Source organism: Chenopodium quinoa, unplaced genomic scaffold, assembly GCF_001683475.1.
Source record: "Chenopodium quinoa cultivar QQ74 unplaced genomic scaffold, ASM168347v1, whole genome shotgun sequence".
Taxonomy (NCBI): Eukaryota; Viridiplantae; Streptophyta; class Magnoliopsida; order Caryophyllales; family Amaranthaceae; genus Chenopodium; species Chenopodium quinoa.
The window spans coordinates 642,335-714,423 of record NW_018743448.1 but is presented as its reverse complement, the minus strand read 5'-3'; the positions used below and the strand labels follow the sequence as shown (position 1 = coordinate 714,423).

Sequence of the window (72,089 nt, the reverse complement as noted above, 5' to 3'; positions counted from 1 at the left end):
TGTTATTAATCCGTTTAGTATCATGATTAGGATCTTACTAATGATGTTTTGATGATGTTGTTATGATGATGATTGTTGTATTAATCATATGTTGCTTGATTATTCATGATTTATTGCTATTGCTTGATCATGCCCCTTTTTGCAGGATTAAAGGGAATTTGTATTTGAAATAACGCCTAATAAGATAATTAATAATTTGATTTAGGCTAATATGATTTTTATTTAAGTGATCACCAATAATACATTTGATTGTGCATTAATAATCAACCAACGTAGATTAAAAAGGTTTAAGGTTAACTTGATGTATGTATATTGATCGAAAAGCGCACATGAATATCAAGAATTGAGTAGAGGCCTATTTAGGATGGGTTCAACTCTTTTAGGTTGGGTTCATACTTTCATCCTCGAACATCGAGTCATGGTTCCAGACAACTGTGGAGTTAGCGATCTTCGTGATCGTGAATGGGGTGTAACCTTCACACTCGTGAACGGTTTACAAGTTTCTAAAACTTGTTGGCGACTCTTTTATCTCTAGCTTCTTTTCCTTGGAACGCCGCTGTAGACATCTACTTTCGGTCCCCAGTCCCGACCGGATGTGCTATGACGATAAATAATTCCATCTTTGCGTTGGATTGGAGTAAGGAATGCTTATGGACTACTGATTAAGGCCTAAACACATAAAACTAACTAGCTTGACCCAAACGAAATGAACCAAATCTCATTAACACTAAGCCCGATCAAAAATTAGGCCTAATCCCGAGATTAAACCTAATTTCAGACGGATTTAGAGCGCCTAGGTTAAAATCTAGGGCTGCCGCGGGAAAATTTGCGCGCAACTCAAGGAGTCGCGATGCTTGGCGCGTGCAACTAGGTTGCACGCGGCATCCAGCGCAACCCTTGGAGATGCGTTCGCGGAAGATTCATAATTTCATTAATATATTGAATCGAATCTTACCATAAAGCCACGCGCAAGACCTGAGGTTGTGCTGCTCAAATCACTTGCGCATAGCAGCCGCGCACAACCTTCTGAGTTGCGCGTGCCAATTGCTGCAGCAAAATCTCCAAAACCCTAAACTCACTCATTCCCCTATAAATAGAGGTTTAATACGAGCTTTGAACAGACAGAAAATTAGCCTAAAAGTCTGCAGTAACATCTTTGTGAACATATGCAATAATAAACCCTCTTGTCCTAAACACTCACCCTCTAATTGTTTTGTTCTCACGGTGGAGGTTCCCCAACAAGAAGGAGTCCATAAGTGTTCTAAACGAAGATCTAGCAAGAAAAAGTGGTAAATTCCCGAGCACTTAGATAAATCACATTAGTTTTCTTGTCCTAAATAACTTTAATAAATTAATTAGTGTTGTTTGATCACTTTAAATAAACTTTAATTACACATAGTATTCTTGCGTTAACTAAAGACTAGAAATTGAATAATCAATTTATCGTTTTATCACCTAAGCCAAGGCGAATCTTGTTTACTTATTGTTCTTTTCTCAAATTTGGAATAAATAAGAATAACGACAATCGTTGCAATGTAATCTTTATGTGATTGATGCGTGTAAATAAAATCAACTAACTTAGTTTTAGGTACCACGTTGCATATATTGTTTGGTGATGAAATTGTGAAAAAGTAAGATCTAGTAGAGGGCGCACTTTGGCTAGGATAGTGATTCCCCCTAAAGGGAACGTTATTTTAGTACCCTCGCTCCCGAACTCATTTCTGGTACAAGTAGACCAATTTGGACATGGGTAAACTTATGTTTCATGCTAAATATCCCTTGAACTCTACTTGGGAGAAAGGAATGAACGAGGTTCATCCCCAAGGTCTATCCCCAAAAATGGCAAGTTGATCTGCTTTGATCAAGGAAAAAGCCCAATTAGCGCAAAACCTTACCAGCCCTTGACATATGAACAATTTTCCTAATACTCATTGGAGACTCCCTATTAGTTTCTTACAAAAAAGCGTAATGATAGAATCAATTCTAATTCAAGGTCCCCTAAACAGTCAGGAATTCAAATCCTAACACACCTTAAAAAGTGTAAAGTCCTAGGCTTTAAAAGGCCATGGGCATAGAGGCAGTGGGATCCCCAACGACGGGCACACCCTCCTCACAGCCGCCATGCCTAAAAGCATGAACCACAGTAGGGCTCAAAGATGAGTTGGAAAAATTCCCTACATTAGGTTGTTTCTTAGTCTTCCAAGAAATAGGCGAACGACCTAGGAAAACAAGATAATATGTCAATGAACGTTGAGTTAATGGACACGCTGCCCAATCACTATCACAAAACGTCGTCAAGCGTAAATCTTTCATAGGTCGTAACAGAATTCCTTGTCTCGGACTACCCTTGAGGTAGCACAAGACGCGAATATCTGCATCCCAATGAGAAACATGTAGATCACTCAAAAACTGAGCCAAAACATGCACCGAATAACTCAACTCTTGGTGATGGATTGACAAATAAACCAATTGTCCAACCAACCGACGATACTGATCCATGTGAGCAAACGGCTTACCCGAAGCATGTGCAAGTCGATGATTCTGCTCCATCGGAGTATCAATGGGTTTGCAACCCAACATACCTGCCTTAGTCAAGATATCCAAAGCATACTTTCATTGAGAAAGAAAGATACTGATGCGGGAGCATCCTTGAAACCTACGGGTTATATGGCTATATGATCCGTTTAGTGGCATTTATAGCTCATATCAATCAACTTTGGATGAATTCTCTTGTGTTATGATGTGGTTTCGGTGAATAAGAGATATCTTTGTGTCTTTATTTTACAAGTGATGGTTGAAGATCAAGCATGGAAACAAGGATGAGAAAGGAAAGCTTTTACTTGATTTACACCCCTTTTGAAAACAAGAATAAGAGAAACTTTTGCTCTATTTTGAAATCAATGAGATTTTCTCTCTCCTTAATCTTGGTGATTATTTGCTTTCTTTGTGATTTCCACTTTGTAATCTTTGTGGTTACACCTTAATCCTAGTGTTACTTTGTGTTGGCTTTGATTAAGAACCCCTATTTCATAGATCTTGGTGATTTTTGAGATAGGTTTATTTTGTGTTGTTGCTTTAAAATTGTTGTTAGTTGATTTTTTCCTTCTTTTCTTGGTTTTGTTGGTTGTTTCATATCAGATACCCTCCAGACTACGAGAAACCTCAATGCCTAAGAAATACTTTAGCACACCCAAATCCTTCATATAGAAGCATTTGCACAAATAAGCTTTAAACTGAAAAATGACATCATGAGAGAACCCTGCAATAATCAGATCATCGACATAGACAAGAACATGCAAAGATACACTTCCATGTACATAGTTAAATAGAGAGTAATCAACATATGAGTTTTTAAACCCAAAATCTCACAAAGCACTAGACAGCTTTGAAAACCACTGTCTCGGGGCTTGTTTCAAGCCATGTAAAGACTTTTGCAACCTGCAAACTTTTCCAGGTGTCGGAGTACCGTACCCTGGAGGAAATTGCATATATACTTCTTCATCTAAATCACCATGAAGAAAAGCATTATGAACATCCATCTGATGTAACTCCCAATTCAAAGACATAGTAACTGTAGGCGTCATTCGAAGCGCGCCTACTTAAGCATGTGTGAATATGCTTGACAATCATAGGAAGTGGGAATAGACATGTACGATTAGGGACAATGATTAGGGACAAACAAAGTAGGGAGCCGCCAACAAGTTTTTAAAGAACTTATAAACCGTTCACGGATCATTTAAGGCAACCACGAGTAAGGGACAACGATAGGAAATAATGATTGACCCATGAAGGTTACACCCCATTCATAATCCATGAGATTACTAACTCCATATGGTTCAGAATCACAAAAGGAGGATTGGGGATGATGGTACGAAGTGAGTCATGGAGTCACATCCGCCCGTATTGGCATCTACTCAATTCTTATAGCGAAAAGTATTTTCTGTGATCTCAAAGGCATACAAACAAAGATTCAATTTGCTCCAAACTAAATTAGGCTAAATTGGTTTAATGTTAATATAACATATAATTCTAAATATCGTGATTGCTTCAATTAACAGCAAGATAAAAAAAGGTTCCTAACCGGTCGTCCAAATTATCTTCTTAGGCATCATATTCAGTTACATATTCCATTTAACATGCAATATGGTGATCAACAATAACAATAGAAGAACAATAACATCAGAAGCAATTTAAACATAAATCTAACAATTAACATATGACAAACATAATAAAAACCGTTATAAATATAATAGGAACAAAAAGAACATGATTCCTTACTTTGATTGCGTTTGCTTGCAACTATAAAACAATAAACACGTTAGTAACTTCAAGGAAAATAAATAATAAATTGGAAATTAATTCAACTATAAGTAAAGTTGATTTGGGGCCAAACCCTCAAACAATTCTACCTTTCACTCCTAGGTTTAAGTATAGAACTTCAGGTAAAGTACGGACTCCGGGGAGTGCTTAGGAGATGAATTGTGAAATAGGGAAGGCAAGTATTTAGGGTAGAGCATAAGAGAGAAAGAGAGTATTAATTGGGGTGCCCTGAAACTGTGAAATTAGCCTCGTATTTATAGAAGAAATGTGAGGGGTGCAATCCAAAACCCTAGAAATGAGGCGCTGCAGAAGAATGAAGCACCATGGCACGGCATATGTGCCGTGGCACGGTATAAACTGGAAGACTACTGTGGCACTGCATGTGTACCGTGGCATGGTAGTTGTACCGTAGCACATCAGTCAATTCTATCATTTCTGAAGGTTAAACGCGTAAAAAGATAAAATCGGGTTAACAGCATTACTGTGGCACGGCGGTTGGCTTTTCTGAAAACTGTTTTAAAATTCGTTTTTATCTAATTTTCTTTAAAAGCACGTGATAATTATGCGTAGTTTTAGCTATTTCGGACTCATTTTAGGTTTAGGGTTTTATAATATTTATTAATCGGGCTCAATTAATAAATAAATGAAATGGATTAAAATGGTTTTGGGCTGTAATGAGAATTGAAAAAGGCTTGACTAAATACTTTGACTGAAAATGTGGACTGATTTGTAAACTGTGTTTGATTGAAAAAGGATTTTAAGCACTCTCGTGATTAAATACTCGACCCGATCAATAATGGCAGTGAAAGGTTGTTTATCATCGGGTTTGGTTTTGGGGAACATTTTTAGATGTCTACAGAAGCCCCCACTTTGACTGAGTTTGTAGAAACGTAACTTTCAAAAATGATAGTTAAAGTAGTCGATTAGGACGGAGATTTATTTAAGACGTTCTGCGATCCTGAATCACTCTGTATACGCCGATACCTGCAGAAAAGTGTTAGTTCCACAGATAAAAGAGTAAAGGATAGAAATGTATCTGTCACTAGTGCGTCGGCACCAAATACGTTTGGTAGCTTTCTATGCCTCGAGAAATCCACCGGATATCAAATGATAGTCTTCCGCGCCTCGGTAATCCTATCGTGAATCACTGCGCCTCGAGCGATTCACTAAATAAAAAGAGGTGACAAGTCTCCGAGCCTCGGGAAACATGTCGTAGACTCCTGCGCCTCGAGCAGCCTACTGATTGATGATCTTCTGTGCCTCAGGAAGAATGATGAATGATAGTATTCGGCGCCTCGGAAATCCTATCATGAACTCCTATGCCTCGAGTAGCTCATAAGTGAAATTCCGCGCCTCAGGAATTACATTAAAAAATGGTGTCCATGCCTCGAGACATGATTGAAGACCTCTGCACCTCGAGAAGTATGCAATGATTGGCCATAATGTGAATAGTAACCGTCAGCGCCTCGAGATGATCACTAGGTATTGATAAATGTGCCTTCGATTTCCTCCGAAGAGAAGGGATGTTCGATTGTCTTCGAGCAGAAGTTATGGATGATGATAATAGCGCCTTCAAGTCATGTACATCTGACTGTATAGGCGTTGGTGATGATGATGAAATGTCGATTGTTGCACCTTCAAGTCATGTGTATCTGACTGTATAGGTGTTGCTCGATACCTTCAAGCCATGTGCATCTGACTGTATAGGTATTGGTAGAGAAGAGGGTACGACATTGTTCGATTGTTTCATGTGTATCTGACTGTATAGGTGTTGCTCGATACCTTCAAGCCATGTGCATCTGACTGTATAGGTATTGGTGGAGAAGAGGGTACGACATTGTTTGATTGTCCGCGAATAGAGGCTGTTTATATGTTTGCTCGATTGTCCCCGAACAGAGGTTGTTTGCTCGATTGTCCCCAAACAGAGGTTGTTTGCTCGATTGTCCCCGAATAGAGGCTGATAATATGATTGCTCGATTGTCCCCAAAAAGAAGCTGAAGATATGATTGTTCGATTGTCCCCGAATAGAGGCTAATGTGATTGTTCAATTGTCCCCGAACAGAGGTTGTACCTGAGACCTGAAAAATGGAATTTGCCAAAGGACTCGTATAGACAATGATTGACTCAAGACTGAACCAACTTACTCGACCAAGCTTGACTTGACTTGACATGACATGACATGACATGTGTATGACTTGTGATTGTGTATGTATGTGAATTAAGTGTGTGCTGCAGACACGATCATCTGAAAATGCAAAAAAACTTTCCGTCATTATTTTGTCATGAGTGGAGGGTATCGACTTTCTCCCGAAAAAGAAAGACGTGAAAAATGAAGGTTGAAAACGATTTCAAACTTCCCTTAATGAAAATAATTTTGAAATTTTTTTTAAACTTCCCGAAAAGAAAAAATTTTAGAAAAACTTTTGAACTTCCCAAAAGAAAAAATGAGAAAAATCGGGAAGAAGTTTTGAGCTTCCTCGTCGAGTATGATAGAGCGAAGCGAAGTGTATGGATTTTCTTCTTGTCGAATTGAATCACTTGTCTTGAATATAATGTATGCATGATGAATGTTCTTAGGCCAGGAGGCTTAGTTTATTGTCGATGTATGCTGCTTAGGTCAGGAATCTAAGCATCATATATAGCGTATGAAAAAACGAATCTTGATGAACGTTGCTTAGGTCTGGAAGCTAAGCACGGATGTAATGTATGCAACAATGAATCTTGCTTAGGTCTGGAAGCTAAGCACGGATGTAATGTATGCAACAATGAATATTGGTGAATGTTGCTTAGGTCAGGAAGCTAAGCAAATATACAATGATGATTTTTGAATGTTGTCTTGAAAGATGATGAAGCATGCACGTTGATGAAACAAGATTTCATGATAAGGGATTCTTAAGGGAAGGATGATTTGGCCATGTATGTGTGAATGAAGTGTGTGACAGTGATACTAAAGTTAGGCTGCAAAGGTTGTGGTTGCGGAAAATCGATGTGAGAAGAGTCAAGATGGTGAGTCTTTAGGCTAGGTAAGCTAAATAATGGGTTCAAGCCCTCAAGTCTAGCTCTTGATGGATTGGGATGAGTATTGGAGATTCTTTGACTTGATCATGCATGAATATGAATATGAATATGATGTGGCCGGACCTCAATGTGAGTTGCCTACGTATCCGTTAGGAATCAGGCCGAACGTAGCTCTAGCCGAACTTTTCACAAGTGTATGTACACCTCAAAGAGTTCTTTTGAGGGTTGTAATGTGGTTAAGGTGGTGGTTAAAGAAGAAAGGGTAAAAGGCTCAAGACCCTAGATAAGCCCCCCAAGATATGCAATTGCGTTTTAAAATTTGGATTTTGCAAGTTTATCTATATATTTTTTCACATTTTTTTCTTTTTCATTCTTTTGAATCAATGTAGGCAATCTCAAGATCATGCGGTCCACCACTCACTTGGCATTCATGTTTTTGAGGCACGGTACCGAGCACTCGATGAGAGACGCAAATCGAGACGTGTTCATATCAACGACATTGGAACACTTGCCCTTAGCCATCGTTTTATTTTTATTTTCAGCTTTTTCTTTTCTTTTGAACTTGCTTTTGAAAATTATACGAATATGGAAAAGGTGAACAAAACACATAAAACATATATCAACTCAGAATGGAAAAACCTATGCTAGACATGAATAGGGAAAAACGGGAAAGAAGTTGTTTGCATCAACCAAATCTTAAACATCATCTTTCATATTCCAGCACTATTCAGTAGAGTGGCCCCTTCCTTGGTGGAACTTGTAGTGAGCATCAGGGTTCCATTTGGCACTCCTTTCTTCAGGTTTTGGCTCAAGGAATGGTCCAATAGGTGTAATCAAGCCTTGACCGTAAAGGCGATCAAAGGTGACACTAGTAGATAAAACATCATTTGTAACTAACAAAAATAGGCCTTTTGTAACCAACATTGTTCGTTACCTATACAGTGGTTACAAATACTATTAGGCTTTTGTAACCAACATTGTCGGTTACAAATAGTCGGGTATTTGTAATCAACTTTTAAAATGTTAGCTACAAATAGTTGGGTATTTGTAACGAACTTGAAAAATATCGGTTACAAGTACCCCATTATATTGTCTTACTTGACAATTTTTTGTAACTAACATTTTAAAATGTTCGTTACAATTAAGCTTATATTTGTAACCATCGTCTTAGTTGTCCGTTACGATTGTGTATGATTCGTAACTAACATATTTATTGTCAGTTACAATTAGACTTTTTTTTCTTTTTTTTTTTTTTTTTTTGTACGTCCAAATGTTTTATATACGGGGGAGATGTCATATTTCCTGCAGGTTTGAGTACATACACATATACAATCTCATTTTTCTGCAGGAAAACGGACAACATCTCCCTTGTTTTACGAACATTCCAACTTTAAGTTGAGATTAACAATCATCTGCAGATAAACCCTATACTTAAAACACCATAACATCCTTATCATTCACCAATAGTTGAAACTATCAACACAACAAATCTACACAAAATAAATCCATTCACTAATCAACTGCAATCAAATTACTTATGCATTCGATGAAAATACAACTAAATAGGTTCCTTAAAAAATGTTTTCTTCTAAAGAAATTTGCCCACCGTTCTCGAATTTCATTCAAATTCTTTTCATCGTAAGCCATTTTCCTTGTAGAATATACCTACAAAAAACAATAAATTAATAGAATTTCAAAAACATTCAACAGGTTAATGTTAATTTCAAATAAACAATGTCAATTTTCCCATTGTTCTCGAATTGTTAGGTTTATAGTGATTTCACTAAGATAACACTTAAAATAAGTGTGGGAACAAAACCTAATTATATGGTTACAATATAAATTGTAAAATCAAATACAATATAATGTATTACAATCAAGTATTAGAATTGTCAAAGAAATTACTGAAAATTTACAAAGACTACACTAGTGTGAAAAGATATAACTTGCCTTTCCTCTAATCCGACAACCATAAACATGAACATGAGAATAAAAATGTCCCGTAAGACTCAAACCTTCACTACTAGAAAACACCTTATTTACGACGGAAAAATTCCGTCGGTACACCTTGAAAATCCGTCGGAAAGGGTTGTAGTGAAGCTTGATACACTGTCAAAGGCGTGTATACACTTTCCTAAAGAGGTTTATTTCCCCCATACGGTGCTTGGGTTAAACCGGAAATCCTCTTTGAGATACAATTGACAGCACGTTCTTAGCACTAGAATCGAAACACGATGAATAATTCACGAGGAAGGCTAAATATTAAGAGTTTTCAAAGAGTAGTTTGTAAGATTTCTCAATGAAAAGTGTGGAGAATAATTTCTTGGAGAGGAAGAACAAGAAAGAAAACTGATATATCTCTATCTCTCAATCGAATCTTTTAATAAAAGATCAAAAAACCGAAACTACCAGAGGGCCGCGGGCGCAGGTGCCTGGGCCGCAGGCGTGGCAGCCTAACCCACGAGCGCGGACAGGATGAACAAGGTTCACACCCGATTTCTGGAGAGGGCGCGGCTTTCCGTGGCTTCCCAGCCGCGACCTCTCCTTAACTAGGAGATGGCTCTCCCCTAACACACTCTAAATGTCTAACAATCCTCCCCCATTTATAGTGTACAATTTAAAACTTTCTCCACTTCTATCTATTTAAGCCACATCTCATGCATCAATGTCAATGTCCCTGCGGACTGAATTGACACCTAGTACACCACACTTAACGATGATCATATCCCATGATTTCCATATGGATTGAATCACACGAATATATCCAACCATTCGAAGGTGAAGTACACACAAGACAAATCGAATTAATCATAACTTGACACTTTTAACAGCCATGTGTCCGTATCTTTCATAAGTTCATCAAAGTCTATATGTCCATCTAGACTTCTTGAAGCGGCTAAACTTCGAACTCATATAGGTAGGTTCTCATATACGTTATGGTGCCCTTGTGATAAGACACCTTCATTTAAAGCTTCTCAACTCTAAATCTTTGAGAACTTTAAATAGACGCTACCTTACACATTACAAGTAACATAGCAATATGGGTCATCAAACATTGCTAAGAAACAACAAAAATGCAATTCAACCACATTGAATCTAAGACTTGATGTTTCTTCAAGCGTTAGATAGGGTTTCACAAATTCGTGTTTTTAGACATAAACCCATTCCATTCATAGCAAATATGATGGAATGCCTTGGCATTGCCTTTGTAAAGCAATCTGCCAAATTCAACTTTGTTGGAACATAGTCAAGACTTATGACCCCATCATTGATAAGCTCTTTCACTAGGCTATGCCTAAGTGAAATATGCCGGGACTTACCATTGTATACTTGACTATAGGCCTTTATCAACGCCGAATTAGAATCACAATGGATTGCCATCGGTGGCATTGACTTTGGCAATAAAGGTAATTCTATCATGAGATTCCTCAACCACTCAGCTTCCTTACTAGCTGAAGCAAGAGCAATAAACTCCGCTGCTATAGTGGAATCCGCAATGCAAGTTTGTTTCTTGGAAGATCATGAAATGGCACCTCCCCCAAACATGAATACCCAATCACTAACAGAAGAGTCATCCTCTATGTAAGTAATCCAACTTGCATCTGAAAACCCTTCTAAAACCGAAGGAAATCCACTATAAGTCAGACCATAGTCTAACGTACCCTTAAGGTACCTCAAGACCCTTCTTATTGCAAACCAATGTTGTACACCCGGGTTACTAGTAAATCTACTAAGTTTCCCTACAGCCAGCGCAATATCCGATCTTGTACTAGTCATAGAATACATCAAGGATCCAATTATCCTTGAATATTCCAATTAGGAAACCGTTTTCCCTGAATTCTTAACCAATTTAACATTAGGTTCCATGGGGGTGTTCACGGGACACTTATCAAACATATTAAACCGTTTGATCATCTTCTCAATATAATGAGATTGACTTAAAATAAGTCTTCCATTGTCCCTAATAATCTTGATGCCCAAAATGACATCCGCCTCCCCCAAATCCTTCATCTGAAAAGATGAAGATAAGAATTCCTTGGTCAATTCTACTTGTTGTAGACTTGTGCCAAAGATAAGCATATCATCAACATATAGACAAATGATAACACCATGACCTTTGTCATCAAATTTGCTATATATACACTTATCAGCTTGATTTACTTTGAATCCAAAGGACAAAATTGTGTCATCAAATTTCCGATGCCACTGTTTTGGTGCTTGTTTAAGTCCATACAATGACTTAACCAATTTGCACACCTTATCTTCTTGTCCTTCCAAAACAAACCCTTCGGGTTGTTTCATATACACTTCTTCCTCTAGATCTCCATAAAGGAATGTCGTTTTGACATCCACTTGATGAATCACTAGATTATATACCGAAGCCATTGCAATCAATAACCTTATGGAGGTAATTCTTGCAACCGGTGCATAGGTATCGAAATAATCAACACCATGCTTTTGCCTAAAGCCTTGGATAACCAATCTGGCTTTAAATTTCACTATGGAGCCATCCGGCCTCCTTTTCCTAGTGAAAATCCACTTGCAACCAAGAGGTTTGCAACCGGGAGGTAAATCCTCTATGACCCAAGTATTATTTCCCATGATGGAATCCATCTCATCATTTATAGCTTCCTTCCAAAATGCTCTATCTTGAGAAGATATAGCCTCGCTATAACTCTTTGGATCACTATCCACATTAAAACAGTATGGAATAGTTGAACTAAGGACATCCCTAGAACCTTGAACTAAATAAATTATAAAGTCATCAAGAGGGTTCCTAGTTCTTCTTTCCCTAGTATTTCTCCTAAATTGAGGAGTTTCAACATTCTCATTATCAAATGTATCTTCATGAGGTTCAAGTTGATCATTCAACTCTACTATCTCCCTATTGTTGGCACTGATTTGTAGATCTTTCGGTCTACTCATTGATGAAAACTGATTTTCATCAAATATTGCATTTCTTGACTCAATAACCGAATGAATCGATATATAGTAATTTTGTTCTATTACATAGAACCTATATGTTTTGCTATGCTCAGCATAACCTATAAAAATGCAATCCAAGCCCCTTTCACCGAGCTTTCTCTTTTTGTTGCCGGGTACTCTTACAATTGCCCTACAACCCCAAACCTTGAGATACTTCAAGTTTGGCTTTCTTTTGTACCAAAGTTCATAAGGAGTAGATTGTTTTCCCTTAGTGGGAACCCGGTTAAGAATGTGACAAGCTGTCAACATTGCTTCACCCCAGAACCCTTCACTCAAACCAGAGTAAGATAACATGGAATTAACCATTTCTTCAAGAGTTCTGTTTTTCCTTTTAGCTACACCATTTGATTGTGGTGCATAACCCGCTTTAGTCTCATGAATTATACCCAAAGATTGGAAATAAGCTGGATCATAATATTCTCCTCCCTTATCAGTTCTTATTCTCTTAATTAAAGATTCTACTTGCAGCTCTACTTCCCTTTTATAAATATCAAACTTAATTAAAGCTTCATCTTTGGAGTGTAAAAGATACACATAACAAAACCTAGAATAATCATCTATAAACGTAATCATATATCTTTTATTCCCCAAATGCTTTTCATGTCAAAGCAAGAATTGATACCTTTTTGTGATTAATAAATGTTCTACTTGCATGTTGAACAAGATCACTAGAACTCTTTTTAAGAGAGTTGAGAGAAGTTCTAATATTTTAGAACTGATCCATAGTGACTTGTGTGATTTTCATAATACTAACCTGTCCTAACCTAGAATGCCATAAGTCAAACATATTTAAATCAACATGATTATTATTGACATCAACATTCAAACATAAATTATCCATAACACCACTCTCTTTCAATGAGAGTTTAAACAAACCATTATCCAAATAACAACGACCTATAATATTACACCCCTAGTAATAATGCATCTATTAGCTTCAAATACAAGTTTATAGCCAAGACTATTCAGGGTAGGCCTGGATACAAGATTCCTACTAATTTCCGGAGCATACAAAACATTCCTAAGAATAATTGTAGTCCCCGAACTAAACACAAGCTCAACTTGTCCTCTTCCAAGAACCTTAATGGTAGAGTTGTTCCCATGAAGAGGTCTTCTCCATCAACAACCTTTTGAAAGGTTTTGAACCAATGTTTACTCTTGCACACGTGCCTTGAAGCCCCCGAATCAATCCACCATGAGTCATCATCCTGCACAATAAAAATGTTAGGATCCGTTGCATTTAAGTCAAACCGGAATTAAATTCAATGTCATGAAATGGATTACCTTTGGTGGGTGGGTCCTTGCTTTCGGTAGCACGGCCCTCCTTGACTTTCTCCATTCTTTTCTTAAAAGAAAAACAGTCCTTCTTGCGGTGACCAAATTTACCGCATTCCCAACAAGTAAACTTGTTACTTGTCATTTTATTTTTAGACTTTTTCTTGAAAGAATTGTCATTCTTTCTCTTTCCACTAGTAGATGCACTAGCTCTTCCTTCATCTACCATATTCACGGTAGATGTGCTAGGATTTCCATCCTTAACACCCTCCATGGCACGAATCTCTTCTTCAATTTGAAGATGGGTGGCCAAACCGGACAATGTCATGTCCTCTTTCTTATGTTTCAAATCATGCTTAACATTCTTCCAACTAGGGTGTAAATTATGGACCGACCATCAACAAATTATCTATAATACTTGAAACAACAAATAATTCATTCATGGCTATTCCATGTTGTTCCAAGCTACCATAAATACGTTGCAATTCATGAAATTGGTCCATTATGGACCGACCATCAACAAATTTAAAGTTATTGAAATTGCTAACTAAAAATTTCTTACTTGAAGCGTCTTCCGCCATGTATTTGCTTTCCAAGGACTCCCAAAGCTCCTTAGACTATTCTATATTTTGGTAGACATCAAAAAGATCATCCTCCATCCCATTCAATATGTGACCACGACATATAAAATCGTCGTTGTCCCATTTCAATCTCTCCCGAACGGATTCCAAGGTTTCATTCTCATGTTCATCCGACCTTGGAGTACTTATCACATAGGCAACATTCAGAGATGTAAGAAGAAAGTACATCTTCTTCTTCCATCTCCGAAATTCAACACCATCAATTCCTTCACACTAGACATACTTGATTAAATTCTAAAAGTAAACCTCTTTAGATTGTTAGGTTTACAGTGATTTCACTAAGATAACACTTAAAATAAGTGTGGGAACAAAACCTAATTATATATTTACAATATAAATTGTAAAATCAAATACAATATAGTATTACAATCAAGTATTAGAATTGTCAAAGAAATTACTGAAAATTTACAAAGACTACACTAGTGTGAAAAGATCTAACTTGCCTTTCCTCCAATCCGACAACCACAAACATGAACATGAGAATAACAATGTCCCGTAAGACTCAAACCTTAATACACTGTCAAAGGCGTGTATACACTTTCCTAAAGAGGTTTATTTCCCCCACACGGTGCTTGGGTTAAACCGGAAATCCTCTTTGAGATACAATTGACAGCAATTTCGTTTTTAGCACTAGAATCGAAACACGATGAATAATTCACGAGGAAGGCTAAATATCAAGAGTTTTCAAAGAGTAGTTTCCAAGATTTCTCAATGAAAAGTGTGGAGAATAATTTCTTGGAGAGGAAGAACAAGAGAGAAAACTGATATATCTCTATCTCTCAATCGAATCTTTTAATAAAAGATCGAAAAACCGCAACTGCCAGATGGTCGCGGGCGCGGGTGCCTGGGCCGCGCCCGCGGCAGCCTAAATCGCGACCTCTCCTAAACTAGGAGATGGCTCTCCCCTAACACACTCTAAATTTCTAACACGAATTTCATTCAAATTCTTTTCATCGTAAGCCATTTTCCTTGTAGAATATACCTACAAAAAACAATCAATTATTAGAATTTCAAAAACATTCAACAAATTTCCAAACAAATTCATAATCCTCTAGCTTTCTTTCATAAACATGTTGGCACTTATTTTAGGTTTATTTGCAGGGTATAGCAGTGGGAAAATAAAATTTATTGCAGCAACAGGAAGCTTACTAAGAGCAGTTCTGCACTACAACAAGTGCATCAGTTGTGTACCACATGTTTTGTACACTTACTTCTCTATTGATGTGAAGACGACGATTCTTAATAGCAATTGTCTTTCAATTCTCTACTACCAATGTTGGTAAATGGTGCAACCCCAGCATTGATGAGAAAACTGATGCATGTTCAATCAAAATGCAATCACATGTCAAAAATAATAGTTGAAATTCTGATCTTTTGCATTAATATTATTGTCAATCACATACTTCTGTAATCAAATATTTAAGCAAAACTCAGAGACAAGCAAAGACTTAACCCTCTAAAAGACATTAATGGCACAAAAGAAATAATTTACGTACAATTTTACAATACTAACTAAGAAATAATTAACATACAATATTGGAAAGTGGTCTTTGGTGTCATTTTTGTGTGAGCGATGACATCTCTTTTCTGCTGAGAGGGATTGACGTTTAAAACCTTACCTAAGCTCCAACGGAGGAGAGAAAAAGGAGAGAGGAAGGTGGAGGAAGATGAAGGGGCGGCGACCAAACTAGCGACATGAGGATGAGAGAGAAGCACGAAGGAGAGAGAGGGAAGCAAATGTTGTTGGGTACTTGGGTTTATGTTTCATTTAGGTGGTCAAACCAAAACTGTAAAGACTGGTATAGAAATAGAATGTATTTGTAACCACATTTAATTTTCCGTTATAAATACTATTCCATTTGTAACCGACAGACCTAATGTTGGTTACAAATATAGTTCTTGTAACTGACAAAATATTGTCCATTACAAATACTATTCTATTCGTAACGGACATAACTAATATTAGTTACAACTATAGTATTTGTAACTTAAAAATAATTGTTGGTTACAAATAGGGGGTTATAAATAGCATTTTTTCTACTACTGTGACATCATAAGTCATTCCCAAAGGAGTGTAAGTTCTCCTTTTCTTTGGCAAGGGAGCATCAAGAGCTAACACTTCATTGAGATCGTACTGGCTTACATTGTTGGTAGTATTTTCGGACTTAAAAAACGAAGAAGAATGAAGGTCACTCTCCTTGTTTTTCCATGTGTTATTATTGTTACTACTACCTGCAGTCTTTATTAGCTCGTCCTCAATATTAATGCCAATATCGTATATAGCTTTGAAAGTGTTCAGTGGCAGGAATTTGATATGTTGTCTGTACTTCTGAGTCAAATTTTGGATAAAAAGACTAACCATCTCCTTTTCCTTTGGTGGCTCAACCATTTGCGCAGCTATTTTTCTCCACCTACTCAAATAGCCAGTGAACCCTTCGTTTTCTTTCTGCTTAAGGATAGAGAGTTCACATTTGGAAGTCTTGGTTTGAATATTGCATTTGTAACGATTCATGAAACTTTCAGTGACATCCTCCCTAGTTGCAGTATACTTGGCATCCAGAGAATAGAACCGTTTTTGGCAAGCATGCTCCAAAGAGAGAGTAACGATCACGCAAATAATCCCACAACATTTTAGCATCATTAGGTATAATAACAGTAGAACAAATGCTAACATCAAGAGTATTATAAATCCAAGCAATAACAGTAGAATTAACAATACCCCACTTACGATAATCTACGTGTTTTGGATCGGGCTTGACAATAAAACCATCCACAAACTCAAGCTTACTTTTCGAACGAAGTTCTTTGCGAATCAATCTCGACCACTCTTCATAGTTGTCGTCGGTAAGCAACACTAGACAAATCACCAATTAAGAACCTTCACTTAGATGAAGGTAATAATCGTGAACGGCTCGTACTTAGGAGTAGGAGGAGGATCGCCTTCACCCATCGGAACACCCATGTTAGAGACCTACCATGTTAAAGTCAAGAGAGATTGGAGAAAACGGCTTAGCCTCATATTCATAATTACGACAGTATATATAGTACAACATTGCATAAAGAGACCTAACTTGCCTAAAACACCTAAACGATATACATGACAAATATACCAAATATACAATAACCAACTGACTTCTAATAACTTTCTTATTTGTTAAGGACACACTATTGTTTTATTAATTATCTCTCCTACTAACCCCACTTTCACAAATAATTTATTATTTCTCTCTTCTACCAACCTCACTTATACTACTTTTTAATTATTTCTCTTTCATACTAACTATAGTTTATATTACGGAGTATAAGAAGTTTGCCCACTTGAATTATTTTATTATTGAAGCCTAGAAGCTTACCCAATATTTTTCTTAGGGTCGTTTGGTTGGATATTTTGGAATGGAGTTAGAATTCATTCCATTTATTTTTTTGTTTGGTTGAGCTTTTTAAGTATGGAATACCATACCTAAGGGGTTCTAACTCTACCCTATACCTATGGAATCTCATACCCACCTCTCCCTTAAGATTCATAACTCATTCTATTAATAAAGCATATAATCCATTCCAACAATAAAACCAAACAACTTTAGACTAGTACTCCATTATTAAACTCAAGATAAATGGCTAGTACTCGTTGATATGATGAACGGATTATGGATTAAACCAATAGAGTTTAATAAAGCATATTACAGAGTATGATTTTTAGAATCCATACCTTTCATGTATAAGATTCCATATCAATCCATTTCAGTTTAATGAATCTAATACCCCCTTAAACTATGTGCAATCCCAACCATTGCGATTATTACGAAACCAAGAAAGTATTAAAACTAAAAGTGTCAATTCGGGTAAACAGTTCGGGTTTGGGTTGGGTTTATCAGTTTCGGATTATAATGGATCGGTTTATAACGGGTTGAAATGATTAGCGGGTCGGTTGTGAAAATCATTAGGTCAGTTAGGTTTGGGTTTTTTTTTTATTTTTTTTTATTTTTTTTTATTTTTTTTTATTTTTAATTGCGGTTTCTATTTGGGTCGGGTCCTAATCAGGTTAGGTTGTAGTTGGTTTGGGTCATAATCAGTTTGGGTTGAACCGGGTCGTTTTGAAAACGGGTTTAGCCAGTTTAAAGTGGGTTTCGGTTCAAAGCAGTTCGGGTCTTAATCGGGTCGGGGTTGTAATCGGTTCGAGTCATAATCAATTTGGGTTAAACCGGGTTGGTTTGAAAATGGGTTTCGGTTCGAAAAGATCAGGTGAAATCGAGGGTCCGGTCATAATCGATTTGGATTGAACTTGTTCGGTTTGAAAACGGGTTTACCCAATTTGAAGCGGGTTTCAGTCCAAGTCATATTGGGTTAAAATCGAGTCGGATCATTATCGAGTCAAGTTAGTCAGATAATGGGTAAGAATGGATCATGTTATAATCAAGTTAAGTCATAAATAAGTTGGGTTTATCGAGTAGTGGGTTGAAACGGATCAGATCATAAACATATTAGGTTACGGGTTGTAAACGACTTAGTCATAACGGGTTACCAGTCGTAAACGCGAGGGTTCGATCTCAACGGGTTACGGGTCGTAAACAGTTCAGTCTAATTTAAACGGGTTACGGGTTGGAAACAGTTCGGTCATATCGGGTTATGGGTTATAAATGGTTCGGTCACAACGGGTTACGGGTTGGACCGGTTCAGATTTATCCAATTTTTGCCGGGTTTAAACGGTTTTCTGTTTAAAATGGGTCGATTATTATCGGGTTCAGACGTAATCGGTTCATGTTGTTTTCAGTTTCGGGTTGTAACGGTTTGGCTTGATAACGAAACCGATTAGTAACGGCTCGCACAAATTCGGTTCAGTTCAGTTTCGGGTTAGAAAAAATTGAGTCAGGTCGGTTTTTAGTTTCAAAAAAATGGGTTTTAAATGATTTAGTCTTTTCGGATCGGTTCAAAACAGTCGGATATAACGGTTCAGGTCAGAAACTGTAAGCTCAAATCAAAACATAGGAGGGAGTACCAAAGATTCAATACCAAAAAAATGGGGTGTGATATACAGTAGAAATAGTAAAGGGACAGGCCGACAGGAGATATTAAGCATATAGATTTCCATTGTGCAAGATGACTAACACCAAACAATTGATCCAATTAAGAGGGAGAGAGCAAGAAAATGCAGAAATGGGTGACAATTGCCTGCTCTTTCTACTATTTCTGATTAGACAAATTCCATTTATTGGAGCCAAACACTATAATCGCCAATTTTCCTTCAGATTTCATATTTGGTGCTAGTTCTTCTGCTTATCAGGTGCTCTTTCCTCCTAATTATTGTCAATTTTTTCTCTCTAGTTTCTTTGAAAATTCATTGATATCTACCAATTTTATTTATGGTGATTGTAATATTCTGTTTTTCTTGTTATTGAGTTGTAATTTTGCACTATATTGATGTAATTTTGCACTATATATAAGTAAAACCGTTAGTTGTCACCATTAATGGTGCTACTGGTGTTAGCGGTTTTACCCAATTTTACCAAATTTTTTTTATCAATTTCAGAAGATATTGTGATCATTTTGACTATAGTGAAAAGGAAAGAGAGTCAATTTCTCCATTAGTTTTTTATTATACGGAATAATGGATACACTTGAGATTTTCACAATCAAGGATAAATGGTTGGAAAATAAAAGAAATGTATTGAAAGAGTGGAATGTTGTAAAAAAAAAAAAAGGTTGATGCTACAAAATAACATATAGAAATGGAAAGATGCGCCTAGAATCTTTAATAGCTCGTGATTTTAATTTGTGCTTTCACATTGGAGGCTGCCCTCACTGTGAGTCGTTAAGAATGCCTCCTTAATACGAAGTAAGCATATTGATTATTACGAAATTCTACTATTCAATGCTGTTGGCCCTGCATTGTTTAGATTAGTGACGAATAAAACTATTGTCCAAACAATGAAAGGTTTTCCATTTAATTTCGATTTTAGTAAATTGCTTAACTTTCATTCATTTGATTTTGGAATGGGACATTGTTGGAAGTAAAGCTTGTTTGAAGGCTATACAAGTATACATTCAAGCAAATTTTGCATGAAATTGATAGATGAACCTTGTTAACCATGTGAGCCCATTTAACTTTTGACACTCAAATTTGACCTTATAAGGCAAAGGGAAAGACATGTTTATATGTATATGATATGATGTGAGAATAAGTTAATTCTGCAATACATTGCTAGATTAGTGTCATGTCTAGTGTCTAAGCATATGTGACCAAACATCATTAGCGAAGTTCTTGATATTATGAATTTCTACATTTTATACATCCTAAATTCTTAATGAAGCAAGGTGTGTACCACCCTATGAAGAGTTCTAGTGAAGTAGTGATGAATAGGTTGCCCTTGCTAAATGAAACGAGTACGAAATTACATAATTTCTCTGATATTTAACTTCTGCAAATTAATAAATATGTATATAGGTGGAAGGAGCAGCATTTGAGGATGGGAGGACTCCTAGCATCTATGATACTTTTTCTCATTCTGGTAAGTTCATCTTGTTGTGCCTTCTGCGCTTCAACCTTTAGCTAATTGTAATTGTTGTGCCTAATTAAATTTACTTCCTTTATATAGTTCCATTTCTTTTTGGTATGTGCTGATGTGTTCTAAGAGTGAAAGTTCAGGCATAAGTTTGTGACCACTATTAGTTGTTAACCTTTTTGCAAATCCAAGGATCATTATTATGGACATCCACCACCTATCGCCTCATATCACTAGTTTGGCAGTCAGCTATTCACAATTTCACATACCCTTCTTTTACTATTGTTTTTGAATTATACGTAAGAAAATGTATAGTGATGTGGGATATTGTTAGAATTGGCTTGATTACGATTTCAAAATATAAGAGATAATTGAATATATTAATTGTATAAGCTGTGCATTGACAATGTAAAACTCCTAAAGTTTGCAATGCTAAATAGAACAGAAGAAGTGTATTAATAGTGTTGTAATTTTCTCATCGATTTTTTTCTGCATGTGATGCTTTTGTCAAATGAGTATATTTTGTAAAACTATTTTATTATAAAGCACATGTTAATCCAGATCCAAATCTATGGAACTAAGATTCTGTTTTTTTTGCATGTGATTAATCTGCATTGAACCTGTATCCTAGTTCAAAGATAGGGACAGGATCCAATCCATTGCTACTACTGGTAGTGAAAGACTCAATTGGCAGCCTCCATATCTCATTGAAGTGGGGTACTAATCTTAAGAATAAATTATTGTGTGTTAAAAAGCAAGGTAAAACAAGTTGAATACACATTTCTGCACCACATCAGTACGCCTCATTGAAAATGCTCTCCCAAGGCATTTTTGAGTGCTCAAGCAGCAGGCACACCTTTTCGAACACTGCATATTTTTTTAGTTTACTGATGGGACAAATCTATACGGAAGTAATTTCGATTAGTCTGATGTTTTCTTTTCCGTTACATATCTTTTGTCAAAGGGTATTCATTCTTCATTTCAAATGCAATATTCATTTCAGGGCGTATAACTGGTGGTGGAGAAGTAGCATGCGATGAGTACCATAGATACAAGGTGACCAAGTCTTGAAGTTCATCTATTTTTTTTAGCCATATCCATTTTCCTTTTACACCACAATTTTCATACTCTTGCTAATCTTATTGTGACCAATTCCGCGTGATTATGATTCACTTTTGTCTACTCCTCAGGAAGATGTTCAACTTATGGTAAACACAGGATTGGATGCTTATCGATTCTCCATCTCTTGGTCAAGACTTATACCAAGTATCTATCTTCATACACTTCATATTCACTCAGATTGGTGAACCATAATTTTTTTTTTAATCAGGAACCACTTTCTTATTTGTCTTAGATGGCCGAGGACCTATTAACCCCAAAGGTTTGGTATACTACAACAACCTCCTCAATGAACTTATTAGCCACGGTTATATATTTGTATCTCCCAACTGATGTTTCGTTGCTTATGTTGTAGGAGCCGATATATGCACTTCAAAATATATACCCCATCTAGATTTAATACATTACCAAAGTGATAACTTAATCTGGGGAGAGGGAATAACTTACAGAGTTATAGTATTATAAGATTTTACTAAATAAATCACTAATAGATTTATGAGTTATGCCATTAGGTTTTGTAGCTCATTGCATCCTTATGATTTAAATTTTTTTGATTTAAGATTGCAGGAATACAACCGCATGTTACATTGATTCATTCAGATTTACCGCAGGTCCTTGAGGATGAATATGAAGGGTTTCTTAGTCCAAGGATCATGTGTGTTGCTTATTTCATTGCTTCAAATTTAGAAATAGTTTTGTCAGATTTTGCTATTCCAGCTTACAAATTTAGTTAATGTTTGAAGAAAAAGATTTATTTCAAATAAGTTGCTTACCATCAATTATATTTGAATACAGAGAAGATTTCACAGCATATGTTGATGTATGCTTCAGAGAATTTGGGGACAGGGTTCAGCATTGGACTACTTTCTATGAGGCCAATATATTCCCCTTGGGTGGTTATGATGCCGGGATTACACCCCCGGCTAGATGTTCCTATCCCTTTGGACTTGTGAATTGTACTATAGGAAATTCCACAACAGAACCATATGTTGTGGCTCACCAAATATTGCTGGCTCATGCATCAGCAGCAAGGATTTACAAGGAAAAGTACCAGGTATTATTCTATTATATAGAAAACTTAATGCATCTATTTATTGAAATCTGATGCTTTTATAGTAATGTAATCATTCCCCTTATGTATTTCTTGAGAATACTACCAAGATATATTTGCATCAAGGGTTAGATTGTCACCTTTGTAACTTCAGGTCACTTGTTTGAATTTTGCCACCTATAGGCTCTTTGTGTTGGAGATTAACCTTTTTTTTTTCCCATCACTAACAAAGTGTAACCTGCGGAGGTAATACCATCCTTACCACTCCTAAAAAAAGTCAAAATATACTAGTAAAATTTTTTTTAGAGACTGGAGTCAAGGAACCTCGGCCAGAAATTGTAAAATTTCTATGATGTGGTATGTACTTCCTAAGTTCCTATGTTCTTCTTTCTTGGGATGTCCCCCTTAGCATGTGCAGAGAATAGAGAAAGTAAATAGGGAGCTTAATTAAAATAATTTAAACTTCGGTAAGAAGAAAATGTCGGGTTATTAAGGTTTTAATTTAATTTTCTGTTTACCTTGTAGCTCTATTTTCTCTCTCTTATTGTGTGCAAATGGATGTTGCAAGACTTTTTTCAACAAATATAAGTAAATAGAAAAAGTACATTTTTATTATTTTTATTACAACATACGGCGTGTAAAGTTATGTCAAAGTGTCGAACTTCATCTATTTCATAAAATTTGCAATAATTCCTATTTTTATGTTGAATTGTTGAAACTATTTTGGAATGGAGAAAGTTTAAGTTGTGATTATCATCTTTTACGTCATTTTTATTTTATTGTTTTCATTTTTAGGCCTTGATAATTGGTAATAAATTTACCTCATTTTGGGACTAGTTACAAATTTTGCTGACTCATCTTAACATAGGCAAAGCAACGTGGATTCATAGGGTTCAATCTGTTTTCCTACCATTATCTTCTCCTCAAGAATACAACAGAAGATATACTTGCTGCTCAAAGATCATACATTTTTACTGTTGGTTGGTAAGTTCCAAAAATTTTCCTTTCAGTTACAGTTTGACTTCGAAAAGTAAAAGTGACAGCTCATTAATTGATTATTGTCTAAAGTTTATAAAGTTATGGACAAGAATAATAGAAAGAAAAACACTTAAAAAACTCTTACCATTATTAGAAGGGCAATGCCTAAACTATGGACAAGTATGTTACTCCATAATGTATTACGGAGTAAATGTTTTTTTTTTTTTTTGTAAGACAGCCATTACAAGCAACAAGTAAAGAAAAAAATTAGCCCACACCCATCTTTGCTTTAGTAGCCATGTTGTGGGCTCTAGTTACTAAGTCTCTTTGGACTTAAAACAAACAAGATAGTCTAAGTCTTCAGCTAGATAGAAGATGTTATGAACTAGGCTCTGAAATTCCACTGGAGCTTTATTAGGAGACTTCAACGCTTGTACTGCTTGCAGACAATCAGTATTGATCACCAGGTTCCTGTGGTTGGGGCTGTTAGCATATATGGCTTCCTTTATAGCTAGTAGCTCTGCTTGAAGAGGGGAGATACCGAGATAGCAAAGACTCTACTAGCTTCTCCTTGCCGTAGACTGTTTTCTTTCTCCGGACACCAAGCTATTGCTGCTTGCCATGTCTTTGGGATAAGGTGATTGTCTTTCTTCCAAGCTGCATCCAGTAATATCGACACGAAATCATCCTGCCTTGGGACTCCCATTCTCCAGATGGTCAGGGTTGATTGAAACCTTGCTTTATCTTCTTTCTCTGATGGTTCGGCGTCAGTGATTAGTAAAGCTTCACGCCACCTTAAGACGTGTATCTGTTCCAGCTCCAAAACCCTTTTTGGTTGTGCACTCACGCCCCTAAAAGCCAACTCGTTCCTATGTAGCCAAATAGCTCACAAGAGGGCTATGAAGTGACCCTTTAAGAGAATCTTTTCTTCAATTAAACTAGCTTATTGACCTTGTTGAAATTATAGTAGAGACGAGAGAGGGGAAAGAAGAACAAAACTTGTATTTAATCCACTTTAACAAATTACATCTTATGTCATTATATAGGTCAAAGAAATAACTTACAAGCCTAAAGATTAGCTAGCACGTATACTATTAATGCCATAAACATAGGAACCACTAGTACTAGGTGGGTAAACACTACGCTTACATGCTCCATGATTTACTCCATTAACCTGCTGATTTTATTAATGTTCCTAAACTATAGGAACTAGATACTTTGAATCAATAATCTAATATGCCCTCTTGATTCAAAGTTCATGACATTTACGTTCGACGACCACAATCAAAACATCATGAAGAGCTTGCTCTCCTCTTCCCATTTGAAGCAAATTTTCTTTGCTCCTACGAATCAGCTATGCCATAAACATGATCTCCATTCTTCCTTTATTTTGACTTATTTCTCATCAAATTTCACATCTTGTTGACACTTTAATTTGTGATTTACATCTCATCACCTACACAAATTTGTTGATGCACATCATCACCAACACAATTTTGTCGGAGCACCTGTCTCTGCATAGTCAAATTTGACATTATTTTTTTGTTGATGCACTTCTCATCAATAACTCATCTTGTTGATGAACATTATCACCAACTTACATACAATGGATCACATGTCTCCATTAACTCTCTTTGACATTGTCCTCAAATTGACCATGTCAACTTGCATTGTACCAAAAACCATTATTGTTACCTTGGAAATCGACTCTGCATTGGTTCGTAAAGATTACTCGATCTTTACCTCAAACAATTTTTCGCCCTCTTTTCACAATATTTAAATCGATTTTCATGGGCTATAAGGGAACAACACATCACACCTAACCATTACTTCTATGGTTAAACACAAAAGACACACAAAAATAAATTAAAAGATGTAATGCTCACAAACAATGAAATCAAGCTACATACGCTGCTAGTTTCTTTCACTCATTTTTTTTTTTTTTTTTTTTTTTTTTTGGTTTTCATAGCTCTTTCTCTCTCTCTTTTTGATCTTTCTTCCATCTCTTTTCCGGGTCTAACCAAAAGTTTTTGATACCATGTTAAAATTATAGTAGAGCTGGAAGAGGGGAAAGAAGAACAAAACTTGTATTTAATCCACTTTAACAAATTACATCTTATGTCTTTATATAAGCCAAAGAAATAACTAACAAGCCTAAAGATTATCTAGCACATATCCTATTAATGCCTTAAACACAGGAACCACTAATACTAGGTGGGTAAACATGCTCCAGGATTTACTTTACTAACCTAATGATTTTATTAATGTTCCTAAACTATAGGATTTAGATACTTTGAATCAATAATCCAACAGACACAGGCTGTTGAAAGTAAAATCGAGATATATATATTGATGATTGTATATTTATTGAATGGTGTTTCAAATAGTTTGTTTGCTTGTAGGATGTACTACAATTTTTCATCTTCCAAATTTCCATTAAAGGGTCTTTTTTTAATTTTAAATATTCCTAATTTTCTTTATTCTTTTTAGCATTGGAGATGCTCTCTTTTATTACTATATAATTTACTTAAACTATATAATGTTTGTAAGCTTTTGATTGAGTTATATTCCTTTGGCATGGTATTAAGAGCCAAGTAGGTCATAAGTTCAAATCTCATCTAACTCTCCATGTGGAAATATTTAGCTTCGAGTATAAGGGAGCCCATGGTGCATGTACAATCCATGCCTTTTACCCTTTACTTCTCCTGTGAACTAGGAAATGACACTCTTGTTTAGTTGCCCAAAAGCATTCTTAGGAATGGGCATGGAATTGTGTTTACAAAGGTGACGGTGGGTATCGAAAGTCAGTTTCCATGTACCATAGAAATTCTGATTTTCCAATGAAGTATTGTTTTCCCCATTTCATCTATTTCAAGCCGACCAAACAACGTGATAACTATTCAATTCCTAGGAATTAAAATCCCACTCTCTCCTCTATTTGCTTGCAACCAAGCAAGAGCTCTATGTAGTGAATGACTACACACTATGTACCGGTGAGCTTCGTATTTTCACCATTGCTTATTTGCTTATTTACTTTATTTGTTTGATTCAATTTTTAGTAAACGAAGTTAGGGAGGGGAAGGGAAAGAAAAGAAAAATATGAAAAACCTACTTTAATTTCCAGTGTTTGATTAATATAAGCAAGTGAATAAGTTGGGAATTTGATTTGATATGGAGTAGCTATTAATTCCCCCCTTTCTCCTAATTTTCTTCAATTTTGGGAGGAAGGGAAAGTGAAATTTTATCAAGGGCCTTTACCTTAACTTCCTTTAATTTTTTTTTTTTTTTTTCTTAAATCAATTCCATATAGTTTTTGGAATTAAACATGGGTTATTGAGTTATGATATATATCTTTTTCTTTCAATTCCTCTCATCCAAAAATGTTGTAGATGTGTTATGGACATACACGTTGGACCAAACAAATTTAGCTAAGGTTTGAAAATTTCACATTTGATTTGGATTTCGAAGAGGTTTTGGATCCAAAGATCAAGCGTTGATTTTGAAACTTTGGATTCCTTAGAGAACTCGGTTTTTACAGGAACCAATTTATCCATAAATTAGTGGTAAAACTATGAGTACATAGTTTTTCTTTTAAAAAGTGCTTTTTAAACAATGAATGCAGCATCCTTATAGCCAAAATGCCATGGTTTGTCTGTCACCAGGTTCATGGATCCCTTTGTGTATGGAGATTATCCTGGAATAATGAAAACTATTGCTGGCACCAGGCTTCCTCGTTTTACCAAAAATCAATCAGTAATGGTTAAGGGATCAATCGACTTTATAGGACTGAATTACTAGACTATCAGTTTTGCCAAAGACACAAAGCTTATCCAGGAGCAAAGGGATTACATGGCTGATGTGAGAGCAAAATAAATGAATGTGTATGTGTTGCTTAAACTGTAATCTCACTTTATGTACTTCGTACTAGTATTACTTTTATCTTAAAAATAGCCTTCCCTCTAACCCCAAAAAAAAGCCTTTAGTTTGCATATCTATCTGATTTATTTCAATTAATGTGAAGTTTTTGGGGAAAAATCCAAAAATAATAAAATAAAATTAAAATAAAAAAAAGCTGAAAAAGTTCAAGAATTTTTCGAAATTAGATTTTTAGGGTAAAAGTAGAATTTTTTATTTATTTATTTTAGTGCATGATTGCTACTATTATTGTTATTAGTTATTACTACAATGCTATTAAAAATAATTGCCGATTGCAACTTGACGAAAAAAATTTATACGCCCTTCGTTCTTTTTGTTCTATTCACTTACCTTTATAGACTAATCTTATTATTTTGGGATATTCTCAATGGTAACCCCCAACATGTGCTACGCACAAATGGTAACCCCTCTTTTTTGGATCATACAAAATGACCTTAATTTAATTTTTTCAATCACTCATAACCTTATTTCATTAAATTTATTAACTATAGTTAGATTTATATTAAAAAAAAAAAAAACTAATAAAATTAACCCAACCACCTGCCAGCCACCCCCACCTACCCAGCCACCACCACCAAAAAACCCACCCACCATAACCCAGCCGTAGCCACCGACGAGTCCTTCCCCCCGGAGTATCGTAGCACAACCCCCTTCCCCGACCACCCTCCCCTTTTCCCTTCCCTGAAAACTGCTGGAATTGAAGAATCGAGCCTGCCGGAATCAAGCCTGACGGAATCGCGCCTGCCGAAATTGTGGTGGCTGGAATTGTATTCAACTTGCAAAAATCAGCCGGATTTACCTCTCGAAATTGCCGGATTTCGCAACGAAACTAACGGATCTGGGCTTGCAATGTTGGCGGATTTTGACCTCGAAATCACCGGTTTTTGACCAGCGAAGGTTACCGGAATTTCGCCACAATCAACTGAAGAATCCCCTCCACAATCAACTGAAGGTTGCCGGAACGCCGAAATCTAGGGTTTTGATTTTAGGGAATTCGTTTTTGGGGTTTTAGGGTGTCGAGGATGGTGGTTTAAGGGGGAAAAGTGGGTAAAGATGGACGAATTAGCTTCGTTGGCGCAGGGGATGGGGTTTGGGCAGGTGGGGGTGGCCGGAAATCGGAAAGGGACGGGAAGGGGATGGGTTTTTGGGTAGGGTGGCCTGAAGGCAAGTGGGGCAGGAGGCCGGGGAGGTGGTGGCCTGAAGTTATGGAGGGGGAAAGGGAAGAAGAAGAAGAAGAAGAAGAAGAAGAAGAAGAAAGGGAAAACCCTCGGTGGCTTACGACTGGGTTATGGTGGGTGGGTTTTTTGGTGGTGGTGGCTGGCAGGTGGGGTGGTTGGGTTAATTTTATTAGTTTTTTTTTTAAATATAAATCTAACTATAGTTAATAAATTTAATGAAATAAGGTTATGAGTGATTGAAAAAATTAAATTAAAGTCATTTTGTATAATCCAAAAAAAGAGGGGTTACCATTGGTGCGTAGCACATGTTGGGAGTTACCATTGAGAATATCCCTATTATTTTTTTGAAAGATATAGACTATTTTTTTTTTCTTTTCATTATACACACTTTGTTTGATTCTTTAGCTAACCCTTTTTCTTGGACAAATCCATCTTTTTCTACATTTTCTCTCTTACAATTTTATCCTAGGTACTCACAATTTACTATATTTTTTTGAATTGTGTTTGAGTAGCCAAATACAAGTAGAACATAAAAGAACAAAGGGAGTAGTTGTGTTTTATTATGCTGATTTAGCTGATATATATATGTTTTAATTTGCTGCAGTTTCTAACAGTAGCAGTGAGTCGCCTGCTGACGTGGTAATTACTAAGAAATTACATTTTAGCCATTGAAGTTGCTACATTTGCATTTCTCTCCTTTCTAATCTAATTACATTTATTTTCTATTTGATTCCTCAGCATACATATCCTAACTTACCCTGGGGTTTGCAAGGATTTTGGAGTACTTCAAGAATGTTTATGGCAATCCTCCTGTTTACATTCATGAAAATGGTACATTCTCTCCCCTTTTGCTGTTTGCTACATGAACTATAATTCAAACTGCAATGGCTTATATATGACCTTTTCTCCCCTCCCTTTATGTTACTCTTTCTCCATTCTCTTAGTAACACCATTCTTCATTCAATGTTTGATTTATGCATCTGGGTGCACCTGTTTTAAAACGACAATCTCATCAATATTAAACTTGTGCACCTCACCATTAGATATGTTTTATCTACATTCATGAAGATAATGTCATAATAAAAAAAACATAGATTAAATGAATATATAATTCAGACTCAAATAACATATAGTTCAAACCTATAGTACATAGGTAAATAACATTGATTATATAATAACTATATGTTATTATAGTTCAAATCTATAGTACATATCTAGGTAAATAAGTAACATTGAGTTATTTTCTTTTAGTATGCATGGAGTGGTAGGCACTCGCACCATGAGCACTATGCACCTAGGCTCACCCTCTACTTGTTCTTTTTCTCTCCTTACTCGATGAAGATGTACATGAACAAGTGAAAGGGTTGTAATCCAATTACTATTAACAATTCTTTGGTATTTAATTGTAATTTTGTGACAGGCCAAGTGACAGATTACAATTCGTCGTTGAATGATCCATCAAGAGTAGAGTATTTGCAAGGTCATATTGGGGGTGTGCTTGATGCAGTGAGTTAAGATCAATTTTTTTTAATGTATCCTGTTCAGTAAACCAATATTTGAATCGAAATTCTAAAATGAATGCATAAAGGGTGAACCAGATTTTGTTAAAAAAAAAAAAAAACTCACTCCCTCGCAATTTATGTCCGGTTAAGCTGTTGATAGGGGTGGGCCAAAAAGTTTATGAATGTAAGTATATGTAAAGGTGAACATATACACTACATTATTATATGGTAGTAAATTTTTAGGTGTGATATCCGAGATATGAGATTAAAATCCGTCCGTACTATGGAGTAGTATCTTAGGTTGCTCTATGAAGAGAAAGATATATGGGTGATTGAATTCCAAGATAATTTACATGGATTAACTAAATTTGCATTGGTAGTTATGAATATTGGCATATTGCCTTGTAAATATCACAGCATTTAAAAATTGAAAGTAGATTGAGAACAACAAAATTGGTAATAGAAAGTGTAGATATTGTGAAGGAAAATGGTTAATGTGTTAGGGGTTGATATTTTTACTTCCATTATACTAGTCATTTGAACCAAAATTTGAGACACCTAAAGTGAAGGATAAAATCAGAACCTATGAAGTACTTTAGTTTTGTTTACTGCGCACCAGATTTTTTTTAGTCAATTCTACAGTTTTAATGTTTTTGCCCTCGAATTGTTTGCCGAAATGGATCGAATACAAAAGGGTATATTGTGTGGTCGTTCTTGGACTTGTATGAGTTATTGTTTGGCTACGATAACACCTATGGTCTATATTATGTTAACTTCAGTGATCCGAGTTCTAAGTTATCCCAAAACTGGTACTCTGGATTTTTGAAAGGGGAAATTGTGAGAGTTGATGAAGGCAATAAAGCTGAAGGCATTAAGCACCAAAGTTACTAATATCGTGGTAGACCCTGTTAGTTATGATTGTGGAAGTTAATTTTTTGATATAGAAATTTGCAGGTGAATAAAAAAGCAAAGCTCTATATATGGCTTGTAGGCAAAAATTGCATCCAAAATTGTTCCAGGAGGAGTATGTTATATAAAAAAAAACCAAGAGCTTCTAATGACAAGTTAATTACTATATTATGTTTAGTTTATTCTCCGATGGTTAGCTACTTCTAAACTCCTATATTTTGACACCCATCAAACCCACAAGCATGAAGCATCCCTTACATACACTCTCTCTTAAGAGCACTTTAGGCGTTGTAGTCTCATGTATTGTATTCATTTAGCTCCGTTTGGTTTGATTGCAAGATAGTTTTCTTTTGTTTGGTTCTTACAGAAAAAGGTAAAGAGAAATTAAAAATAGGATTAGAAATGTGGGGATGGATGAGAGGGAAAGTTAAAAAAGGATAAGGAGAAGAGAGGAAAATGTTATGGCTTTCCTTATTTTGTGAAGGAAAATGTTTTCCACCATTATGAATGCAATTTTTCACCATTAGGAAAATTATTTTTCACCCCTTCACAAACCAAGCAAAGGAAAATGAGAAATAATGAAAAGTCATTTTCATGAAAATATTCTATATCAAATCAAACGGTGTTCATGCATTTTCTTTTTGAGGGAGAAAGTCGAAAGGGTAGTTCATCTCATTTCCAAAGACGATGTACATTTTCGCATTCTTGCATTTCCACTCCTAGCATACGCACTTGTCACACTATTATTGTGTCACATATAGCAACCCTTGACACACACTCACATATACCTTAGCTTTAGTTATCCACAGCTCATTTGAATTAAATGAGTAAACTTATACTAAGACTCTAAGAGTTAGTAACATTAAAATTTAACTTTGTTTATTTTTATTTTAGGATGTTTTTATGGTAGTCATCATCAAAATGTGTTGGAATATTTAGAGTGTTAATGGTTGCGCGCTCGCGAACCATGAGTAGCGCCTGCGCTACGTAGGCACGGCCGCTCTGAGATCGTGCCTAAACCGCGGACCTCACTGGATTTTGGATCTTTGGAAGTGCAGAGTTGGCGCGCCCACGCGTCCTAGTGACGCGCCCGCGCTTCTGGTTGCGCCTAAACTGCGCCCCCTTCTGTCTTCCTGTGAAAATTTCGCATTTCTGATGAGAAGCGCCCACTCCCGATATAGGAGCGCCCGCTCCACCTGATGGCGCGCCCACGCCTCTTGGTGGAGCGCCCGCGCCTCCCTGTTTTGCGGTTATTTCTGACGGTTGAGTCTTTTGTTAAAAGAGATCAATTCGTGAAAGAAGAGATATAACATATTCTTCTTCTCCCCAAGCAGTATTCTCTACAATTTTTCTCTCAAAAACTTTGCAAACTTTTGTTAGAAAACTCTTGCAATCATTCTAACTTGTGTGAATTTATCATCTTTACTTCGATTCTACTACTAAGGACGAAGTGGCTGTCAATTGTATCTCAAAGAGGATTTCCGGTTTAAACCCAAGTACCGTGTGGGGGAAATAAACCTCTTTAGGAAAGTATTTATACGCCTTTGACAGTGTATCAAGGTCATAGTCTCAAGGGGCATTGCAATTCTCATGTTCATGTGTGCTTTGATTGGCTTGGAGTTGAGGCAAGTTTCATAGTCTTCACATTAGTGTTTTGTTTAGAAATTTCTGTAATTTCTTAGACTTATTAATACTTGATTATAACACCTTAGTTGTGGTTGTTGTAATTACTTTACTTTGTTATTGTAATCATATTATTTAGGTTTTGTCCCACACAAGTGTTAAGTGCTTTTCTAGTTTGAATTTACTGAAAACCTAACAATCTAAAGAGGTTTAGTTCCTAGAATAATCAAGTATGTCTAGTGTGAAGGAATTAACAACAAACTTTGTCAAACTCAAAAAGTTTGACGGTGTTGAATTTAGGAGATGGAAGAAGAAAATGTATTTTCTTCTTACATCTCTTAATGTTGCCTATGTTATAAGTACTCCAAGGCCGGATGAACATGAGAATGAGACCTTGGAATCCGTTCGGGAAAGATCGAAATGGGACAACGATGATTTTATTTGTCGTGGTCATATTTTGAATGGTATGGAGGACGATCTTTTTGATGTTTATCAAAACATCGAGTCGGCCAAGGAGCTTTGGGAGCCTTTGGAAAGCAAGTATATGGCTGAAGATGCATCAAGTAAGAAATTCTTAGTTAGCAATTTTAATAATTTTTAATTTGTTGATGGTCGATCCATAATGGATCAATTTCATGAGTTGCAACGCATCTATGGTAGCTTAGAACAACATGGTATTTCTATGAATGAGTTGTTTGTTGTTTCTAGCATAATTGATAAATTGCCCCCTAGTTGGAAAAATGTGAAGCATGACTTGAAACATAAGAAAGAGGACATGACATTGTCCGGTTTGGCCACCCACCTTCAAATTGAAGAGGGGATTCGAGCCATGGAAGGAGCTAAGGATGGAAATCCTAGCACATCTACCGTGAATATGGTAGATGAAGGGAGAGCTAGTGCATTTACTAGTGGAAAGAGGAAGAATAACAATTCTTCCAAAGGAAAGTCCAAAAGGCAAGCAAACAATAACAAGTTTGCTCGTTGGGAATGCGGTAAGGTTGGTCACCGCAAGAAGGACTGCTTTTCTTTTAAGAAAAGGGTGGAGAAAGCCAAGGAGGGCCGTGCTAATGAAAGCAAGGACCCACCCACCAAAGGTAATCCAACACATGAGGTTGAATTTAATTCCGGTTTGGATTTAAATGCAACGGATCCTAACATATTTGTTGTGCAGGATGATGACTCATGGTTGATTGATTCGGGGGTTTCAAGGCACGTGTGCAAGAGTAAGCATTGGTTCAAAACCTTTCAAAAGGTTGTTGATGTAGAAGACCTCTACATGGGGAACAACTCTACCATCAAGGTCCTTGGAAGAGGGCAAGTTGAGCTAGTGTTTAGTTCGGGAACTGCAATAGTTCTTAGGAATGTTTTGTATGCTCTGGAAATTAGTAGAAATCTTGTATCCGGGCCTTCCCTGAATAGTCTTGGCTATAAGTTAGTATTTGAAGCTAATAGATGCATTATTACTAGGGGTGTAATGTTTATAGGTCGTTGCTACTTGGATAATGGTTTGTTTAAACTTTCTTTAAAGGACAAGTATGTTTGTAATGATGATTTATGTTTGAATGTTGATGTCAATGATAATCATGTTGATTTGAATTTATTTGACTTGTGGCATTCTAGATTAGGACATGTGAATTACAATAAAATCCTTTTCATGTCCAAACAAGAATTGATTCCTTGTTGTGATATTTCTCTTAATAAGTGTTCTACTTGCATGTTGAACAAGATCACTAAAACTCCATTTAAGAGAGTTGAGAGAAGTTCTAACATTTTAGAACTGATCCATAGTGACTTGTGTGATTTTCATAGTACTCCTTCTTTGGGGAACAAAATATACATGGTTACTTTTATAGATGATTATTCTAGGTTTTGTTACGTGTATCTTTTGCATTCCAAAGATGAAGCTTTAACCCAGTTTGATATTTATAAAAGAGAAGTAGAATTGCAAGTAGATTCATTTATTAAGAGAATTAGAACTGATAAGGGAGGGGAATACTATGATCCAATTTATTTCCAATATTTCGGTATAATTCATGAGACAACAGCTGGTTATGCACCACAATCAAATGGTGTAGCTGAAAGGAAAAACAGAACTCTTGAAGAGATGGTTAATTCCATGCTATCTTACTCTGGTTTGAGTGAAGGGTTTTGGGGTGAAGCAATGTTGACAGCATGTCACATTCTTAACCGGGTTCCCACAAAGGGAAAAGAATCGACTCCTTATGAACTTTGGTACAAAAGAAAGCCAAACTTGAAGTATCTCAAGGTTTGGGGTTGTAGGGCAGTCGTAAGAGTTCCCGGCAACAAGAAAAGAAAGCTCGGTGAAAGGGGCTTGGATTGCATATTTATAGGTTATGCTGAGCATAGCAAAACCTATAGATTCTATGTAATAGAACAAAATGACTATATATCTGTTCATTCAGTTATAGAGTCAAGAGATGCAATTTTTGATGAAAACTGATTTTCATTAATGAGTAGACCGAAAGATCTACAAATTAGCCAATGATAGGGAGATAGTAGAGTTGAATGATCAACTTGAAACTCATGAAAGTACATTTGATAATGAGAATGTTGAAACTCCTCAATTGAGGAGAAGTACTAGAGAAAGGAAAATTAGGAATCCTCTAGATGACTTCATAATTTATTTGGTTGAAGGATCTAGGGATGTCCTTAGTTCTACTACTCCATATTGTTTCAATGTGGATAGTGACCCAAAGACATATAGTGAAGCAATATCTTCCCAAGATAGTTCATTTTGGAAATAGGCTATAAATGATGAGATGGATTCCATCATGGGAAATAACACTTGGGTCATAGAGGATTTACCTCCCGATTGCAAACCTCTTGGTTGCAAATGGATTTTCACTAGGAAAAGGAGGCCGGATGGCTCCATAGTGAAGTTTAAAGCCAGATTGGTTATCCAAGGCTTTAGGCAAAAGCATGGTGTTGATTATTTTGACACCTATGCATCGGTTGCAAGAATAACCTCGATAAGGTTGTTAATTGCAATGGCTTCGGTATATAATCTAGTGATTCATCAAATGGATGTCAAAACGGCATTCCTTTATGGAGATCTAGAGGAAGAAGTGTATATGAAACAACCCGAAGGGTTTGTTTTGGAAGGACATGAAGATAAGGTGTGTAAATTGGTTAAGTCATTGTATCGACTTAAACAAGCACCAAAACAGTGGCATCGGAAATTTGATGACACGATTTTGTCTTTTGGATTCAAAGTGAATCAAGCTGATAAGTGTATATATAGCAAATTTGATGACAAAGGTCATGGTGTCATCATTTGTCTATATGTTGATGATATGCTTATCTTTGGTACAAGTCTACAACAAGTAGAATTGACCAAGGAATTCTTATCCTCATCTTTTCAGATGAAGGATTTGGGGGAGGCGGATGTCATTTTCGGCATCAAGATTGTTAGGAATAATGGAAGGCTTATATTAAGTCAATCTCATTACATTGAGAAAATGATCAAACAGTTCAATATGTTTGATAAGTGTCCCGTGAACACCCCCCTGGGAACCCAATGTAAAATTGGTTAAAAATTCGGGGAAAACAATTTCCCAATTGGAATATTCAAGGATAATTGGATCCTTGATGTATGCCATGACTAGTACAAGACCGGATATTGCATTGGCTGTGGGAAAACTAAGTAGATTTACTAGTAACCCGGGTGCACATCATTGGTTTGCAATTAGAAGGGTCTTGAGGTACCTTAAGGGTACGTTAGACTATGGTCTATCTTATAGTGGATTTCCTTCGATTTTGGAAGGATATTCTGATGCAAGTTGGATCACTTACAAAGAAGATGATTCTTCTGTAAGTGGTTGGGTTTTCATGTTTGGGGGAGGTGCCATTTCATGGTCTTTCAAGAAACAAACTTGCATTGCGGATTCCACTATGGCAGCTGAGTTTATAGCTCTTGCTTCAGCTAGTAAGGAAGCTGTGTGGTTGAGGAATCTCATGCTAGAGATGCCTTTATTGTCAAAGCCAATGCCACCGGTGGCAATCCATTGTGATTCCAATTCGGCGTTGATAAAGGCTTATAGTCAAGTATACAATGGTAAGTCTCGGCATATTTCACTAAGGCATAGCCTAGTGAAAGAGCTTATCAATGATGGGGTCATAAGTCTTGACTATGTTCCAACAAAGTTGAATTTGGCGGATTGCTTTACAAAGGCAATGCCAAAGCATTCCATTATATTTGCTATGAATGGAATGGGTTTATGTCCAAAAACACAAATTTGTGAAACCCAATCTAACGCTTGAAGAAACATCAAGTCTTAGATTCAATGTGGTTGAATTGCATTTTTAATGTTTGTCAGCAATATTTGATGACCCATTTTGCTATGGTACTTGTGATGTGTAAGGTAGCGTCATTTAAATTTCTCAAAGATTTAGAGTTGAGAAGCTCTAAATGTAAGTGTCTTGTCACAAGGGCACATACACGTATATAAGAACCTATCTATATAAGTTCGAAGTTTAGCCGCTTCAAGAAGTCTAATTGGACATATAGACTTCGATGAACTTATGAAAGATACGGACACATGGCTGTATAAAAGTGTCAAGTGATGATTAATTCGATTTGTCTTGTGTGTACTTCACCTTCGAATGATTAGATATATCCGTGTGATTCAATCCGTATGGAAATCATGGGATATGATCATCGTTAAGTGTGTTGTACTAGGTGTCAATTCAATCCGAAGGGACATTGACATTGAAGCATGAGATGTGGTTTAATTGTAAGAAGTGGAGAATGTTTTAAGAAAAACTCTAAATGGGGGAGGATTTTTGGAATATTTAGAGTGTTAATGGTTGCGCTCGCGAACCATGAGTAGCGCATGCGCTACGTAGACGCGGCCGCTCTGAGATCGCGCTTAAATCGCAGACCTCACTGGATTTTGGATCTTTGGAAGTGCAGAGTTGGCGCGGCCGCGCGTCAGGTGGCGCGCCCGCGCGTCCTAGTGGCGCGCCCGCGCTTCTGGTCGCGCCTAAACCGCGCCCCCTTCTGTCTTCCTATGGAAATTTCGCATTTCTGATGAGAAGCGCCCGCTCCCGATATAGGAGCGCCCGCTCCACCTGATGGCGCGCCCGCGCCTCTTGGTGGAGCGCCCGCGCCTCCCTGTTTTGCGGTTATTTCTGATGGTTGAGTCTTTTGTTAAAAGAGATCAATTCGTGAAAGAAGAGATATAACATATTCTTCTTCTCCCCAAGCAGTATTCTCTACAATTTTTCTCTCAAAAACTTTGCAAACTTTTGTTAGAAAACTCTTGCAATCATTCTAACTTGTGTGAATTTATCATCTTTACTTCGATTCTAGTACTAAGGACGAATGGCTGTCAATTGTATCTCAAAGAGGATTTCCGGTTTAAACCCAAGTACCGTGTGGGGGAAATAAACCTCTTTAGGAAAGTATTCATACGCCTTTGACAGTGTATCAAGGTCATAGTCTCAAGGGGCATTGCAATTCTCATGTTCATGTGTGCTTTGATTGGCTTGGAGTTGAGGCAAGTTTCATAGTCTTCACATTAGTGTTTTGTTTAGAAATTTCTGTAATTTCTTAGACTTATTAATACTTGATTGTAACACCTTAGTTGTGGTTGTTGTAATTACTTTACTTTGTTATTGTAATCACATTATTTAGGTTTTGTCCCACACAAGTGTTAAGAGCTTTTCTAGTTTGAATTCACTGAAAACCTAACAAAATGACTATCACAATACTTAATTTTTATTGGCCGATTTTAGCTAACATTCAAAAAATTAAATATAAATCTTAAAAAAATTATTAGCTAACATTCAAAAAATTAAATTCCGAAAAAATGATTTTTTAAAAAAGAAAAATAATTTTTAATACGTTTGATAATAATAAAATAAAATTAAAAAAAAAAACCCAAAATTCACCCAATGAAAATTAAGTATAGTGGTAGTCGTTTGTAGGATTTTCATTTTATTTGAGTAAAAAATGTTTATTTCAAAAGTGGAAAACTTTATTTGAGTTGAATTATTGGAATTATTATTGTTATTGTTGGAGTAATATATAAGCTTATTTTTGGCTATTCATGGTCTCACTTGTAGTAAACATGATGAAGAATTTAGACAAATTTGGTTGTTATTAAAATTCCGATTTAAATCTTAGAATCTTACGATTTTACAATTTATGTATGTCATACGATTCAATTTACGATTCTACCCGATTTTACATATTTTTCTTAACTAGCAAAATCCTTACAAGTTTAAAACATACCTACATATTTATTTTATAAATATATATTATCAATTATTGGTTGCTTAATGGACAAACAACTATAATAATTAGGTTTCGAACTCATAATTTAAATATATTTAATTAAATTTGGAAATAACTTCTTGATTATGCATGTCGGTAGAATCTTACGATTCTACGATTCGATTCTGAGAGCCCTTTCCAATTCCAAGTAGAATCCCGATTTTAATACTCCTATTGGCTTTTTATCATTTTTCTCCTCTCACATCCCTTAATTTTCACTAAAATGTAAAATTTATTATCTTTCTTACAATTTTATAATGACTCCAACTATCCTCTTTACTTCTCATTATAATATCATATTAAAGTTTTTGATTTAACTAAATTCCATTCAATTTATGACACTTGTACAAAACAGACAATATCAAGAAAAAAAAAATGGTACAGATATATAATAATTGAGGAAATGTTTTGTTATTTAAACTTATCTGATAGCTTAAGGTCAAGTAAGTTTTCAATGTTGTTTTGTTTTTGACAATGGTTTAAATTTCACAATGTTATTAAGAATTGAATTGAAACATTTAGGAAAATTCAACAACGAGTTTGATAAAAAAAAAAAAATAATAATAATAATAGAAAAATTCAACAAGGAGTTCAAATATTCTAGTCTTAAGATTTCTTTAAAATTAAGCTATCTGGACTTTTTCCAATACTTACATACTCCAATATATATGAAAAAATATATTTATATGAGATCTTATTAAAATATTTTCAATATATAATTTTCGTATATCAAAATAATATAATTTTTAATAATTAAAAATGGGAAATTTTCAATGGTGACCCCCAACTTATGCAACGCACCAATGGTAACCCTCTTGAAAATTAATTATACAAAATGACCTTTTTAAAGAATTTTATTCCAAATATAACATTAATGAGTGTTTTATTATTTAAAAAATTAAACTATGGTTAGATTTTTATTTAAAAAAAAAAAAAAAAAAAAAAAAAAAAAAAAAAAAAACCAACCAGCCACCTTCACCCAGTCGCTGCACCTCCTTCACTGTCAACCAGCCGACGCCGCCCCCTTCACCATCAACCAGCCGACGATATTAGCCGCCGCCGCAACCTTCACCTTCAACCAGCCGCCACCACCACCTCTACCCTCATTCTTACCCCAAATCGAAACCCCCCACCAGACCAAGACCCGACACCTCCTTCAGACCCAGAACCAGACCACCGCTCCTCCTCCCACCATAACCCATAACCCTCCCTTTCTATCTCCTCTCCACCAACAACAACCCGAAACCACCCACCTACCCAAATTTGAAAGTGATTTCGGTTCAAGTGGGGGTTACTGGGTTTGGGTTTCGGGCGAGGGTGGTTTCGGTTCAGCTAGTGGCGGGTGAGGGGGAGGGGAAGGGGGCGGAAAATGGTCGGGATTTGGGGCGTTCGACGGTATAAAAGTGGTCGTGGGGTTTGGGTTCGACGGTCTGGAGGTTTGGGTTCGGCGATCTGGGGGTGGTCATCGTTCCGATTTCGACGGTCTAGTGGTGGTCAGGCAGTAGGTCGCTAGTAGTGAAAGGGAAGGAGGATAGGGTGGCTGGTTGGTGGTGTGGGTGGATGGGTTGGTGGTTGTTATTTTTTAAAGTGTTATTTTTGTAAAAAAAAATAAAATTAACCATAGTTAATTTTAATTAACTATTTAATGAAATAATGTTATTAGGGGGATAAAATTCTTAACTAAGGTCATTTTGTATAATAAAAAAAAAAAAGGGAGGTTACCATTGGTGCGTAGCAGAAGTTAGGGGTCACTATTGAAAATTTCCCATTAAAATTAATGATATAAATGTCAATTTTATATCATCAAGTGTAAATAGTCAAATAGAGTATAAAATAAAGAGCATGATGAGTTTCATGCCTGCATGACTCATTGACTCATACCCTTAAAAACGACTACCAGTCTACCACTATTTGAGTAATTATTGATTCAGATTGAGACCAATAAAGATTGGACAGCAAGAAATAAACACAAATACATACATACATAATCCGTATGCATCAAAATCATCATACGTAGCGCTTTAGTATTGTTTTTTCGTTAAACTGAAGGGTATTGGCTGTTACTTTAATTAATGGTTAACTATGTGAATATGCTTTGCTGTAATATGCCTTCAGTTGAAAATGATATGTAAGTCGGCATGCTTTGCTGTAATATGCCTTCAGTTGAAAATGATATGTAAATCAGCAAGTGAATGAGTAAACTAAAATATACGGAGTATATACTTCCTCCGTTTTATTTTAGTTGATAATTTTGATTTTTGGTACATTATTTTTATTTTGGGATGTATATTTAAGAAAAAACATAATCTAATGAAATTTGTCTTCTTATTTATTTTTTAAATATCAATTTTTATTATAGATATTTGAAGATATTATTACTTGAAGTTACACATTGACAAATTAGCATTGAAAAATGTGTCAACTAATATGAACTAGAGAAAGTATTTACTCTTTGCTAAAACATAAATTTTTATATGTGGCTGGCCACACCGTGTGGTTGAGATTACTTATTCAGGAGTTATTCGGTCAGTTGGGGGTTACTCGGTCAGGGGTCACTTATTCAAGGGTTACTCGGTTGGTCAGAAAACGCGCTAACCGACTGAGTAACCCCAGAATAAGTAACCCTTGACCGACTGTGTAACTCCGAAATAAGTAACCCTAGCGAAAACGCGCTAACCGACTGAGTAACCCCAAAATAAGTAACCCTTTACCGTCTGTGTAACTCCTTGATAAGTAACCCTTGAATTAGTAACTTCGGCCACACAGAAAAAGCACCAAAGTTTCATATGTGGTTGGCTACACCGTGTGGCCGGGGTTAATTGGTTAGGGATTACTCAATCGGTCTGGGTTACTCGGTCAATGGTTACTTGGTTTGGGGTTACTCGATCAGTCAGGGGTTACTCGGTTGATCAGCGTTTACTGGATCAGTCAGAAATTACTCGGTTAGTGTTTTGGTGTGTGTTAGCCGGTCACACAAAAAACGAGCGGTTGCATCAGGGAAAAAAAAATAATAAAAAAATAAAAATAAATAAAAATAAAAAAGGAAAAGACGTAATTATTACTAATTGTCAACATTTATCGGGTTAATGACTGCTTTGTTAGTTTGGATCCCATTTTATTCGAAACTTGACGACCACACCGTTTAAAATTTGAAACCAGAAGGAAGGAAGGAAAAAAAAAAAAAAAAAAAAAAAAAAAAAAAAAAAAAAAAAAAAAAAAGATTATTAACCGATAAGAGAATCAATGACGATAATAAATAGATTGGTAATTATATTTTCGATTTTGTTTGGAGAAGCAGCTCTTGGTGACGAACACTATAATCGGTACGACTTTCCTAAGGATTTTATATTTGGTGCTAGTACCTCTGCTTATCAGGTACTCTTGGTTTCATGTTTTCCCTTTTTTTTCAAGCTTCTCACATACTCTATTTGTCCTATAATAAACTGCTCATAATTAGTCTTTTAATCATTTTTTTCATACTCTATTCGTTCTATAATAAACTGCTCATAATTATTTCTTTTCGAGTGTTCCAAAAATGTGCTCGTTTGTAAATCTTTCATGTCAATCTTCTTTAATATTGTATGAAGCTTACCCAATGTCAGCTTTAGTTTGTCTGAAAATTTTATAGCGGTCGATTAAAATATTTAATTCTTTTTTTTTTTTTTGGAAAGAGAAATATTTAATTCTTGTTATATCTAAATTCTAAAGGTTGAGGGAGCAGCATTGGAGGATGGAAGGACGCGCAGCATTTATGATACTTTTGCTCATCAAAAGAGTAATTAAGCTTGTCTCATTGAGTGCTTCCACCAATTTTCTTAGTATATTTTGATCTCATAATATAATGACTATTTCTATTCTAATACGAGGTAGTTAAATTTTAGAAATTGACCAAAAATTCTAATTAATATGCAGTATATACAAAAAAAAAAAAAAAATAAATAAATAAAAAAAAAAAAAAAAAAAAACATAGTCATGTGAAAGATTATTAGTTTTATTCTAATGTGTGGTTTCATATATAATTTCAATTCAAATAATAAAAATAGTAATTTGCAATATGTTGTGCCATGAAATGTATCAATACTTCTCATACCATTTCCTAATATTAAACTCACATTCAAATTTTCAGGGCATGGAAAGCATGATCCAGATGTAACATGTGATCAATACCATAAATACAAGGTGATTATTAAGTCTTTTAATCTTTTTTATTTTTACAATTTTGAGTATAATGAAATGCTTCCATTAACAAGTTATTATAGATACATATACTATTTTGAAACGTTTTAGCAATGGTTTTTAATTCAATTTAACATCATACTTATGGAAAAAAAAAATGCACGTGTGAGTTGAGACTAATGAGTTACAAATATTCAATGTGTGAGTTGAGACTAATGAGTTACAAATATTCAATATACGAAGTATTTTGCATGATAGTGTTACTGCTAGAAGAGAAGGTATTCCCCTTGATTGATCTTTGAATAATGTAATTGATCGAATTGGAATAATTATTGAATTATTATCTATTTATGTTTATGATTAATGGTATTAGGATGATGTTCAACTCATGGTAGAGACTGGATTGGATGCCTACCGATTTTCAATCTCTTGGTCGAGATTAATTCCAAGTACCAATTTTCATACCTTACCCCCATATTTATCAAATTAATCAATATTAAGTTTATGATTTAGATAAACTTATACAATTTCTTAATTTTCTTTTAGATGGCAGAGGAGCTATTAACCCGAAAGGTTTAAGATACTACAACAACCTCATCAATGAACTTATTAATCATGGTAATATTTTTCTAGATAAAATGTTATATTAACATCTTTGATAAATTGTTAATTAGGCTATATAATAGAATTATAGAATGTTAAATTACTTCTAACTCGCAGGAATCGAGCCACATGTTACTCTTTTGCACACAGATTTACCTCAGGTCCTTGAGGATGAGTATGGAGGTTTCCTCAATCGAAGGATCATGTATGTACTTTGTCATAATATAATTACCAGTAGTATAATTTATACACTCTATTTCATAACATATACCGTAACAAATAGTCGCATTGACCTAATCCTCTTATAGTTAAAGATATGACATGATTTTCTCATCATTCGATTTAAACAAACATTGGCTTATTGAGAGGTTCATTCATACCATCACGTGTTGCATTAATGTACACTTTATATATGTGACCACTGGTTTTTGTTAGATTTCGGGAAAACTCGTCAATTTATGACACATATTATCATAATATATATCACACCCCTGAAATCATAGCGGGAGGAGGTCGTACGCTAAGATTGGATCTGAAATCTAGAAATAAGTCTCTTAGAAGATCTTTTGTGAAAATGTCTGCAAACTGATATCTAATAGGATTAAGTAGAACTCGAACATAACCCAAAGCAACCTTTTCTCGAACAAAATGAATATCCATCTCCACATGTTTAATGCCTTGGTGTTGAACCGAATTGCTAGAAAAATTTATAGCGCTGACATTATCACAATAAACAATAATATCCTAACGAAGAGGACAATGTAGCTCAAGTTAGAGAATATGAAGCCAACAAGCCTTAGAGCCAACATTCACGATGCCTCGATATTCTGCTTCTGCACTCGAACGAGTTGAGATAAATTAAAGTAGGTTGACGCTTAGATGACCAGAAGAGGAGGTTTTTTTCCCAAGAAAGCAACAATAACCGAAATAGAGCGACGGATGTCAGAACAACCTCCCCAATCAGCGTCAGTATAAGTAATCAATTGAGTGGGAGCAGATGGATATAGATGTAACCCAAGATCAATGGTACCCTGAACATAATACAGAATGTGTTTCAATGCATCATAATGAGTTCCCAGGGATCATGTATAAAAAGACACACTTTTCTTGTACTAAATAGGCAACGTCGGGCCTAATGAAAGTGAGATACTGAAGAGCACCTACTAAGTTGCGGTACAGAGTAGGATCTCGAACTGATGGTCCGAAATTTGCACTATGTTTGGACTTAGTGTCGACTGGGGTAGCTGCAGGTTTACAAGAGTCCATACATGCACGTTCTAAAATTTCCTAAGCATATTTTTGCTGTGTAAGAAGCAAATAAGGAGTACGAGTCACCGCAATCCCCAAAAATTAATTCAGGGGGCCTAAATCAGACATAGGAAACTCAGTTTGTAACTGAAATATAATCCCCTCACAACCTGTCCGACGAGGTAGCTAATATAATATCCATGGGCATGGCAAAGATTTCAGGGTCCCGTGCGATTTTATAAAATTGGGCCCTTTTCTATGATTAAACAAAAAAGATAAAAATATTAATAAACAAATAAAATTTGCTTCGATGAACATAGTATGTGAAGATTTCGATTAAATTGATACATTACTTTTGACCTCCAATTATTAAAAAAACGTACAAAAAGTAAACAGCAAGTGTTGAAGCATCTCTTTAAAAATTTATATACTTCAAAAAAAAATTATGTATGTGAAAACTATAATTTATACAGTATACTTCAATTACAAGTAAACGAAAAATAAAAGTATATTATTTATATACTTTAAAAAAAATTCAAAAAAATGTTAAAATACAAGGGAAACAAATTAATCGACTAATGATAACACCAAAATAATTGCAAAGTTAAGATATTTAACTGGCAAGTGTTGAAAGACTTGAGCTTTAAAAATAAAATAAAAACACGCACACACACTTCAAAAAAAAAAAAAAAAAAAAAGGGGGAAGAGAAGCATAAAAAATTGAAAAAAGTTAGTGGGGGTACAGGCTGTAAATCATTAGACTTAAACCTAAGACCATTTGTTTCATTCAAAATTGTTTTACCACTAGACCAAAGGCAATTCCTCATTAAACTTATTTACTTAATCAATATATATCAAGTTTATTTCGGGGCCCCAAATTTTTGGGGTCTAGTGCGGTCGCACCAGGTCTTCGTCGTTGTAGGGAATTTTTTAAACTCAACCTTTTGAGCTCCATTATTTCATACTTTTAGACATTGCGGCGCTCCAAGAGAAAGGAAGCTAGAGATAGAAGAGTCGCCAACAAGTTTTAGGAACTTGTAAACTGTTCACGGGTGCGAAAGTTACACCCCATTCACGATCACGGAGATCGCTAACTCCATAGCGATTCGGAACCATGATTGGATGTTCGGGGATGAAGATACGAATTTAACCTAAAAGAGATTGAACCCGCCCTAAATCGGCCTTTACTTAATTCTTATGATATTCATGTGCGCTTTCCAATCAACATCCATACATTAAATTAGCCCTAAACCTGCTTAATCTACGTTAGTTGATTATTAATGCACAATCAAATCTAATATTTGTGATTATTTGAATTAAAATCATATTAAGCCTAAATCAAATTATTAATTATCTTATTAGGCGTGATTTAAAGTACAAATTCCCCTTAATCCTGCAAAAAAGGGCGTGATTAAGCAATAACAATCAATCATGAATAATCAAGCAACATATGATTAATTGATACAACAATCATCATCATAATAACATCATCCAAAATATCATTAATAGTAAGATCCTAGACGGATTAATAACAAACCCTAGCATGTCACTAATAAAAATCATAATCAAAGCGTTATCCTAAACATGATGCTAGAAATCATAATAACATCCTAACATGATACTAAGAATTAAAGTAATATTCTAAACATGATTTGTACTCCAAACTCAAGGATTAAGTAATTGAATTACTTACGTTGAAATTCCTCCCTTCTTGCTATTAAAACTATAAACACGTTAGTAACTTTAGGAAAGATTAAATCAACAAAGTAAATAAATCACATAACAATTGAAATATAGATTTGGGACCAAACCCTCAAAACTATCAACCTTTCATGTCGAGGTCAAAGGCAACGTTGAGGAGAGCAAGGAGTATTCGAATCTTGCAAAGGAGGTATGGTATTTGTTTGGGGAGAGTATCAAGGATGTATTTAAGCTAGGCTATGAATAAGAAGAAATCAAGAGAGAGAACATTAGAAAGGGTATTGATGATGATTGTTGGTGATTGAAAATGGGGTGAAATGACCTCTATTTATAGGAAAAAAGAAGGTCGAAGCGATCAGAAAAGATCTGAATTCGAATCGGAATAAAACTCCTTTTATCGCGGCGCGATATGAGTATCGCGGCTCGCCAGGTTCATCGCGGCGTGATGGTGCTGTCGCGGTGCGATGGTCCTACAATTTTGCATTTTTTGTTTTTATCATAACTTTTGATCTAGAAATCGGAATAAGATAAATAATATATTTTTGGAAAAATCTGAAAGTCTACTTTCCAATTCAATTATAATCAAATTGAAATATTTTGTATAATTTAAGATATGATTGAAATAGTGGAACAATGTCAGTTTAGGATGGATTTTGGTATTTCATTCATATTTTTTCCGTTATTGCTCGGAATTGGGATCATGATATATCATTGGAGAGATAATTTCAAGGGCTATCCAACCATTCATGATTTGGATAAAAATTATGAGGCACGAAATTCAGTTTTGACCGAGATTTAAAAAAAAGAGATGTTTTATTCAATATCAAATTCTTTAATCTTTATCTTTCGGGGAAAGGATAAATTAGAACCTTCTAAAGGATTATAGAAGCTCCTAATGAATCCTAATTGTCTTAGGATTGGAAATAAGGTATTGGACCCTCCTCATGATCATTGGGTCGTAGGTAAGGTGGATCTAGATCCGGTTTGAGTTCGATTTAGTATTTTGGCCATAACTTACTTGTTTTGATTCGGATTTGGGCTTATAATATATCGTTGGAAAGCTCTTTTCAATCTCCATCCAACAAACATGGGCCATGATTATGGACGAAAATAATTAGGTTTGGACTTTTTAATGGATTGGACACGAAATAAACGATTTTAGAGACACGAAATGAATGATTTTGGGTTTAAAGACACGAAATAATGATTTTGTCTTAAAGCATTTTAGGTAAGGTTAGAAATAAGGTCAAGGCTTAAGAAATATTTATGAGACTCTAACTCTTCACCGAACTCATAAATCAGAACGTGAAAGGTACTCATCATTGGGTTTGGTTTTTGGGGAGACACTATCAGGTGTGTACGGCCGCCCCTGATAATGTCATCAACATAAAGAAGCAAATATGCCATATCATCACCCTGCCCGAAATGTAAAAAGAGAATTGTTACTCTTAGCAATGACAAAGCCAATCTGACCAAAAAATTCGCAAATCACTGGTAAAAATTTGAGATCTAAAACCTAAGCGGTGATACCATGTTAGATTTCGGAAAAATTCCTCAATCTGGAATGTGTATAATTGATCAATATATATATAGTGTTTACAAGAGTAGTCCTAATCAGGTTAGGAAACTTAGTACGATAAAGATACAAAATATATATTGTACAAAATATATCCTAAATCTATGAGATATATTATCATAATATAATATCTATCAGCTTCGAACAAATCGAGTTTTTATTTACCATATATGACACTATAAGTCATTTCTCACTTAAATCTCGCCAATATTTTGGTCATCTGACCAAGGAACATCACGTTGGCTTTGAAGCAGCTGCATAGTAAAAAAAAAATAAAAAATTGTACTGTGATGGATATATGTGTCAAATTTTGGGGAAAATATTTCTATATATTTCTCATTGTATTTTTCCCATAGACAATAGGAATATCTAATCCTAATATTCCTAAATATCTTAACTCATTCCTAAATCTATCACAATAACTCACATATATCTTTTCACAATAATATCTCATATCACAATATAGTCGAAGGTGTAGATCTCGAACGTCCAACTTGGACAATAAAATAAAATCTGCATCATGTCATCATCAAGCCGCAATATGTAATCACCAAACGATCCGCCTTTGAATAATCACAAAAATAATCATGTTGAACTTCATCATGCTACGATATTCCTCGACATCAAAATCATCAAATCTCATCATGATAAAAAAAATGTAATTTGTGAACTCTCACAAAAAAAATTCACACTATTATACGTTAATTATGAAAATAACGTATATTCTTGTAAAACATAAGATCACTTACTTATTTAAAAAAATTGTGAACTCTCATAATCTCATTGTATTGGACGCAAATAATGAATAATGCGTGCAATTGATCACTCCTCTCTTATACAAAATCTCATGTTTAAGATTTTTTAATTTTTTTTTTTCTCTCTCCCTTGATAAGAACGTCATTGTTTTCGAACCCATCAATCAACAATCAAACAGGAATGTCATTCTTTTCGAACCTGCATATATATCAATACAACAAGAACGTCTTTCTTTCGAACCCGTCATTTTTTTTTTCTCCTCTCACACGATCTCTCGTGTTTAAGGTTTTTCTCATTCTCTCAGATGAACTCTCGTGTTTTTCATCCTCTCCTCTCACATGAACTCTCTCGTGTTTAAGATTTTTGTTAAATTTTGGGGAAATTCCCTTGTATTTTTCCCATTCATAATATTCGCCCACATTATAATATATATAGACGATAGAAATATCTAACCCTAATATTCCTAAATATCTTATTAACTTCCTAAATCTATCACAATAACTCACATATATCTTTTCACAATAATGTCATATGTGAATGCAGATTAGACTTCACAGCATATGCAGACATTTGCTTCAGAGAATTTGGTGATAGGGTTCAGCAATGGACAACTTTCAACGAGGCGAATATCTTCGTCTTTGGTGGCTATGACGTAGGGAATACACCTCCAGGAAGATGTTCTCTCCCTTTCGGACATTATAATTGTAGTAGAGGAGACTCGACGACTGAACCATATATTGCTGCTCACCTTCTACTGTTGGCTCATGGATCTGCTGTTAGGTTGTATAAGGAAAAGTACCAGGTATGAATGTATGATTGTATAAATGTATGATATTATGTTATTATTACTCCTTTTCATCCATGTTTTTATACCTATGTTATTAACATAATTGGATATAGGCCAAACAACTTGGATTTGTTGGGATGAATCTCCTTTCCTACTATTTGTCTCCTGCTACCAACACACGAGAAGATGTAGATGCTGCTCGAAGATCCTATGATTTTCTTATTGGCTGGTAAGCTCTAAATTAAAGAAATATAATAGACGCAGTCTATAAGGCCAACTATATTAATAGGCTAAAGTGATATCAAAATCTTGTGGCATGCTAACTTTTATCCTTGCTCTGTTGCTCAATTTTTAGGTTTATGCATCCCTTGAAATATGGTGATTATCCTGAAATAATGAAGAAAAATGCTGGCACCAAATTGCCTACTTTCACAAAAGAAGAATCAAAATTATTGAAGGGATCATTTGATTTTATTGGACTTAATTACTATAGTATCATGATGGTCGCGGACAATTCTATGAACAGTTCCATAAATCCAAGACCAAGAGATTATTTTGGTGACATGGAAGTGGAGTGGATATGTATGCTTTACACCTTCTAAGCACTTTTTATCAATTAAAAAAATAAAATTACGACTTATAAACTTGCACTAACTTTACCTAGTCACCAGAACATCACAAACTTAACTTTTGCAATGGATGCCACGGGTGTCAACTATAATATTGACAACCCTATAAATAGTCATATTGGTGTTGTTTTCACTATTAAAAGATAAAAATTATGTCCGTCAAAAACAATAAAAAAAGATAAAAATTATAATATGTGGTGTGCTTGTTATAAAAGTTGGTTATATTCTAACTAGTCAAAGTTGGTGTTACTCAATGCACCGAAGTTATAATTAAGAATATTAAGGTCAAATTTGCCCTACAAATTTATTCATTTGTAGAAATTAATGTCGAATACTAATAACCTTCTTTCTTACAGTTTTTGATTTCAGTGCATTGCCAGAAAAGGTGAGTCTTAAAATCAAACATCTTCATAATGATGAGATTGTATTTGTGTATTCTAGATTTATTAATGTCTAACATGTTTAATTGTGATATAATTCGTAGTTTATGTTTCCAAATGAACCATGGGGTTTAGAGCGAGTATTAGAATATTACAAGGATGTTTATGAAAATCCTCTTATCTATATCCATGAAAATGGTATTCCTTTTTCCTTCCTTTATTATTTATTTATTTTATTTTGATAAGTTTTGAGTAGAAATTAATTGCAGTTAAAATGAAAATTGGTTGCAGGTCAAGTGGCAAATTATAATACATCTACAAATGATTCATTTAGGGTTGAATATTTAGAAGCCCATATTGGGAGTTTGCTTAATGCTATGAGGTAAGGCTCCATTCTTGTCAAAAAAAAAAAAAAAACTCCATTGAATCCTATGATAACGGCTAATTTTTGGCTACATACTCCTTCCATTTTTAAAAATTGTTCTAGCATCATACACGTGTAATTTAACCATATTTTAAACTAATACATAGAGTATTAAAATATATTATTATATTAAATATTATTGGGTTTTTTCACAATGTATATTTTTAAAATATTTACTTTAATTAGGTGTGTTTTATTCACTACTCGATTTTTACTTATGTGAACTTATTAAATCTTATTAAGATTTATTTCCGTTACAATTAGATTTTAGGTAGCCTTATTACTTTATTAGTCTTATTAGAACTTAATTTTCCCTAATCTATCTTATCAAATTTTTTTTTCTTCATATAATAAGTGCAAACAAAGTGAACAACATAGGACCTTTATGTTTGAAATTTTATCTTTATAAAATGATTTTTTAACGGTCAAAATAGTTTATTAACAATTATAAAAGTTAATATGGGCTAATTTATAAGGAAGGATTATATACATTTTGTTCTTGACCATCTCCGATGGTGAAACACAACTTTGAGTATTAAAATACAAAATGAGTTGTTTTTTACACCCAATGGTGATACCCCATCGACTTCTCAAATTAGCAACTCATGTGATATATAATTTCCCAATAGTGAAACTCTCTTAAGTATACTAATGTCATTTTCCAACATGACCCACTACATCCCATTAAATAAACAATTTTAATTTTTTACAAAAACATTAAAATTTAAATAAATAAATAAACCAATATAAAATTGATAAGGGGCCCACTTTTTTTGTTAATTGAGACTCAAGGTTGATTATCATAAATTAGCAACTTTCTTTTTGAGTATCTAAGTTTAGATACCAACTTATTGGTATCCTTTACAAAAAATACTCTCTCTCTCCTAAAAACTCCAATGAATCTCACCATTGGAGATGACTATCTTCATTGGCGAGACTCAACTTTGAGTATTGAAACACAAAATGAGTTGTTTTTTTACCTCCAATGGTGATACCCAACCCACTTCTCAATTTAGCAACTCATGTAAAGTCTAATTCCCAATGGTGAGACTCTCTAAAGTATACTAATGTCACTTTCAATTTATGACCCACCAAATCCATATTATAATTATGTTTTAAAAAAAAAATTAAAAAAAAATTAAAACTTAAATAAATTACAAAATATATTATAATATTGATAAGGGGCGCACACTTTTTGTCAAATGAGACTCAAAGTCGTTGGGTATCTAAAGTTAGCAACTTTATTTTAGAATTGTTAAGTTTAGATACTAACTTATTGGTATCCTTTGTAAAAAATACTTTCTCTCTCCTAAAAATATTCCCTCAAGTCTCACCATTGAAGATAGTCTTTATAATCTTATGTATGAAGAACCCCTTAGTGCAAAGATATGATGTACACAAATTTTGATTAACTAGCAAGATGTTTTGACCCAACCCAAATTAGTTAATCCATCTAATGAATACAACATCTCTCCAAAAAAAAAAAAAAAATGTAATGAATACAACAGTAAATCAACAAATTAATCTGGATACTGTATCATATTAGGTAGTGCAACATGCAAAAACTAAAATTAATAGTATTACCAAACCTCATAGGGTCATATGAATTTGTGAGTGGGAGGGGGAGAGGACAAATGTTGAGGTATCAATCAATAACTTAACATTAAAACAGACATCAGAAGTGACACATGTCACTTTTCGGTGCTATTTTTTCCCTCTAAATTCACTATTTCCATTACACAAGATTAACAATATATTTACCTAAATAAATTTATTTTGGTAAATTTAATTCAGTAAAAAATTAAATGAACATTGTATAGTTATCAACGTACGTTAAGACAATACGTTCGGCATTTTTTAAAGATGGAAAGAACTTATAAATTTTATATTATCTTTACTGTAGTATACATATCTGCTATATAAGACAACCCGATGTCATCCTCTCCTTCACCATCTGAATTTATTTAATTATAACTTTTCATGAGAAATTTTTTACAATTCCTCTTGTCTTAACGCTCTATCTTCCCCATCATTTATCTCCAACATTTAAATCCTTTCAACATTATTCATCAATTTTGTTCATTTCCTTGTTCAATTCACATACAAGTAATTCCTTTCTTCCCCTACTCCTTTATTTTATTGAATTAATTAATATATTTTCAATCACACATGCAATAGTTACAATATTTTTCTTAAAACATTTTTTGAGATTCCTAAGGACAAAAAATTGTTAACGACTTTTCTTTTTCAATTTTTCTATATATATAAATCGTGCATGGCACGAGCCAAAAGGCTAGTATCATACCAAGTAATACATGTAAGTATCCTACACTGATAAAATTTGAGAGATTTAAACACTTTATAAGGTTAAAGGGCTAATTAAACCTCTTATTGCCAATTTGCCATATATGGTTTTGGGATGGAACTTCGTTTAGTCTTGTGAAGTGGACTCTCTAGTTACGGGTGCAGCTTAGACCCGTATTTAACATGGTATCAAAGCCAGGCCCATAGTTTGGGACCTTTAATGGCATTAATTGTTTATGGCCAAATTGAATTGGATCATGTGATCCTTGATGAGTTAAAGGGACCTTACATGTGAGGGACAATGTTAAAGTATATCCTACCAAATAACACATGTAAGCGTTTTACACTGATAAAAGTTGAGAGAGTTAAATTCTTAATAAGGCTAAGGGGCTAAACCTCCAATTGCCATATGATTTTCTCTCTCTGATTACGGGTGCGACCTAGACCCATTTAACAACAAATTGACAACATGTAAAATTACGCAAACTAAATTTGATGAAGAACATTATTTTTATTTTAGATTATATAAATATAAGTTAAGATTAATAAGATAGAATAATACATCACATGTTTTGTTCTAACTTTAAAGTATGACATTGTTCATGTACTTACATAGATACATCATATCAATTAATTAACTCATTTTACTATTACTTTTAATTTTTCCTTGCAGAAATGGATCAAATACTAGAGGGTACTTTGTATGGTCACTTATGGATGTATATGAACTATTGTTCGACTTTGATTATACTTTCGGTATATACTATGTTGATTTTAATGATCCAAATCTTACAAGACACCCTAAGTTGTCTCAAAGATGGTATTCTGAATTTTTGAAGGGAGAAAGCACAAGTACGCATGTAAAAAATAATTTAGTAGAAGATACAACTATCGAACATCAATTTAATCGTTCTTCATTTGGAGAAGATGAGAACTTGAGAAAACACCCTCAACTCCGTCAACAAATAATGTCTTCTTAGGAAATACTGTATTTTATGTACACTAGTCGTCCTCTTGCGCGCGGTAGTTCAGCATGTTTTTGGTTTGGTTGTATGATTCTCGTTATTTGTTGTGGTTTAGTTGTCACTTTTTTTTGCATTAATTGGTAAGTTTTCTCATCATTTGAACAAATTATTAAGGGTAATACTAATTTGTGATTGTTAATAATAAGTATGAAACTTTTAAATAGTGAATGATTTTCAGTTTCATTAAAATCAAAATACCTAGGCTTAGGTATTTAAGTAATTAATACAGTAGTATATTTGCTCATTTAATTAATAAATGTAATTAATTTTCTTTGGGTTCATTTGCTTTGCTTATTGTCAAATATTATGGTGATTAAGTTGTCTGCCTCATGTGTAACTATTATGTTTAAATAATTTCTAAGTATATTTAAAGTCTATATTTGTTTCTTAGGGTTATTAAATAAATTCAGAAGCATACTTGAATTTATGATAATAAGTTTCCATTTTATTAGACAGAGTTTATTATTGGTTAATATTTTTATAAGTTACCAATAATAAGTCCATAAAAGATATTCTAATAATTTATTACATACTTTAATTCAAGCTCTTTCATTGCATTCAATTTTTACAAGTTGTAAAAATTCCTACTTGAATACATCCTCAATTAACTCTAAATTCCTAAGGAGTTTATCAAATATTAGTCATTAGATTAAATCCTGATTTTATTACGATACAAATACAAACCAATTATTAAAGCTTAGATAAAAAAAAAAATTTAAAAAAAAAACAAATATATTAAAAAAAAATAATACAGTTTCAAGCTAAAATCATCAACTACAAAATAAGTAGAAATTCATAAAAAAATATTAAAACCCGAAATTGTATAGAAAATTTGTATCTAAATACTATAGATATTATAGCTATTGTTTTTAAAAAATAAATTTTAAAGTAATTGAATATATATATTAAAAGTGTTATAGGATACAACTAATCAATTTTTTTTATTCATTTTTAAAGAAGAAAAATCTTTTTCCCTTCTTTCTTCTATTCTGGTTGCAACTATTTTTACATAGTTAAGGTTTTTTCCTCTTTTCGGTGAGCGTTCTTCCCCCAAAAAATGGTAGATGAAATTATTGACCTGACTGTTGAGGATGATAGCGTTTGGACTTCAGTTGCCGGGGATAATGCTCAGAAGAGGCTTAAAAGTTACTGTTTGTGGGTGCGCCGGCGTCTGAAGGTTTACCTGAAAGAGTTAGAGGTAAAGGGAAAAGAAGCTATGAAAGAGCTGGAGGAAGAAGAAGCAACATACAAAGCCTGAAAAAGGAAGCCTTTAGCTAAAATTTGCTCCATGGATGCTACCAATTCCAATGCCAAGAAGCTAAGGTTTGGAGCTGATTAGGTTGTCTAGTATATTGATTCAATTGTCTCTATTGTGGTAATTTCTGACTATTTTAGTTGTTTTTTTGTTTTTTTTTGTTTTTGTTTAGGGGTATAAATTTAAAACTATGCTCAAGGAGATTATGTTAGGTGTTTTGGGGGTTTATCTGGATCAGAATTTAGGGCAAAATCTAGGATGCTGAAGTGATTGAATGTTTGCTATCTTTTGTAATGGTGGATGATATTGTAATCTATTTAATGTTATAATGGAAGTATATTATTCTTAATTTTTTTTGTGAATCTACTAACTTGTATTAGTTGTAAGCTATGGCAATTAATATTGGTTATATTAATGGTTGGTGTTATGTTAGAAGAGAAATAATATTGTTAAATTAAATTCAAAGATGTAAATTACTGGTAGTAAAATCACTATATATCAAGGATTATGACATTCTAGAATTATTTCTAGAACATAGGTCCTCTTCAAATTACAGTGGTTGATATCTTAACTACAATGATTTATACCTTAATGAATAATTTATGTATTTTTAGAATATTATTACAAATCTTTGAAGCAAGGTATGTACAAATTATAAATAAAAGACTTTAAAAGGAAGAAGTGAAGAGAAGTAGTATTGTTCTTTTCATATGTTGTGATGTACTCTGATTGCAATGATATGCTTTTTTCTAAGGGGCTTATTTTGCTTCTTTATTCGCTGTCCTTTGCTCTTTCTTTGTTGGTGGTTGCTCTTTCTTTTGCTTCTTCTTGCTATGTTTCAGTTATTTTGGGCTTCAAAGGAGATATATTAGCCGAGGAAGTTGTCAGTGAGTTTTTGCTAGCTAATGTTTAAGTTTGCATTAATTTCAGCTAGTGTAAATCAAATGCACATAAGCTAGGCAAGTATAATAAGTTTAGGTAAGTAGATTAAAAGCAATCTGGATAAAAAATAAAAGCTAGATAGTCATAATTAGTATGTTTTGTTTAGATGATTATAAGATAGGTAAGTATAATAGAAATGATATTTAGAGAGCGGGAGGAGAGAGATAGAGAGAAGAAGCCCTTTTTTTATTTTATGGAAAACAGAATAAATGGAAGAGCTTGAAATCGGGAAAAGTGATGACAGAGAAAGAAGGGGAAATGTTTGGAATAGAGGAAAATAGGGGAAAAGAAATTTGGTGACTCATCAAATGAAATGAAATTTCACCCAAATGCTAGAAACCCTAACCCTCCCAATTTTGAAAACCTTATGAACAGTGATAATCATTGACTATACTCAAGTAACTATTCCTTTCATGTTTGACCAGAATCCTCTTTAACAATTTGCGTGTTAAAGAGGAACTATTCCTTTGGTGGAGTCGATGCCGTTTGGAGGAAGCCGACCATTTGGCGCATAATCGCCACCAACAATTTCATCTACCATGGGATTTAGTCCCTCGGCAGGGAAAAATATTGTATATTTTCCCAAGCCCTTTGGTGGAGTCCGATGCCATTTGGAGAAGCTAACCATTTGTTTCATGTAAACACCAGCTCCGCTTGGTTAAATGCCGGACTTGGGTGTCATTTAGGTGTCTAACTAGTATAGTTCCGTGCAATGCACGATTGACAATAACAAGTATTGAAAACATAAATATATGAACTGATCTAAAAGTATGGATGATGATTAAAAAAAACCTAATAATACGAGTTTGAAGAGTTATCTCAAACAATAAATATAAGAATAAATTGCATTGATGACAATTTAAAAAGTAAAATTTATATAAATAATAAAAATTGACATAGTTAAATTTGACCCATTTGTTAATGATGTAGTTTGACCCTAAACATACTACTGTACATAATATAATATTTATTTTTTAAGAAAATATCGTATCAATAATTATGAAATCGAGTGAATATGACATTAGTATACGTAGTGAGACAACGTAATTTGTGATTGCAAATCAAAGGCATTCTAACTGTAGTTTAGGATATGTGCACCATATTTTAGGATAAGTGTTGGATTGTATGGAACAACAAATTTGTTGTCTAACTTTACACCATTCTTCTCAATAAATTTCCCATCATCTCGTCTTCTATAAATAGGATATCTTCTTCATCAACACTTACCTCTTCAACAAATGTCTTAGGGAAATGTTTTGAACACATTCCTTCTCTCTTGCATGGAGATTGTTTATTTAAAGCACCACAAGGACCGTGCATCATAGAATCTCCAACAAGCTTATAAAACTTAGGTTCCTTTATTGGATCAGGGATTTCAGCACATATAACTTTAGCAATCTTAGCAATCTTGTCCTCAGATTTTAAGAATAAAAGGATGTGAGCATGAGGCAATCCACGTTTTTGGAACTCCACCGTGTATATCACTGAATCAATTTTGGTTATGTAGTTGTTAAAAATTCAAATAAAGTATTAAAATTATATAAATCAATGAAGTAAAGATAAGAAAAAACTTACAAGCATTTACTGTGAAGGGAAATGTCTTTTGATTCTTAAGATCACTTATTAAGCAATCAAGTTTTATTTTAAAAACTCTACAATGAATGTCTGGCCTATCCTCCGGTCTGAGTCCTCTCTTTTGAACGAATCTAGTGATTTCTGGCCACTTTGGATTGCATGTAAATGTGGTAAATAAATGTGGGTATCCATACCACCTGCATATAGCCATGGCATCTTGAAAATTTTGCATCATATATCGAGCACCACCAGTAAATGATGAAGGTAAGACAATTCTTACTCCCATAGATGATGGATCAATGTCTCCTCTCAAAACTGCATCAGCAAGATTCTTATACAATTCTGACCTAAATTGTTTTTGATGTGAACGAATGTAGTTATGTCTATCAGCCTCAATCATAGTGTAGACATCAACAAAAAATTGCTGAAATAACTTTCTTGACATCAATAATGTTGCAGCTTCATTAAGTCTTTCTTGTTTTCGGAATGCAAAAAATTCTCTCATACTCAACCTCACCCTTTTTCTAGAAGAACTATTTCCATCGTCATCCCTTAACAAAATATCAACCTTATAACCATCCTCACCATATTGAAATAACAATGGGTATTACATTGCAAGGTAAGAAGGGTGAAGCTCATTTATGCGTGGGAGTAAACCTGATTGCTTTTCAACAATAATATCCCTGTCCGTAGAGTTTTCGATATCTCCAACAATAAGTGCTGCAACTTCAGATGCACTTGGGAGGTTGTAGGTCCTCCCATCAACCCCTCTCCTTCCGATGAGTTTTAATTTGACATTTGAGAATTATCAAATTTATAACGATCCCTTGCCATTCTAAAAGCCTTAGCAATGAGGTTGTGTTCATCAAGCATCGTTTTAAGACCGTTAAGAATAGCATCATTCAAATCATCCGAATTTCTTAAATGACCATGCAAAAAGAGGAAAATAATAATGTTAGGAATTTAATAGTTCAATTTACATCAAATTGAATCTAATATATAAATGACGTAAATAGGTAAGTAAATAAATAACAAACCTCATAGCACGCTTTCGGTTAGAAACCTCATTATCTGTGTCATAAATGTAGAGTTGGCAAAATTTTGGAGATGAACCTGAATTTGGTAGCAAACTTCCTATCCTATGATAATTCTGACCATGTAATCGAAAGGTGTAAGACCCATGACCTTGATTGATAGCTGAATCGATTTTTCCTCCCATTGACGTGAATGCATGCATATTATTATAAGAACTTATGTTCTCCAAAAAATTCCTACTTCTAAGGTCCTTGTTCTTTAAAAATCTACTAAGTAGTGGTGGTGGTTCTTTTAGTAGAGGTAATTTCACTTTTCCTTGCATACAACACTTTGAGTATTTTGGATTATTTGATTTTCGATGCTTCTCTAATCTTTTCTTGTGTTATGGGTCCAGCCCAGTTGAAGTAAAATGTACCTTGTTTTGGTCCATTTACTAGGTCCATTTTTATTACATTTTACTAGCTTGAATTAAGTCCAATTTAGGGACTTAAGTTGTGACTTCTTCTAGAAGTTTTTTGGGATGCCTTTTGTGGCTTCTCTTGGAAGCTTTAGATGGGAAATCTTGTGGTAAACAAACGACCAAGTGAGGCAGCTAGTAGCTGAGCATACGCACAAAAATAGAGAGAGAGTTAGAGTTCTTTGACAAGAGCTTTCAACTTCGGAGTTTTTCTGGGCAGCCTTACAAAATTGGTTGTTTCCAGAGTTTTCACCGTTGGATCGTGCTCAAATTTTGGCATCTTGTTCTAGACATTAAGGGCTTAACTTTGGACGGTTGGATCGTCATTTTGAACTCTGGTTTGGTCGCAGTTGTCTCTGGACAGAACTGCTGTCTTTTGGGTGAATTCTACTCTTTTGTTCTCTAATTTTCGATCTCTTATTGTTTATTGTTGTTGGTGGGTTGTGAATTGTTGTGAAATATATTGGGTTCCTTTTACCCTCAATTTTATTATCAATAAGAGAATATTAAGGGTGGACTCCTCAAGAGGTCCCGTGGTTTTTATCCTTCACATCGAAGGGGTTTTTCACATATAATTCGTGTGTGTTGCTTGCATTTTATTCCGCTTATTATTGATGCTTTGTGAGTGAAATATTCTTGTCCATATTTCATATTCTTGTTGTGTGATATTTTGGGTTGATTGGTTTGGATATTTGGTTGATTGTCTTGAGTTGGTGATTTAGTGAGTGTCGTAGTGACCTCTTCCGACCCCTACAACTTGGTACCAGAGCCGTGGTTAATATAATCACATTATGGAGTCGAGTAGTAGTAGCTCGATGGTTAAATTGACATCAACTAATTATTCAATTTGGAGACCTATGATGGAAGACTTGTTATATTGCAAGGACTTGTTTGACCCAATTGAATCTGTCACTAATCCAGATGGTAGTGTTTCCAAACCATCTAAACCGGATAAAATGGAAGTTAAAGATTGGGAAAAGTTGAAAAGGAAAACTTTGGGGACGATTAGGAAATGGGTTGATATTAGCATATTCAACCATGTGTCACAAGAGTCTGACCCTTATGAATTGTGGAAGAAGTTGGAAGGTCTTTATGAAAGGAAGACCGCTCATAATAAAGCTTCATTGATTAAAAGACTTGTTAATTTGAAATTGAAAATTGGAAAGTCTGTTTCTGAGCATCTTAATGACTTTCAGGATATTATTAACAAGTTGACTACTATGAAAGTTGTTCTTGATGATGAGTTGCAAGCTTTGTTCTTGTTGAGTTCTTTTCCAGATAGTTGGGAGACCTTGGTTGTGACTATTAGTAACTCTACTCCGGATGGTGTGTTATCTTTGGATGTGATCAAAGATAGCATGTTTAATGAAGAAATCAGAAGAAAGGAGATGGGAGTTGATAATTCACATGCTCTTGTTGTTGAGAACAGAGGAAGAAGCAAGAGTAAGGGTCCCAAAGGTCATAATAACTCAAGGAACAGGTCCAAATTCAGTGATGGGAGAAATGTGACTACATGCAATTAAGGCAAGAAACCTGGTCATATCAAGAAGTATTGTTTCCGCTTCAAAAGGGAACAAAGACAAAAGAATGACAATTCACAAAAGGAGGGAGATGATAAAAATACTGCAGCAATCGCTTCTAAAAGTGATGATGAGGTCACTTTGATATAGGCAACTAGTGAGTGTCATCATGTTGATGGTTCAGACACAGAGTGGTTAGTAGATACAGGGGCTTCATACCATTGTGTTCCTCGAAGGGAGGACTTCATGAACTACCAAGCTGGTGATTTTGGTAGTGTTAAGATGGGTAACCAGAGCTCGGCAAGCATTGTTGGGTTAGGTGATATTCGTGTGAAGACAAGCGTTGGATGCACGCTTACATTGAAGGGTGTGCGTCATATTCTTGATCTACGCCTTAATTTGTTGTCTGCTAATGTCCTTGATAAAAAAGGCTTTCAACACACCTTTGGAGATGGTAAGTGGAAATTGTCCAAAGGGTCTATGACAGTTACATGGGGTGAGTTGTGTTTCTCTTTGTACAAGACATATTTGAGTGTATGTTCTGGTGAGCTTAATGCAGTGGAAGAGAAGAACTCTCCTAATTTGTGGCATTGAAGATTGGGACATATGAGTGACAAGGGATTAAAACTTTTAGCAGGTAAAACATTGATTCCTGTCGATAAAACTGTTTCTCTTGACCCTTGTGATCATTTTTTGGCAGGAAAGCAGCATAGAGCTTCCTTTTCCAGGAAGTCTACTAGAAAGCAAACCAAGTTGGAGTTAGTACACTCCAATGTTTGTAGTCCCATTGAAGTTGAATCTCTTGGTGGCAATAGATATTTTGTCACTTTCATCGATGATGCTACTCGAAGAACTTGGGTGAATATGTTGAAGTAAAAAAGCCAAGTGTTCGAGGTCTTCCAGAAATTTCATTCCATGGTAGAAAGGGAGACAGAAAGAAAGGTGAAGCGTCTTCTAAATGACAATGGAGGTGAGTATCCTTCGAAAGATTTCAAGTATTATTTCTCAGAGCATGGCATAAGGCATGAGAAGACAGAGCCCGGTACACCACAACACAATGGAGTTGCAGAAAGGATGAACAGAACCATTGTGGAGAAAGTGAGATGTATGCTTAAAATGTCTGATCTTCCTAAGACATTATGGGCTGAAGCAGTTCAGTGTGCCGTGTATTTGATCAACCGTTCTCCATCAGTTCCTCTTGCTTTTGACATTCCTGATAGAGCATGGAAGGGGTGTGATCCTTCATATTCACACTTGAGAGTCTTTGGATGCAAGGCATTCATGCATGTGCCGAAAGATCAGAGATTGAAGCTTGATTCCAAGACTAACCCATGTGTTTTTGTTGGCTATGGTGATGAAGAGTATGGTTTCAGACTATATGATCCTGAAAAAGAGAAAGTTGTGAGAAGCAGAGATGTAGTATTCTTTGAGCATGAGAAGGGTGTAGATCTTCTAGGTACAAGGTATACTTCTACTTCAGAATTGTCTTTTGATACTACTGATGATGTTTCTTTTCCTACACCTCCTGTAAATCAGCCAGCAAATGAGAATGTTGAGGAGAATCATGAAGATGTTGGTGAGGTACAACATGATGGTGATGTACCAGTTCATGATGATGATGGTATTCATAAGGATGATGGTGTTGATTGTGATGAGTCTTCATCAGATGAGGAAGAAGTACATGATGAGGAGGTTCATGAGCAGGGGGAGTAACCTACCCCTCATGTTGAGGATACACAGGTTAGAAGGTCAATTAGAGAACGCAGGCCTTCAACTAAGTATCCAAGCTCAGAGTTCATTCTACTCACTCAGGATGGAGAGCCAGAAAATTATCAAGAAGTGTTGTCTCTTGACGAGAAAGATCTGTGGCTCAATGCAATGAAGGAAGAAATGGAGTCCTTACAAAAGAATGAAACGTATGAGTTGGTGAAGCCTCCCAAGGGTAAGAAAGTCTTGAAAAACAGGTGGGTTTTCAAGAACAAGAAAGATGGTGAGAAGATAGTGAAGCGCAAAGCCAGACTGGTGGTAAAGGGATACAACCAGAAAAAGGGCATTGACTTTGATGAGATCTTCTCTCCTGTTGTCAAAATGACTTTTATCAGAACTGTGCTAGGATTAGCTGCAAGTCTTGATCTTGAGTTGGAGCAACTTGATGTTAAAACTGCTTTTTTACATGGTGACTTGCATGAAGAAATCTACATGGAGCAACCTGAAGGTTTTGAAGAAAAGGGGAAATAAAATCTTGTTTGCAAGTTGAAGAAGAGTCTTGATGGGCTTAAACAGGCACCAAGGCAATGGTACTGAAAATTTGATTCGTTTATGACAAGTAATGGTTATAAACGGACTTCTGCAAATCCTTGTGTGTAATTTAAGAGGTTCCCCGGCGACGAATTCATTATCATTCTGTTGTATGTAGATGATATGCTGATAGTTGGGCAAGATTCAGAAATGATTAAAAATTTGAAGAAAAATTTGTCTAGTTCATTTGACATGAAAGACTTGGGTCCAGCAAAGCAAATCTTAGGCATGGAGATTGCTCGTGATAGGAAGGCTGGAAAGTTGTGGCTATCACAGGAAAAGTATATTGAATGGGTTCTTGAAAGGTTCAATATGAAGCATGCCAAGCCAGTTAGTACACCATTAGATGCTCATTTTAAGCTAAGTAAGAGAGCTTGTCCTACAACAGAGAAGGAGAAAGCAAGTATGTCTTCTATTCCATATTCTTCTGCTGTTGGTTCTTTGATGTATGCTATTGTTTGTACTAGACTAGATATTGCACATTCTGTTGGAGTTGTGAGTAGATACTTATCCAATCCGGGTAAGGTTCACTGGGATGCAGTGAACTGGATCTTTAGGTACTTGCGTGGCCCTCTAAACTTTGTTTGTGTTATGAAGGTGGAAAACCTATTCTTGAAGGGTATATAGATGCAAACATGGCTGGTGATCTCGATAGTAGAAAGTCTACCTCAGGTTATGTGTTCACATTTTCAGGGGGAGCCATATCATGGCAATCCAAGTTACAAAAGTGTGTGGCTTTGTCGACTACTGAGGCAGAATATATAGCAGCTAGGGAAGCAGGTAAGGAAATGCTTTGGTTGAAAAGGTTTCTTCAAGAGTTGGGTTTGAGGCAAGGTGAGTATGTAGTACTTTGTGATAGTCAAAGTGCTATGGATTTGAGCAAGAATGCTATGTACCATGCCTGCACCAAGCATATTGATGTTAGATATCATTGGTTGCGGGATGTGATCGAAGATCGAAGAATGAAACTAAAAAAAGTCCACACCGACAAGAATGGTGCAGATATGTTGACTAAGATGGTTCCCGGAAGCAAGCTTGAAGTTTGTAGTAAGCTTGCGGGAATGAGCTTCAAGTGATAGTTGAAGTGTATTCGTCTTCCCCGTTTTGGGCTGGAGGGGGAGATTGTTATGGGTCCAGCCCAATTGAAGTAAAATATATCTTGTTTTGGTCTATTTATTTAAACCATTTTTATTACATTTTACTAGCTTGAATTAAGTCCAATTTAGGGATTTAAGTTGTGGCTTCTTCTAGAAGTTTTTTGGGATGCCTTTTGTGGCTTCTCTTGGAAGCTTTAGATGGGAAATCTTGTGGTAAACAAGTGACCAAGTGAGGCAGCTAGTAGCTGAGCATACACACAAAAATAGAGAGAGATTAGAGTTCTTTGACAAGAGCTTTCAACTTCGGAGTTTTTCTGGGCAGCCTTACAAAATTGGTTGTTTCCGGAGTTTTCACCATTGGATCATGCTCACATTTTGGCAGCTTGTTCTAGACATCAAGGGCTTCATTTTGGACGGTTGGATCGTCATTTTGAGCTCTGATTTGGTCACAGTCGTCTCTGGACAGAACTGCTGTCTTTTGGGTGAATTCTACTCTTTTGTTCTCTAATTTTCGATCTCTTATTGTTTATTGTTGTTGGTGGGTTGTGAATTGTTGTGAACTATATTGGGTTCCTTTTACCCTCAATTTTAATATCAATAAGAGAATATTATGGGTGGACTTTTCAAGAGGTCCCGTGGTTTTATCCTTCACATTGAAGGGGTTTTTCACGTATAATTCGTGTGTGTTGCTTGCATTTTATTCCGCTTATTATTGATGCTTTGTGAGTGAAATATTGCTGTCCATATTTCATATTCTTGTTGTGTGATATTTTGGATTGATTAGTTAAAATATTTGGTTGATTGTCTTGAGTTGGTGATTTAGTAAGTGTCGTAGTGACCTCTTCCGATCCCTACACCTTGTACCAAAATATTTCACCACAAAATTGGCAAGTATATGTCGGGTCTCCAATGTCCCAATATTTTGGGCAAGCATAAAACAATGCGACAATTTTAGTGGTGAATTATTATCTTAATAAGCTCCACAAATTACAAATAGCCGATGAATAATATAATAAATTTTTTTTGCAGAATCATTGGTGTTTAGCATTATAATTTTATAAACTGAAGAAAGATTATTGATGCTCGACTGAAGTGCTGATAAATGAGTTAAATAATTTGCAATGCGACCACACATTTATCAGATGAGAAGACATTCTATATTTTGGTTTTTTTAGCTGTCAAGTTTGTATCCCTTTAACTTGCTTTAATTGGTTTAAACTATCACAAGTTTTCTCTATGATTGACTGATTTTCTTTAATTTTTAATTTTAGTTTTTTCTTTATTTGTCCTTTTTTAAATTGGAATATGGTTGTGTATGGGTAGAGGTGTCCACCGTGCGAGTCGTGCGAGCTGGGTTAGGGTTAGGTTGGTCGCGGGTTGGGGTTTCATGACACACGGCACGACACACGTAGGGTAGGGTGGGCCGGGTCGTGGGTTGGGTCGGAGAAGTTGGACACACCAGGGTTAGGTTCGTGGGTTAGACGAGTCGTGGGTGGGTCGAGCTGGGTTTGTGGGTTAGACGGATCGTGGGTGGGTCGAGCTGGGTTTGTGGGTTAGACGGGTCATGGGTGGGTCGAGCTAGGTTCGTGGGTTAGACGGGTCAAGGTGGGTTAGTGAGTTAGGGTGGGTCGAAGGGTGGGTTAGTGGGTTAGGGTCGGGTGGGTTTGTGGGTTAGGTGGGTTAGGGTCGGGTGGGTTTGTGGGTTAGGTGGGTTAGGGTCGGGTGGGTTTGTGGGTTAGGGTCGGGTGGGTTCGTGGGTTAGGGTCGGGTGGGTTGTGTGGTGTTTTAATTTTTACAAAATTAACAATTTGATGGCTTGCTCTTAATTAAGATGCCTACGTATCCTTATATTATAAAATAAGGAATCAAAGCCAGCGTAGTTCTTATATTGTACTTCTTTTGAAATTTGGGGGGGGGGGGCTTGGACCTATCTTTAGAAAACTAAAATTTAATTTTGCAATTAAATTGTAATTTTCGAAAAATAAGTTGCCTACGTATCCCGAAAGAATCAAAGCCCACGTAGTTCTTAGCGTACCTGATTTAGACTTTTCTAGCCACCCATGTTTGTTGCATCATCATCCCCGGAAGCTGCATCATCCGTTGAAGACTCCAATATCATCACAGGATCATCTTTATCGTCTTCGTCTTCCTTTAAACCTTGAGTTCTTCTTTCAGCTTGATCCCAATCTTTCTTACAAACACAAATTTGAATGCTTTCCGGAGTTAAGCGAGATCTTTTTTCATCTAACACTCTTCTACCTGCACTAAAAGCAGACTCGGAAGCAACAGATGAAGCGGGAACTGCAAGTATATCTTTTGCAATTCTCGCCAATATAGGAAAACTTTTTTTATGTTCTTGCCACCATTTTATAATTTGAAAGTTGTTGTTGGTCTCATGTTGATATGACAAATAATCATTAATAGCAAGTGTTGAAGAAGATGATGATGAGAATGATGTAGATGCTTTGTGTTTTTTTTTTCATAACTTTATCAAGAAAACCAAATCTAGAATCGGAAGTGCTAGTAGTAGTTGGTGTTGCCAAATCAAAACCATAAATAGATGCATAATGATCATAAAGGTCTCCCAAAACAGATTTGCATTTGTTAATATATTCACTAACATCATAATCGATACTTAAACTTGTATAATAAAATTCTAAAAGATTTTCCAAACCTTCAGCTTTGACACCGGGGTCAAGAATAGCAACAATTCCATAAATGATTGGAAATTCACTAAAATAAGTATGCCACTTACGTTTCATGCTATCAAGAACGGGACGAAGTCCATCAATCTTCATATGCTCTTCGATGGTGTGAACAACTTTAACACACTCAATTATGACTAAATGAACGTTAGACTCATAAATATAAGAGAAAATATGAGTTGCACTATCAAAAGCTTGAATTTGTGTGGAAATTTGAGTGAAATGGAATTGGTATTTATAGGAAAAATAGAATGGATGATCATACACTTAAAAAACTAGCCGTTAGATACAAAAAACTAGCCGTTAGATACAAAAAACTAGCCGTTTTTTTTTTAAATGGATGTTAGGCCGTGCGGGCCGTGCGGGTCGTGCGAATTGTGCGGGCTGTGCGGGCCGTGCGGGTTGTGCGGGCCGTGCGGGTTGTGCCGGCCGTGCGGGTTGGGTGGGTCATGCGTGCGGGTTGGGTGGGTCATGCGTGCGGGTTAGGTGGGTTGGCTCGTGCGGGTTGGGTGGGTCATTCGTGCGGGTGGGCCGTGCGGGCTGGGTTGTGCCAGGTGGGTCGGGTTAGGTGGGTTCACGGGCTAGGTGTGTCGAATTAAATGAGTCAAAACGGGTTGTGCGATTTGGGTCGAATCAAACGGGTTAAACTGAGCTGGGTTGAAATGGGTTGTGTCGAAAATTTTGGACCCACGACACAACCCGGATTAAATCCGAGCTGTGCCGGGCTGTGCCGGATTGAAACCGGGTCGGACCCACGTGACCCACCAGCCGTGCGAGTTAGGGTGGGCTGGGTCCAACCCGGCCCACTGGCCACCTCTATGTATGGGTTATGTTGCTGAGGTGGTGAAATGGGGAGGATGGTATAGGCTATTTTATAATATTTGTATGTGGAGTATTTTGACAATTTTTCAAATTAAATGAACACTTTGAAGGATGAAAGTTGGAGCTTAAAGAAGATGAAAAGCATTTAACAATTTCAGTTTATAATATTTCAGTTTATAATAAAATTGAAGTTCTTATAAAAGATAAAATTATAGCAGCACCAATCTACATAAGAGAAATCAACCTAAACTCTGTGTTATTTTTATAAATTATAGTAACATGCCTTGATTTTCTTGAGTATCATTGTGAATATGTATAGTATCCGGTGTTGAATCAGAGTGAATATCACTTGTCATTAGAATGAGTTCTATAAAAAAAACATAAAGCACAAAACTCATACTTCTTAATAGTTAATAATTATCGACTTACCAAAATGTAAATTTGTGTCCAGGTTTGGTATGCTACTTTTGACCTTTTTGGATGCTTGTTCATAGGTATTGATTTCTTTTCCCGACGTCAGATTGGCAGACCTTGTCTTGGTTTGAGCATTGCCACATAATTGGTATGTTTTCTTTCCTCCGTTTTGGTTATGAACATGCTTTGCTTATAGTATTAATGAATAGCTAATTGGTTAGTTTGAATTCTCATACATGAAAAATATTTGGTAGGCAAAGGAATATCTATAGAGTATTAATACTATGCGTTATATTGTACAAGTATGTTTTTTCAGGGAAAAATTGAATACATGGCTCAAAAGCTATCAAAAATACAATCAAGTATAGACATGTTTATTGCAACGTAAGTCATAATTTTTTTTTTTCTTCTTCTTCATATAGAGTAATGTAGAGTGCTAATTAAATGATGATAAGAATCAAACAAATGTTGTACACTTAAAAAACAAAGTGAATAAACCTGACCATTTGTAATGTCGCTCATAGGGATTCTATAACCAATGTTGGATGAATTTGATCCTCCGCAACTTTTTAATTGTGTTTGCCCTATGTTACCTGTTTTCATATATACCCGAATAAGGTTTGACAAATTTTTAATTTAAATAAAAGATAAACACGATTCAATGAAAAATGATACATTACCAAGATCCTTATTTTAATAAAAAAATGATACTCTGTGTTATTTTAATAATCCGTGGTTTATACACACGGGTGTACAGTGCTCATCATACACCCGGATAAATAAAAAAAGGCGGAAAGAACATCCTGTGTTTCATAAAGAACATACATGTATTTAATAAAGAACATGTTTGTATTTGACAAAAACATGCATTACCAAAGAACATAAAGATATAATTAAAAGAACGAGATAAAAACTTAATTAAATTTTCTGAAAAATTACACATTATTAACGGAAAAAATTTATAGGTGATAAAAAATCTAATAGGGCCGGGCCATATCATAATTTATCGTGCCCAAACCCGTAGAAAAGTAGTGGGTTTTCGGGCTTTTTTCTAACCCGATTTGAGTTTTAACTAAAAATGCATTTTTAGGTTTGCCCAAACCCACCCTATTTCGGGCCGGATCGGGTCGGGATGCGAGTCATGTCAATGTTGATCACCTCTTAAAAAATCCTTACCAAAGATATCATTTTTCCAAAAAATAGTTTTCTATCTCTCCAAAAAAAATTCAACTTCCCTTAATAATTTAGTTTTTTTTTACTCTAATATTATTTTCAATTAAAAATAATTTAAGATTCAATATCAAATTTCAAAATACCATATGTTAAAAGAACATAATTTATATTGTAAAGTACATATAGTTAATACCTAAATAACACACTAATCAAACTCAAAGAATGTACGATAATAAAAGCAATTTAAATATGACATATGATAATAAAAATAGAATTTGGGCGTCACTACGACCTTAAAGAACATACACGCCAAATTCAAAGAACATACTTTGTATTATTAAACCCAAAAAAAACATATATGTTTATCAACATATGTTAAATAACATAAGTTATAATGTAAAGAACATATAATTTTACTCAAAGAACACACTGATCACACTCAAAGAACATATTAAAGGTATGTTCTTTGTCAAACATTGGTATGTTCTTTATCAAACACTATATGTTCTTTCCGCCTTTTTTTGTTTACCCGGGTGCACTATGAGCATGGTGCACCCGGGTGTATCATCTACTTTTCATATTTTAATGTTGATAAGAATTAACAATGTCAGTAGCTCACAATAAATTAGATATATAAAACTATATAATAAGACAAATCTGGATAAACCTAACCATAATTTTGAATGTCTCTCGTAGGGTGTCTAATGAATTTGATCCTCCAAGACATTCTCCTTGTTTTTGATCTATGTTACATACATCCATATATATGTGAATAAGGTTTCACATATTTTTAATTCAAGTAAAAAAAATGATTAATTGAAAAACGATAATCACCAAGATCATTAGTTTTCTGTCGTTGCCGTTTCTGTATGAGAATAGCCTTTCTCTTAAGTCTTGCAAACTTTGTGAAATATGGCTCCATGTGTAGATCTATCACAAACAAACAAACTTTGTGAAATATGGTTCCATGTGTGAAGTATGTTTTATGTTTAACTAGTTTTCTCTTAAAAGACCAAACAAAATGTGTATCTTTAGAACCTAATAGTTTAGAATGATTGGCAATTTCACATATTCATGAGTTATTCATTTTTTTGTGAAGGTATGAAATAATTAAAATTTCTTTTCTTTTCTTTTTTTTTTTTTTTTTTTTTTTATAAAGAATCAATAACAGTATGTATATAATATCATACTTTATATGGATGCATCCCAATTTGTAAAGTGAATATAAAAATTTTACTATCCAACTTTACAATTTATACCATATAATATTATAGATATTACATGTATTTATAGCGTATTTATTAACTTAAGTGAAATATTTAAATTAAAATCCTCTACTATTTTTAATGTATGAACATTTTCTTACGTATGAAATTTCTATATAGTGGATTGACAACTTACAAAGGGAGTATTAATGGATCTATTACCATTTAGACCGTTTACTTTTATATAAACAATCTAAAAAAAGTTGTTTCACCTTAACTTTCAGATTGATTGTAGGCTTTAATAATTTTAAAAGAGATTTTATAATGTGTCATATTCATTGAAAAGGTAGAGCAAATTCGTGCACCCATACGATATTTTATTTTTGGTTCTAAAAACCCTGTGTATTTCTGTAGCCTAAGTTTAAGTTTTAGCTTTAGCTTTTATAAGATAATCGGTGGCCTTCATATTTTGCGCATGGGTTTGAAGCCTAGGCTTGGTGTAACTTTGTTAGCTTCCTTGTTTTGCTAAAAAACTAAAGCTACTGTTTGTAAGATACTTAACTAATTAATATATCTTTTTTTAAGTCAAAAAAATCATACAATGTTTTATTTTTGTGTAAATCAAGTTTACAATAATATCAGTATACA

General features: G+C 35.0%; 2 protein-coding genes and 1 pseudogene across 2 annotated transcripts; 2 read left to right on the top strand and 1 right to left on the bottom strand.

The window, feature by feature from the left end:
• Window positions 1-2,055: 2,055 nt before the first annotated feature.
• Window positions 2,056-3,584, bottom strand: LOC110739320 (uncharacterized mitochondrial protein AtMg00810-like). The gene is made up of 3 exons (XM_021919787.1): window positions 3,467-3,584; window positions 3,143-3,259; window positions 2,056-2,582 (listed from the first exon to the last, which is right to left on the bottom strand). Exons 1-3 carry the CDS (start codon window positions 3,582-3,584, stop codon window positions 2,056-2,058), a joined length of 762 nt encoding a protein of 253 aa, XP_021775479.1.
• Window positions 3,585-19,275: 15,691 nt separating this feature from the next.
• On the top strand, window positions 19,276-31,991 carry LOC110739319 (annotated as a pseudogene).
• Window positions 31,992-42,060: 10,069 nt separating this feature from the next.
• Window positions 42,061-55,104, top strand: LOC110739239 (cyanidin 3-O-glucoside 5-O-glucosyltransferase (acyl-glucose)-like). The gene is made up of 13 exons (XM_021919697.1): window positions 42,061-42,709; window positions 43,043-43,109; window positions 43,461-43,513; window positions 43,884-43,959; window positions 44,057-44,128; window positions 44,231-44,318; window positions 49,938-50,196; window positions 50,295-50,410; window positions 50,537-50,763; window positions 51,167-51,195; window positions 51,295-51,388; window positions 51,482-51,572; window positions 54,592-55,104. The coding sequence occupies exons 1-13, from the start codon at window positions 42,578-42,580 to the stop codon at window positions 54,896-54,898; spliced, it is 1,611 nt and encodes a 536-aa protein (XP_021775389.1). The 5' UTR covers window positions 42,061-42,577; the 3' UTR covers window positions 54,899-55,104.
• The last annotated feature ends 16,985 nt before the right edge of the window (window positions 55,105-72,089 follow it).

Excerpts from the sequence above, each read along its gene's own strand:
- LOC110739320 (XM_021919787.1), bottom strand. The coding sequence starts at position 3,584 with ATGACGCCTACAGTTACTATGTCTTTGAATTGGGAGTTACATCAGATG. Across the intron at positions 3,260-3,466 it reads GCAATTTCCTCCAGGGTACG|GGTTCTCTCATGATGTCATT; the intron begins GTACTCCGACAC and ends TGATTATTGCAG. Across the intron at positions 2,583-3,142 it reads GGTTTCTCGTAGTCTGGAGG|GTATGTTGGGTTGCAAACCC; the intron begins GTATCTGATATG and ends TGACTAAGGCAG.
- LOC110739239 (XM_021919697.1), top strand. The coding sequence starts at position 42,578 with ATGACGATAATAAATAGATTGGTAATTATATTTTCGATTTTGTTTGGA. Across the intron at positions 43,110-43,460 it reads TACTTTTGCTCATCAAAAGA|GGCATGGAAAGCATGATCCA; the intron begins GTAATTAAGCTT and ends TCAAATTTTCAG. Across the intron at positions 44,319-49,937 it reads TTCCTCAATCGAAGGATCAT|ATTAGACTTCACAGCATATG; the intron begins GTATGTACTTTG and ends ATGTGAATGCAG.